Here is a 72,089-nt window from a genome sequence, read left to right as displayed (position 1 = left end):
TGAGCATGTTACGTGTGCTGGAGTTACTTTGTATGCAGTTACAGTGACATCTTGTTCTGCTGGTTTTATAGTAATACAGCCGGCTAAGCCAAATGAAATGTCATCTCTTTATCCATATAATAAACAGCATGAAACAAGGCCATTTTCTCCTCTTCTTGTTCTCTCTCACATCTCACTTGAGTAGATTTACTAAAATTCCCCAGAAATCTCATCCGCAGGGACATTGCCAATTTACTAACAGGCGTAAAGGACAATTCGCTAGTGTAAGAGACCATTGCTGGCGCAGTCTTGCACCCTTACAAGGGTGCATTTTCGCTCAGATGAACGGTCGTTACTCCGCAAATTCACTAATGTGCGAATCTTCCATTACGTTATCTCTTTCGCCAGAGATTCCTTCACCAGCTTATACCTGGCGAACTGATAGGATAAAGCTACATCCTCTTCAATCTTATGTCAGTGACATCATATCCTGTATGCAGGAAAGTCATAACAATTATTAAAAAAAAGCTGAAATTTTTTCATATTTTAAAGTGGGATTGTCTTTAAAAGGTGTAACTGTTAAACATTGTTTTAACCATTTGAGGGGCATGCCACATTTGTTTTAGAGTGGGCTCATGTCTAGGACATTAGAGGAATGAATGTTAGCAAAAGTTCGATATGAAATGCTCGTGCTGATGAATTAACGCTAGCGAAACTTCGCCAGCGTTCGGCTGCAGAGACGCAGCGTTGCATTTTAGTGAATTAGTGTAGTGGTAGGGAATTTGAAAGTGGCAAAGTGGTGCGGAGTGTGGCAAAGCCTTTGCAGTCAAAAAATTGCCCTTAAGTGAATTTGCCCCATTGAGTTTGCCTTTGCCATAATCACCGGCCTGTATAGATGCCCATGGTTACTCAACATTTGGCAGGGGGGGCACCAGTATATGGCCAATGAGAGGTTACAGGATTACCAGGTGGCAGAACAGCCACTAAATACCAGTTAATAGAAGCAAAGTGACAGTGACAAGAACTTATCGCATTCCCCTGTATTGCCTTCCGCATGAAAATAACAGGAGAGAGATGTTGTTTTTCTCTCTTGTTTAACATTCAATAGTAAAAGTAAAGGCAAAAAGTACATTTTCTAATTGAATAACTCAGCTCCCATTTTATATGGCTGTTCATTCAAAGTAATAAACCATTACTCAATCCTTATACGACTAAAACAAGCAAGTCGTTGCGTTAACTCTGAATGAAAGCCCCCCCCACAGTGTAGAGACATTGCAGAAGACATATTACATTATTTTTTTTAGAGCAGAATAAATACTGCCGAACAAGTACCATAAATGTTTCTTGGTTAAAGAGCAGAGCAACGGCACAGCAGGTAATCTTATGTTCTGTACATTGAGTTCAGCTGTGGAGCAGTTGGCCGGAAACATTCGGCTTTCACAAAAGATAAAATGTAAAACGTTTCACAAGAGTGCAAATGATCGGAGGGGAAAGGTTCTATTCAGAACTTTTCTAATGTATAATAGAATCAATACTAATTGATAGATGTTCAGTGTTGGACTGGGACACCAGGGGCCCACCAAAAAACCATAGACCAGGGGCCCACTCTCAGTAATATTATTCTTCCTCTCCTCTTTTTTCCAGTCTCTTTTCTTTACATACTATAATCTATTATTCCATCTATTTAGCCTCCTTTGTTCTCATAGAAATAGGGTGGATGGCAGGGTGCAAACGTGACAGACTGAACCCCTTTTTTCACTTTGTACCCTGCCTTCCACATTGTAAATGGCTCATTATGACTTTCAAGTTAGGGGATGTGTAAAGGGAACGTCTATTGGGCAAATTCCCTAACCAACAAAAATTTGCCAGCGACGGCTTCGCAGCCAACACTTCGCCAGACGTAAATTCGTTAGGATAGCGGCAGCTCACTAAAGTGCGAAGTTGCGTCCAGGGGGATGAACGCTGGTGAATTTTCGCTAGTGTTACTTCGGCAATCAAAGGGAAAATGCACTAGCGTTGCCTAATTTGCATACGTCAGGAAATGATAAAGTTACATGGATGTATATGTTGCAGCAAATACATTACTTAACACCCGTCCAAGGAACCTTAGAGTTGTTATAATGCCCTACACATGAGCCCAATGTATAGTTTATGTACCATGTGTTAGAAAATGTATGGGGGAACCCGGTTACCCAAAAAAAAATTTTTACGGACCTTTGAAGGCTTTCACTATGAAAAAAGGAAAAGACGCCAGCGTTTTTTGAAAAAAAAATTTGCCCTAAAAATTGAGGCAGTCCTATCCACTCCATTGCACTTCACCTGGTCTGAGCTGGCGAAGGCAAGTCTGGCGAATGAGGTAACGTTCAGTAAAATCCGCATCTTACTGAATTTGCGGAGATAGAGTGTGAAGCAACGCTAGCGTCTATATCCATCGCTAGTGAAGTGACGCCTGCGCCCATTAGGAAATTGGCGAAGTTCCCAAAATGAGGTCACACTGGCGAATTATTCACTAGCATTAGTCACTTGGCCCTTTAGGGAATCTGCCCCATATCTTAACTGCCTCCATCTGCTCCAAAACAGTGCACCAACATGCAGCAAGTCATCAAGGGTGGAAGGCAAGGTGCAAAGTGCAGAACATGGCAGTTGTGCTGGGTTTTTGGAGTTTACACCCTATCTTCCACAATTCAGCTGTTTTACAAAGAAGTCCAACATACGGGGTGACTGCTGAGTAGCATCTGCCACAACTTGTGTTGCGTGTAACTAGTGCAGTGTCGAACTGGCCCACCGGAATACCAGGAAAACTCCCGGTGGGCCAAGGTGTCAGTGGGCCCTCCTGCCTCTAAACATTTGGCCTATTTCATGGTCATCCCCAATTTCTATGACAACAAAGAGGATAAATAGATGGATTAATAGATTATAATATGTAAAGAAAAGAGAATAGGAGAATAGAGGTTGAGTGAGGAGAGGAAGAATAATAGTACTGAGAGTGGCCCCTGGTCTAAGGTCTTTGGGTGGGCCCCTGGTGTCCCAGTCCGACACTGTGTGGGGCCCCCAAGGTAACAGTCCCAGTGGGCCCAGGACCCCCAGTCCGACACTGGACTAGTGTCACTTCCTGCAGCATCAAGAACGACTTTATTGTTTACATTTCATGCACATAATTCATTACAGCAGGTTTGTGTGCTCACTGGTGCAGGCCCCAAGGTGGGATGGAACATGTATAGACATAAGTACCTCTGTGAATAGCACTCAATTGTGCATCCATGGTACCATTTTTGGTTTGCACTTGTGTTCATGGTGTGATGAGCCCTAGTATGCAGCAAAGTTATCATTTCTGTGGGTGTTCAAGCACCAGGTTTCATTCAGACTAGTTTGTTAGAGTTCATGGCATGGCCAAACCTCTGAGCAACTTACCATTGTCCTGTATGAATCCTCGCAGGCCAGACACAAGGCACAATGTGATGCCAATGAGTGGAACGGAGGTCCTACTTGAAGATTGTAAATGATACACCAATTCAAATATAAATGTTTAGAAATTTGATGACTTTTTTTAGTTTTTAAGGAAATGTTTAATCATTGTCACATGTGTATTAAAACAAAAAGGGGATTTGAAAGAGTCCCTTGGATATTTCCCTTCTGTGTGGTGCCATATTTACAGTATATCCCAGCCAATATTATTGTGACTCGGCTTATGCTGAGCCAGTAATTGGTTTTGCATTCAGATGTATATATTCAGCACTGACATTTACAAGAACAAAAGCCACAGAGCCAGTAATTTACACAACATTTCTGAATATATTCAGTATATTTCAGTAATCCCTTAATAGATGCACAGAGCCAGCATTAGCAGAAGTACTTGCCTGTTCTCTGAAATATATTAAATGTACTGATTTAGATTCATAAAAGGAAACAATATTATAATATCATATAACCAATGTAACCCCTACTGACATGGAATGAATTAGGGTTGGCCTATGACTCTGAAGCTGTTACTTAAACACGACTCACAGCATGGCACTGGCTCCTTGTAGTGAAAATGTTCAGTTGAATAAATATATAAATATGAATAAATATATATAAAGTTGGATCAGCTTATTTTTTATAATGGCTACACAAGAATCATATCTCAGTACTGTTCAAGGGGCTAGATCTGAGGTTTTCACACCTTCTGACTCCCTTTATTTATTCTGTAGAATGTTGTACTATACCTGAGTACAAAGCTCTAGAAGGTCTGTTTGTTTAGGATAGCAGCTGCCATATTAGGTTGGTGTGACATCACTTCCTGTCTGAGTCTCTCCCTACTCACTAGCTCTTGGCTCAGATTACAACAGAGAAGGGAGGGGGGAAGAGGAGCAAACTGAGCATGCTCAAGCCCAAGCCCTGGAGGTTTAAGCTTAAAACAGGAAGTCTGATACAGAAGCCCACGTGTACACAATAGAAGGAAAGGACTCAGAGCAGCATTAGTTGGAGGGTTTACTGGTATATTTAGGTGGATAAGGCTTACTTAGTTGTAACCTTTCCTTCTCCTTTAAGTCAGTTAGAGTTTGGAGGAGCATAAGGCTGAAGGCACTTTTGGGTGAGAATTTAGGAGAATGGCCATTTCCTGAATACACCTAAAAGTCTAACTTAGCTGAATTAGGCAGAGGTTTCGGGTTATAATGAATTTGGTGATGCCTCAATGATTGATACATCAATATTGTCCAATATCTGATCTCACTTTTGAGCTAAGGGGAGCCTTGACCAAGGGTTAGACTTTTTTTTATGTGTGCGCCACATTCAAATGTAAAAAAGTTTTAAGGAGCAACCTAAACTTGCATCAAAGACAGGAATTAAAACATAAACATCTGCTTTGAGGCCACTGCGAGCAACATCCAAGGGGTTGGTGAGCAACATGTTGCTCACAAGCCACTCATTGGAGATCACTGTTCTAGAAGATTGTTGACTAAAGGTTGGACCTACACGGGGAGCCCTGGCCAAATTTGGACCTACAAGTAGAGAAAATAAAATGCTTGACTACTAGGTTATATAGAGGGTCTCTGGGATGCTGGAATATGTAACAGTCAATAAATCAGTAAAGTGATCCACCAGAGAAGGGATTAAATTAGCAAAAATAGAGTCTGTATATACACATGGTAGAGCATAAGGTGCCAAAGGATGTAGTGAGCCATGTTAATAATCCACCAACCTCTACCTATGATTGCAAGGTCCATCCTGAAATTATTAAAGTAAGCCATGAATTAACCATAGTCAGGCCTTGGGGACCGTGTCTGGGGCAGCATCACAGCTGTGTTAGTTGGCATGAGCCCCCAGATCATCTCTCTACTCACTTTAGGTTTCATTAAATATTATGTGATTATTTTCCCAAACCAGTTTCCCACTCCATAAATACACAATATCTGCTATTATTAAAAAAAAAATCGAAATCAGTAAGAAGTCCTTATTAAGTATGGAGACTCATTCACTAACAGGCAGTGGTGGAACTACTAGTGGGGGTGCAAGGCAGCAAATGCCATGAGCAATACATTTAACTGCACTAGATAATTAAGGATACAGACAACAGCAGTGTTGCAGATAACTCTGCCTTTGTAGATCTTGGTAGATCCTGCTAAGCTTAGGGTTGTCACCTCTTCTGCAAATATATAACCCACCTTCCTATATTTCTATCTTCCTGCCCTATAAATAACATTGGCATTAAGCAGTCGGGTGGTATCCATGGCTAAGCTGCTACAGTAATACTATTCAGATCTATTGGTGCCTCAAGAAAAAAAAACGTGAATGTCGCCAATCATGTTTCAAGTGGTAAAAGGACCTCTACACATTTCTGTCCTTGCCATACATTATTCATTTTTCATGCACGCCCTTGCAGTTGACATTGGTCGTGACGTCAAAGTGTTGCTGTCAGTATATAGATTTGCATATCATGCTCAGGCCTCAAATTGAATTTCGTCAATACGTTTTCATGTGATAAAACATAAAATAATGTTTTCTCATTGTGGCAATTCATTGTGGCAGGCAAGGTGCAAAGAGCTACAGGTATGGCAGAGTTAGCCTGTTTTTTGCACTTTGCTTCCTGCCCTGCACATGGGTTAAAGGACAAAGAGAGCCGGTTTCACTGGGGCGTGCGGCACTACTTTTATGAAAAAATTCATTGAACTTGGTAAAAAGTAACATGGTTTCGCTCTGCCATCTTAGTTACCTTTCCCAGTTATCCTTACTGTAGACTAAAGTTGGCCATACATGAAGAGATCATTGTCGACATCACCAAATGAGCAGATCTTTCCCCAATATCCCCACCAACAGCAGGGCTATATCTGGGTAATCCGAACATTCGGCCCTAGGGCCGAACAATCGGAAAAATCAAACTTTCCTGATCGTATCATGGCCAGATATCAATCTGGAAGACCCATCTGAAGCCCTCATACATGGGAACATAAGATGCCGAATTGGTCTAAAGGACTGATATTGGCAACTTTATCTGCCTGTGTTTGGCCACCTTTAGACTTGTGCATGTGCAGTAGAGTAAAAAACATAACACCCCCCCCAAGCCCCCGACTTGGCACTTTCCAAAAAGCCTTACAACATGCAGCCTGGAAGTTCTTATTACTATCTCAAAATTAAGGTTCTAAATGTAAAGACCCACCATCAGTCCATCAAACTATAAAATGGATAAAGATCTCCAACCAAATCATCAAGGGAAGAGATTCAATTATAACAGTTTTTACTGCATTTGGCACTTGTTGGTACAGACCCACAGGATAGCCTGAGATAATATGAAACGCCCACATTTTGTAGCAGAATTGTTGTTACTGCAGGCAACTATCTAGCGCCTATCTTTTAGGTCCAACATTTGGTGGAATTCCCTTAGATAACCCTGTAATATCAAAGACAAAATATAAGAATTCAATTACCTACAGACTTCGACTTAAAGGCTTAGTTCCTTATTATACTAATGGAACCACATATGGTGGAGTCTCAAAGCCAATAAGGACAATTTTGAAACAAATAACAATTTGCTTAGACTTGCTTATTTCTTGTCAAGAAACACTTTTGCTGAAGTGTCTCCATATTGGTTCCTATTCTAGATACCTTATTGAATAATATACTTCAGTATATTGTGGTGAGCATATGGTGGATTCTGTATTGATATCTAAATCTAAATATTAGTAATCAAGTTCTTATGGGTCACCCTGAATCAAACAATGAGCTGCTTTTATATTTGAATGCAGAAAGTGAATGAACATAAAATTAAAGAAACTCATGTGTCTCATGAGCTGCTATGGGTGACAATTACTAGCAAATTGGGATTATGGGACCCTCCATCTATTATTTGTTTGACCATTTTAAATACTAGTCAGTTGTCTAATTTTATTAGAATATAATATTCAAATAAGAAAACAAAGGGTTCTGTACAAACCGCAGAATTCTATATATTTGCTGCATATGTGTGTTAAGATTAGAAGACAGAAACACCCTCGGGACAGTTCTGATTTCAGTAAGAACATGAGAAATGTTTTGACTTCAATATATATGAAGATCTATTTGTGGATCAAAACATTGGTCCTGTATATAATATATATGAGCATTTATGAATGTTCCTGTAAGGTCAGGTTCTCTAAAATGGATCCAATAGGGAACGTATATTGATGCAATTAATTTAGTACGCTCAATACATCTAGATTTGAGTCGGTCCAAATCCTGCAAAATAAGGCTTAGAATTGGCTGAAATCTGGAATTCAGTGCACCCCTAGTGATTTACCATATGGATTGTTTTTGTGCCAACATCACTGTGCTCTTTCGTTGGAAAACTAAGTGGATTGTACACTGTGTGGCCTTCACGAGGCACCGATCTCTGATTCAGAGAAGCCTTTGTAATAATTTATGAAGGATCTGTGAGAGATAACATCAAATAAGCAATTACTTGTCTTCAGTTGACAGGAGCAATGTTTGTTTTTGATGGAACGTAGGATAATTGTCTAGACAGGGAGGACAATCGGAGTCATGCTGTGCTCAGTTTACACAGTCGTGCTTGTATAATATTCATTAGAGTCTGTAATTATTGACTTAAAAAAATCTTAGTTTAAAATTGGTCTTGACTTTGATCCACTGCCTACTGTCCTACCTATAAGCCACTTGACTTTCACATGACGTGTCCTCCTGGCTTGTAAGTGGGGAATCGAGTGACAAGGGAGAGGCACATGGTAGATTATTCGAGAATTGGAAGTGGAGAGAATTAATTAATGATTTAGGGTGGAGATGCCTAAATATTTGTCATGGAGAAAAACTGGATAAAGCAGGCGAAATTGGACAATATTAGGGGGGGATGGAACAAAAATTATGTGCGGACAGATAGAAAATTGCACTTAACTTAAGCTGCCCATACCGGTTCAGACTTGGACAATGAACGTTCGGATATTGATCATTTGTTTCACGGCAATGATCTAAAACTAACCATTCAGATTTCAATTCTAGGATTAAAGTAGGAAATATAACAAATCAAACAAAATTCTGGCCATTAATAACAATCATACGAAATTCATGTCCCGGAAATAGTAGTGACAGTCACTCATGAATATATTATTGTTATCCAAAGTTTGTTATTTTAAAACCTGTCTGATTAACTAAATGGCAGATCCCCATGGTACAAAAAATGCTTATTATTTTATAGTCCACACGTGGTCTGAAAATCATATAAAACTATTTATACCTGTGCATCTACGGCCAGCTTAAGGATTGAGTGGAGATGTCATATTAAATACAGTAGTTAATGATCCCTCTTTCCAATCTCTACTGGAAATTGGTGGTGAGAAGACAAACTGTTAACTGGAGTCTCTGACTGAAGATGGAAAATTAACTGGGGGAACAGATGGAGAGATGATAGAGCAACTGGGGACCAAGGGTATGCCGCGGTTTTTATAAAAGCCAACCGATGCGTGAATACGCTAGCGTAAGTGCCATTGCCTAAAATTTAAACCGCTAAGCGTATTTACGCAGCGGATGGCTTTTTAAAAAAATCTTGCCGTAGACCGGGCCGAAAACGCATCATAAAGGCAGTAACGGAACTAGGTGGGGGCGGGCCCTGGTGCGAGCAGTTCAGCCGGGCACGCCCCCACCCTCGTCCGTGTGATTTCTCTGCGGCTGCAGCGCGCGCAATCTGCCGGGGGGGCCCTGCGGGGGGGGCGGGCCCTGGCCCAATTGCACCCCCTGCTCCCCCGGTAGTTACGCCCCTGCATAAAGGGCGACTCCCCTGACTTCCGGCCAGCTAAAATGTAAATAGCCAGGGGAATGGCACTCTGCATGATTCATTTTCCGAAACTGCCCAAAGTTGCTTCACAAGGAAACTTCGGGCGACTTCGGAAAATGAATTGCACCGAGTGCCATCCCGCCGGCTATTTATATTTTAGCTGGCGGACAGGCAGGGGAGGGAGTTCAGGAGATCAGTCGCTCCGAAGAAGAGGAGAAAACTGCCGAAGTTGCCTCACAAGGAAACTTCGGGCGACTTCGGAAAATGAAACGAATTGCAGCAGAGTGCCATCCCGCCGGCTATTTACATTTTAGCTGGCAGGAAGGCAGGGGAGGCAGTTCGGGGGGATTAGTCGCCCTGAAGAAGAGGAGAAAACTGGAGCTGGTTGGGAGTTGATGTAAGGAGATGGCAGCATTGCCAGTATTAACAAAAGTACCTTTAACTTATACTAAACAGAATTCAGCAGGAAATAATAAGGGTAGAGTAACCCTGTAAATCATCAAACTTGATTTAAAGACACAGTAAATGTTCTTAATGTATGGAAAAGGATTTCATTTTTTAATGGCAAGTCTGATGAGTAGACTCCAGTCATGTCACCCGTGTGCTACTGAGAGGCAGTGGTAATCCAATTTGCATTGATCCAACAATTGGCCTACAAACCATTTGACCTTGTCAATTAATATAAGTATGAGTCCATGTATTTCTATGTTTTGAATGAGCCAACACCCACATTGATCTGGGGCAATATTTGGGCAGTTTCTTTTATTTTTATCAATCATTACTGATATGAGGAAACTAGAGGACTGTCAATTAAAACAATAATTTTTAGGGCGAAGGGTGTAGTGACCATTGGAATTCTCCATGTGCAAATATAAACAAGTACAGAACACTGCTGTGAAATAATTGCATTTGTTTTAGATATCACTGCTTCTTTTATGCAATGGTGTACACAATATTTATTTTAGGCACAGTGATTTCTGTCCGACAGAGCTTACAATCTTTTTGAATAATGACTGGGGCACAATGATATTAGTCGCCTTTTGTAAGAACTGAGAAAGGAATGAAAACAAGTTTCCCAAGATCACAGTCGAAAATTTTCATCCGATATTCGGACTTGGATATCGGTCAGGTCGGCGATCGGGCTGGACAAAAATTTTGATCGGGTGCCTCTGAAGGGACCCAAACATCGGCCATTGTTAGTGCTGAATCGCCAGATACAGGTAGAATTCTATTGTTTCTTCCCGTATATCTACCTGTATATCTGACGATTCAGCTCTACACGTGTGTATTGAAACGAACGATCTTTCTTGGAAAGACCTTTTCCAAGAAAGATCGTAATTGTTACATCTATGGCCACCTTAAGCCTTGAATTCCAGCTGTTTGGGGAGCTAGATACCACCAAGCCCCTCCAAAGACTAAAATGACATAGGCACAACATTGTTACATAGTTGTTAAGGTTAAAAAAAGACATCCAGAATGTCCATCCAGTGTCATTGTATTTTCTGCCTTTCTAGACAGTCATTCAGCCTTTGCCATTTATGTGCTTGTGTCTTTGGAAAGCTCTACATGAGAATAAGGCATTGGAGAGGTTATTTTATAGTCACATTCTAATATCTAGTGATCATACCCTTCCTTAGGCATTAAAGTATAAGTAAACCTTTAAATAAGTGAATGTAAAATTGATGAGGGTGCTATTCTTAGCACTTTTGTAATTTACATTCATTATTTATTATTAGGGATACATGTACTGTTAAAGGGATACTGTCATGGGGGAAAACATTTTTTTTTCGAAATGAATCAGTTAATAGTGCTGCTCCAGCAGAATTCTGCACTGAAATCCATTTCTCAAAAGAGCAAACAGATTTTTTTATATTCAATTTTGAAATCTGACATGGGGCTAGACATATTGTCAATTTCCCAGCTGCCCCAAGTCATGTGGCTTGTGCTCTGATAAACTTCAATCACTCGTTACTGCTGTACTGCAAGTTGGAGTGATATCACCCCCTCCCTTTCCCCCCCCCCCAGCAGCCACACAAAAGAACAATGGGAAGGTAACCAGATAGCAGCTCCCTAACACAAGATAACAGCTGCCTGGTAGATCTAAGAACAACACTCAATAGTAAAAACCCATGTCCCACTGAGACACATTCAGTTACATTGAGAAGGAAAAACATTAGCCTGCCAGAAAGCATTTCTCTCCTAAAGTGCAGGCACAAGTCACATGACCAGGGGCAGCTGGGAAATTGACAAAATGTCTAGATTTTAAAATTGAATATAAAAAAATCTATTTGCTCTTTTGAGAAATGGATTTCAGCACAGAATTCTGCTGGAACAGCACTATTAACTGATTCATTTTTTTTTCCCATGACAGTATCCCTTTAATATAAATACATTTTGTTACAACAGCGCCACCTGCTGGTCAGTTTCCCACCAGTCTGACCACCAAGTAGTCAAGCAAGTTGTCAGGAGAAAGAAAGAGGCTGCTCTGATGTTCTTCTGCTTAGGAAAAATATCAGAAACCTTTCTCAAATCTTTCCTAAGCAGAAGAACATCAGAGCAGCCTCTTTTTTTTGGAATTAAAAAAAAAAATAATGAATGTAAATTACGAAAGTGCTTAGAATATCACCCTCATCAATTTTGCATTCATTTATTTAGAGGTTTAATTGTCCTTTAATGTAAACAATCCCAATTGGCCAGTTTTTCTACATAGCTTAGATCTCCCATATTTTCCCTTTGCTTGGTTGTTCTTCCTACAGTATGTTAGTAATGTCCTAATTTAGTGCTATAGGCCAAAATTGCATTATGTAGTCTATATTGAGCCTTACTTTGCTTTGTAGAAGGGGAAGGATGACCTCTCCTCCATGAATCTATACCCCTTTTAATACCATGTTGGTCCTTGCAGCTGCTTCCAATTGCTAAGTGTTTTATTCACAAGTGCCCCCAGGTCCTTCAACATCAAAATCACATTAAGGGTATAAGTATCCTACATATTTGAAATATCCATTGCGTAACCTTCTATTTATAGACATTGAATCTCATCTGCCACTTAGCCACTGAAATTGCCAGTTTGTCCAATGCTCCCTGCAAAGATTCCATATCCTGAATGAATTCATCTGTTTTACACGATTGCCTTGAGCAAACACAGCTGCCACTTTTGTTTTAAAATATTTTACCCTATTTTAAATGGCTGATGACAGATAAGATAAGAGACCTGCTTGAGATCACAAGTGCGAGTAGAAGGCAAAAAACTGGATGGCAAACTGAGCTTGTCAGAAGTGATACCATCTATACTATGAAAACGTTTGTGCAACGTGCAAGCAATGTACAAAGTTAAGCACTGATAAGCTTCCATGTTGTAATTGGGAAGGACTCAGTTTAGCTTATACACTGAAATTCTGGGGAAAAATCCAGCATGCTGGATAAAACATGTCAATTCGTGTCCCAAACGTTGCACTGTGCGCCGTGTTTCAAAATGAGCCTTAACGTCTCTTATAGCACCTTCAGCTTCTCCTTATGGCTTTCACATGCAACATTAGCTGCAGTCTAGTGTGGACTTCAAGTAAAACCTAGTCATGCAATATCTAGTATAAGTAATTCTAAACCAACTGGACTTGCAGAGTAATCATTTCAATGATTACTCAGCAAGTCCAGTTGGTTTAGAATTATGTATACTAGATATACCATGACCTGGATGGGGGAAAATCTTCAAAGTCAAATAGTCATGCAATAATTGGTCCTTTATTGGACTATAATCCCTGTTGGTACACTACTGTCATTTGTCTTGTGACCTTCCTAGTCTACCTCCAGTGCCGGGACTTGATATGGCCACACTGTGTTTCCTAGACCTTTCTATATGTAGCCCTAACTTAAGGGTGAGAAAAAGGTCCATCTTTACCACAGTTACAATAAGCAGCTACAGTTTTCCACCACAAACCTCAATGTACCCTGCGCTAATAGGACATCTTATAAACTCTACAACAGAGACTGTATATTCACTTTGGAACCTCTGTTAATAACGGTAATAATTTTTTTTTAAATATAACTGATGATCTTCTTTGTTCTGTGTTAGAGGGATTAAAGGGGTTGTTCACAGTCAAACACTTTTTTCGGTTCAGTTGGTTTCAGGTAATTCACCAGCAATAAAGACTTTTTCCAATTACCGTATATACTGAGTATAAGCCGAGTTTTACAGCATCCAAAATGTGCTGAAAAAGTCTACCTCGGCTTATACTCGAGTCAGCGGATCAGTAGCTGAGATTGCAGTCACTTTTAATCATTCCTATACCAACAGTTCGCTTGAGGAGAGACTGCAATATCAAACAGCGCCCTCTGTTGGTAATATGAAAGAATAACAGTGCGCCCTCTGTTGGTTATATGAAAGAATAACAGTGACTGAAATATCACACAGCACCCTCTGTTGGTTATATGAAAGAATAACAGTGCGCCCTCTGTTGGTTATATGAAAGAATAACAGTGACTGCAATATCACACAGCGCCATCTGTTGGTTATATGAAAGATTAACAGTGCGCCCTCTGTTGGTTATATGAAAGAATAACAGTGACTGCAATATCACACAGCGCCCTCTGTTGGTTATATGAAAGATAAACAGTGATGGCAATATCACACAGCACCCTCTGCACATGGTAGTGGGACAGTGGGACAATGCACACAGTAATCCGTTTGGCAATTCTGTCACCATCAACTTTGCAAAGAAGTCCGGTTGATCGCTGGGGGGGGGGTCACTTTGGCGGAATGTGAGCTGCTGGGAGACAGGGCTGTAGTTGCGTCTAGGCTTATACTCGAGTCAATACGTTTTCCCAGTTTTCATAGGTAAAATTAGGTACCTCGGCTTATACTCGGGTCAGCTTATACATACGGTATATATACGGTACTTTCTATTTTCTATTTGTGACCCTTTTTCTAATATTGAAGTGTAAGGGCAGAGACACACGTGGAGATTCGGGGGCATTTAGTCGCCCAGTAACAAATCGTTTCTTCTTCAGACGACTAATCTCCCCTTTCGTTTGCCACTGGCTAGAATCAATGGGCAACTTCGGAAAACAAATCGATCAGAGTGCCATCCCGCCGGCGATTTAGAGTCTAGCCGGCTGGAAGGCAGTTCGGGGAGATTAGTCGCCCAAAGAAGCAACTGATTTAGTTGATACATTTGTTATCTTTGTCCCTGCTGAGCAGAATCCCTGAGTTTCATTAAAGGCAGCTGTTAAAATTGATACAATAGTTGCTCATATTCCACATAGATCATACTGAGAAATGGATCAACTAAATGTAGCAAATAGTAACAGTTCAGAAGCTCCTGGATCACTGAGCTGCCAGACTGAGATACTAGAGACAGGAACATTCAACTTTAAACTTACATTTTGGGAAAACGGTAAAAAATAAAAGTTGGAAAGCAATAGAAAAAAGTTTTTGTTTCTGGTGAACAATCTGAAAACAACTGAAAAATGTGTTGGGAAGGTGAACAACCCCTATAAAAGACACCGAACCACCACACCCCCACTCTCTACCTATACAGTATATCTAGAAAGTTACAGCAAGAATACTAAGCTGGGTACCATAAGGAATTTATGATTTTGAATTAATCTGTTTAGTAGTTATAGGCTTCCAAAGGATCTGTAATCCTAGCACATTTAGGACTTGGTAGTTCCAGAGTACAGCAGCTAGAGAATATTTGCAATTTGCAGGCTTTTATATCATTATTACATGTATTCAGGGCCACTTTGTATCTGATGCAGAATGCTTGTACATTTGCCATTTTAAATCAATAGAAATTACGCTACAAATTCAATCATGGCCAATTCCCTTCTTTCTAACAGTACTATTATATTGCCCATTAGATTGCAGATGTCTTCACATTCATGAAATCATGTATTGAGCTCTAAAATGCAGTTACTGTGATACAGAAGGAAAAAGATAGGTGCCTATGGATGCTAAGAGCCTATGTGAATATACTGCCCATACCCTGATGGAACAATAAAGATCGGCAAACACAATTAAATGTTCTTCCAGAGCCATAAAAAGCAAAAAGGTTTTTCATCAGCCCAAGTTCAATAGCTCCCCTGCTTACCATGCCGATGGACTTTGTACATTATCTCTAGGAGCTCTAACTAGATTATTAAAATAATCAGGCAGAAATTGGAGACAGACCGCTTGGGAAAGGTCACAGAGATGAAAAGCTCTGTTGTACATAGTATGGTAACAAGAATAAAAAAGAACATTCTATTATTGTGAGGATACTAACTAGACTAAGCAAAGCTAAAGGCTTAATGGCTGCTTTACTAAATTTGGCAAATTCGAACCCTGCCTGCACAGGTCTCACGGCTGAGAAGCTGAAATTTATTCCGAAATGAAGAACAAGTATGGTGTAAATAACCACAGTAAAGCTAAGTGAGTAGCATAATAGTTCAGTTGGTATCAGTCTGTGGTTCATCTCCTTTTGTTGCTCATGACGTTATGAAGTTAAGTTCTAGGTACCGATTCCTTTCTCACAAACCACAAGTGCCCGTATTTGTGCAGCCCCTATATTTTACTCAAAACCGTTGTTTGTTGTTTGACTCTGTGAGGTCTCCTGCCTATGAGAACACATGTAACTCTCAGCAGCACAGTCTAGTGAAGTGTAGGGGTCACACCTTCAACATCAGCCAACAGATACAATGGGCTCTACCGCAGAGATATCCGTCTTCCCAGATTGTATATTTGAAGATGATGGAAGGGTGTGAGAGACCAGAGACCTCTTAAAGCTCCTGTTTTCAGGCCAAGCTACTCGATAAGAAGGGACGCTGGAGGGCAGCATATGCTCGCTTGGCCCATTCTGCTTCTTGCACATGTTGAGCAAGGCTTTCAGTTCTGATCTGAAATTGTCATTAAGCCAACAGTATATAAACGGGTTATAACAAGTGCTGCTCATTGCAAACCAGTGAAATGCGAAGTACAGGGCATTGTTAGTGCGGATGGTTTGACTGGAGAGAAGGACAACGTAACAGTTCAAAGGAAACCAGCAGACCGCAAAGAGGACCACCACCAACATCAGCATCTTAATGGTCTTCTTCTTTTTCCGGCGGAGGGCAAAATATTGCTCTGTTGTCACATCCCCTATGGCATTTCGAAGCCACAACTTTTTGGCCACTGTTGTATACGCCACTGAGATTATCAGCAGAGGCAGGACATACAGCAGGATGAATGTCGCCAGATCAAGATATTTCCAGAAGAGGTCAGAGGGTTCTGGGAAGTCGGGGAGACACAAGCTTCGGATGTTTTCCTCACTGTAAGTAGATAAATGAAAAAAGATGTTATACAGCTATATCCTATATAATAAAGTTGAAGTGTCTCTGCGTCCAGTCCCTGTGTCCGTGGGATTGCGCTACTGCGCATGTGCCCCACGGACCGTCTCTGGCGAATGTTTGACTACATATGTTCTAGCGCCCATTAATTTAACGGGCTTAATGTCTAGTATATTATAAAATGATATGTAATCTCTATTATTTATATGTCTATTGTATGGAAATAATTAAAGGCTCAAGCTGGCTGGAAAAACAACTCTGTCACGAAAAGGGGGCTCTCAACCACACATAACTCTTGGGTTTGTCTATAAGGGGATACACATAGGGGCACATTTACTTAGCTTGAGTGAAGGATTAGAATAAAAAATACTTTGAATTTCGAAGTATTTTTTTGGCTACTTCGACCATCAAATTGGCTACTTCGACCTTCGACTACAACTTCGACTTTGAATCGAACTATTCAAAATAAAACTTGTTCGACTATTCGATAGTTGAAGTACTGTCTCTTTAAAAAAAACTTCGACCACCTACTTCGCCACCTAAAACCTACCGAGCACCAATGTTAGCCTATCTAAGCAATTTGGGATCGAAGGAAAATCGTTTGATCGATGGATTAAAATCCTTTCGATTCGAAGGATTTAATCGTTTGATCGAACGATAATTCCTTCGATCGTTCGCTCGAACGAATTGCGCTAAATCCTTCGACTTCGATATTCAAAGTCGAAGGATTTAACTTCGAGGGTCAAATATCGAGGGTTAATTAACCCTCGATATTCGACCAATAGTAAATGTGCCCCTCAGTCTCTCAATCAATTTACGCACAGGTTAGACTAACATCAGACACCCCAAAACTCACAAAATGAATTCGCTGCCACCATCTATCATTAACTGGCGATAGAAACCTAATGTGACTATTCCCCTGCCCTTTATAACAGGTAATAACTCACACTACAGAAATGCATCAAACACTCCTATGGTAGTTAGTCAGGGTAAGATCCTACTAGATCAGTGATCCCCAACCAGTAGCCCGTGAGCAACATGTTGCTCTCCAATCCCTTGGATGTTGCTCCCAGTGGCCTCAAACCAGGTGATTATTTTTGAATTCCAGGCTTAGAGGTTTTTTGCATTAAAAAAAACAGATGTACTGCCAAGTAGAGTCTCCTGTAGGCTGCCAGTCCACATAGGGGCTACCAAAAAGCCAATCACAGCCCTTATTTGGGACTAACAGGAACTTTATCATGTTAGTGTTGCTCCCTAACTATTTTTACATTTGAATGTGGCTCACGGGTAAAAAAAGGTTGGGGCTCCCTGTACTAGATCAACAAGCACTCCAGCAGCTAAAGGGGTTAATTTACATTCAAACACACTTTTCTGCTAGCCGTACTAGTTATTGAACATTTAAATAGGCAACTTTCCCTTTCCACACATACAAAGAGTTAATACACGTAGGCACAAGCATTCATATGGGCTATGAGTTCGTTAGAGCACAAGGACAAAACATATTAAAATGTATTTAATATTAACAGTAACAGTGCATGTATATAAAAGAATATATTACAAAGAAGACATAAAATTGCAAATACAGTAAATAAAATAAAAGGGAGTAAAATACAAAGAAAGCCCTACACTACCAAATTTAGAATTTCTTGTTGTGTCTTCTGAGGCGAAACACTGGGCATACAATCCACGGATATGGAGCCTCCTTGTACGACATTGGGTGCTGGGTATATCACCTTTTTATTGCCTGCTGGGACATTCCCCTCATTACCTTATGCATGAGGTAGGAGTGCCCAGGAGCGTGTCATTTACGACCCTCTGCAGGGGGTTGTTTTTTTCAGGCAAGATTCCCCAATCTAATATCGGTACTTGCCAGTACCCCATATTATAATAAAAACATGGGCAGGCTGTGATCCATGTGTGGGTAATCAGAACGGTACCAAACACTAATGGGGTCCCATTTTCCAGTCCCCCAGGAACCAACCCTCCTAACTGGTGGGTATAGGCTGGCCCTGTTTGGTATCATTAGGAAGCATGTGACCTCCTCATAACCAATATGTAAGTTATGAGGATGTGAATCCTATGACACAGGAGATATGGATCCTTTCCTGTAATCCATATTTTTCTTCTAACTATCCCCCTGCTGCTCCAGGTCCACAGCTCTGTTCTTTGATAAACCGATCAAAGAACGGACTGGCCCAGCTTTCTTGCCCAAATGGTGTGACTCCAAATTGTCTCAGAAGGCAGATATGGATGTCACCTTTCCACAGCCCCCCTCCCCCTCTTCATTTTCTGTAACCCTCCACACTAAAATGATAATTCAATAAAATAAATACTGTTTAAAAATAGTGGCTGATACAAGTTTCCTAAATAATCAGATGCCAGGGGACTGGGCTATTCTATTCTGGTTGTATATTACATATTAATATGTTTGTTTTACTTTGTAAAAATAAATAAAAAAAGGTTTTATTGAAGTCAGTGTAAAGATAACTTTTATCAAGATCTGGAGCAATGTGGGTGACATCTTAGGTCAGGATCTGTGGTTGGGATTAGCTGACAGCAAACAATTTATAATTATTTAATAATTTAAATGTATTGCAATTGTGTAGCATGACAAAAGGCAAGAATCAATAAACAATTGTCCTAAATAAAACCCTAGGAAATGTTCTGGTGACATGATGCCCCAGTACCAATCACTTCTTGATGGCCTTCTTAGTGCCACATCTATTCTATCCTTGGACATTATATGGACTCCCTCTATTAGTGATGTTTGGGTCAGGAACAACTCAACCCACACCCAACCCAAATCCTTGTCATATCGGGAGCAGTAGAGGAGCATATTTTCCCAGTCTGACCCTCAACCCGTACTGATTTGCCAAATTTCAACCTGAGCCCACCACCCTGGTAGTCAACCCAAAAGTGGGTTTTGGATCAACCTGCACATCACTACCTTCTATACAAAGAGAGCAGTCTGTCAAGGTTAATTAAAGTATAACCAGGGCCAGAACTAGGGGTAGGCCTACCCCAGTCTGGATTCACTCCCCTCTGCAGGTCTCGCCTACCCCCTCTGTCACTCGCCCCTCTTTTCCTTCCGTGTCTGTCCCTCCCTTCCCCTTAAGCTTTCCTTTCATTGCCCTCCCCTATGTTATGGCACACGCACACACGTGGGGGGTGGGGTTAGCCGACTGGGTTGCCTAGGGCGCCTGGTCAGCTTGGCCCGGCCCTGAGGATAACACTGGAACACAAAAATAAGTCTCACACACTCCAAGTATAAAAACCTGCTGAGACATGGACGTCCACAAATAGGGGCCCCCCTGGACTTGTACTCGGTGCTGGAATTGGGCAGGATGCGATGATTTACATTGAACAAATGCAGACAGAGTGGTAAGAGTTAAAATAAAGATAGTGCCGAGTAGTTTAAAGGGTTGGAGAGTGAAGAAGCAGCACAGAGGAGAAAGATAAGTCAGCAGGAAACTCAGACAGTATTAAAGGTGGAAAAGTGGCAACACGTAACATGGAGAAATAGTCATTTAACATGACGTGAACAAGTAAAGAGGAAAAGTGGAAGATTGAGCAAGAAGAGAACAGAATGGAGAAGCCATTGGATAACAAGGTATGCCGTGCATACTATAAGCTTTAAGAAGGGGTTGGATCAACTTGTTCTATGTTCTATCTTCCATAATCCTGTATTCCCTCCCTTACTAAAAAGCCGTATTATAGAAAAGCTTTGTAGATTCTGAAATCAAAATATTGGTACAAGTAATTTGTGCGATTCCTTTATCTCCTTGTCCCCTCCCTGGAAAATTTTCTGCAGACACCCATGTGCTGAGACCATCAACTACATTGGTAACAAAGGGTCCTTTTTTCTAACATATTTCTGTAAGAAAAGTTCTTTAGATAACACTGGGAAAAATGTAGGCACTTTATAAATAAATTAGAAAACTTATTAGTAATAATTTAATAAATCCGGGAGTCAACTTGAGTTCATGGCTGGATATAAAAGTCTGATTTATACTTAAACATGAAGTTATATCCCAAGCATATTTCAGTCTGGTTCATCCAATGGGGCTCTGGCGACTGGATGCTTCCTCCTTCCTCCTATAGAATATACTGTAGATGGTAATTTCTTCCAGAATTCTACAATCATTAAATCAATATAATCAAGTTGAAGAAGTCCTCAAGAGGGAATATGAATAGGATTTGAAAGTAGAAAATATACCTTGATTATTCCAGAGTGAGTCACTGATTATTCTAGCTCTCAGCAATCATAAGTTGCTTATGACGAGGTTACTAGAACCTGAAACACTGGGGCTCATTTATAAATTGTATTTATATAGCCCATTGCCCTGCACATGTTTATATTTATAAAGCTGGGTAAGATTGGTGTATATAAAGGAGAAGGAAAATAATTTTCCCTTGGGGGTTCCAAAAGTTAGGCACCCCCAAGTGATCACATTTATTTACCTAACACCCAGGGCCGGGGCTCCTATCAGCAGAAAACTTCACCGGCCTGGGGTCATTCCAGCAAGAACTATACAGCGATCATTTTCCGGCTTCTTCTTTTTTTTCGCGGGTGATCATGCGTAGTAAAGCAAAAAGCCGAACTTAAAGGGATACTGTCATGAGAATTTTTTTTTTTTTAAAAAATGAATCCGTTAATAGTGCTGCTCCAGCAGAATTCTGCACAGAAATCCATTTCTCAAAAGAGCAAACAGATTTTTTTATATTCAATTTTAAAATCTGACATGGGGCTAGACATATTGTCAATTTCCCAGCTGCCCCCAGTCATGTGACTTGTGCCTTCACTTTAGGAGAGAAATGCTTTCTGGCAGGCTGCTGTTTTTCCTTCTCAATGTAACTGAATGTGTCTCAGAGGGACATGGGTTTTTACTATTCAGTGTTGTTCTTAGATCTACCAGGCAGCTGTTATCTTGTGTTAGGGAGCTGTTATCTGGTTACCTCCCCATTGTTCTTTTGTTTGGCTGCTGGGGGGAAAAAGTGAAGGGGGTGATATCACTCTAACTTGCAGTACAGCAGTAAAGAGTGATTGAAGTTTATCAGAGCACAAGTCACATGACCAGGGGCAGCTGGGAAATTGACAAAATGTCTAGCCCCATGTCAGATTTCAAAATTGAATATAAAAAAATCTGTTTGCTCTTTTGAGAAATGGATTTCAGTGCAGAATTCTGCTGGAGCAGCACTATTAACTGATTCATTTTGGGAAAACATTTTTTTTCCATGACAGTATCCCTTTAAATTAAAAAGTCGGCTATTTCGTTCTACTGCGCATGCGTTTTTGAAGAAAGAAGAAGCCGTAACTCATTCGATCTGTGGTGCTCTCTGGAATAACCCCGGGCCAATGCAGTTTTCTTCTGATAGGAGCACCGGCCCGGAGTGTGAGGTAAGTATATATATAATCACTTGGGGGTGATTATTCCCTTCTCCTTTCACCAAAAAAAAAGGAAAGACAGAGACAACAGCGCAATATTTAAGTGTTTAGGGAAAAACATGGGCAGTGCAACCATTTGTGAAAAAATATACAATGCACAATTTTTATAAATGAGCTTAGTAGCCCTGGTTCAAACGATGAGGCTATAAAAGGAAGTTATTTATTAAAACTAATTTTTTTTCTAATTAGTCAAATTTGTTTTGATGAAATAGTGAGAAAAAAATCGAGTTTAAGTTAATACCCCCCCCAAATGTAGAAGTATGACTTTTGTGTTGAAGGAGACTCAATAAAGACATCTTTTTCAACCAAACTCCCATCCACGAATTTGGCTAATTTACAATTAATTTTTCTCAAAAAATTCTAAAAAAAGTATGTGATTTTTTTTTGGGGATTATCGTGCCACAAACTAAAATTTATTTAGTTTGATGTCGAAAAACTTGATTTTTTTGAGTTTTTGAGCAAAAAAACAGTGTCAAACTCCCAAAAATTTGTGAAGGTTAAAAACATCTTCAAATGGTTAAAGAGACAGCTGCCATTGACTTTTACATGAATTCGACTGGTTTTAGATTTTTCAGATTCAGACTTTTAACAGCTTCAGGGCATACCGTATATACTCGAGTATAAGCCGTGTTTTTCAGCCCCCAAAATATGCTCGGCTTATACTCGGGTCAAGCGCAAAAAACGGTCGCCGGCGCATAAGAATATTCGCCGGCGCCTAAGAATAGTCATCCAAAAACGAGATTGAAACTTACCAGAAGCTGCTGCATTTCTCACCCTCGGCTTATACTCGAGTCAATAAGCTTTCCCAGTTTTTGGAGGTAAAATTAGGTACCTCGGCTTATACTCGGGACGGCTTATACTCGAGTATATACGGTAATCATTTTTATTTTAATAAATAACCTCCTAGGTTGCATGAATTGACACCATTCATCAATGGTACTTGTGTCCAAACACACTCCTTGCACATGAGCATTTTGGCACCAAACGCCATTATGCCTGGCCAGAATCATGTGCAAGAGGACGCAGGGGAACCCAGTAGCTTCCAGTAGTATAATTCCCTAGATCATATAGTTAAGTTTCATGTGAAATACTCCCCTGAACAACTTGTTTGCCAGTTTTATATATTATACCCGAGAACACAAGATAAATACAGTCCAATTCTATAAATTATACCCCAGAACACATAGCAGAAAAAACATAATGTCATGTTATACACTAAATGGCAGTGTGTTTGGAGTTTCCTTAAATGAGAAGAATCTGGTGGTTTTTGTAGATAACACGTTGTCTAATTCTGGGCAGTGTCATTCTGTGGCTACTAAAGCAAATAAAGTTCTTGCATAAAAAAAGGGCATTAACTCAAGGGATGAAAACATAATTATGTCTCTTTATAGGTCCCTGGTGAGGCCTCATCTGGAGTATGGGGGCAGTTTTGGACTCCAGTCCTTAAGAGGGATATAAATGAGCTGGAGAGAGTGCAGAGACTAAGTGCAACTAAACTGGTTAGAGGGAGGGAAGAGTTAAATTATGAGGAGAGACTGTCAAGGTTGGGGTTGTTTTCTCTGGAAAAAAGGTGCTTGTGAGGGGACATGATTACACTTTACAAGTACATTAGAGGACATTATAGACAAATAGCAGGGGACCTTTTTACCCATAAAGTGGATCACCGTACCAGAGGCCTCCCCTTCAGACTAGAAGAAAAGAACTTTCATTTGAAGCAACGTAGGGGGTTCTTCACAGTCAGGACAGTGAGGTTGTGGAATGCACTGCCGGGTGATGTTGTGATGCTGATTCAGTTAATGACTATAAGAGGGACTTGGATGATTTTTTGGACAGACATAATATCAAAGGCTATTGTGATACTAAACTCTATAGTTAGTATAGATATGGGTATATAGAATTTATGTGAGAGTAGGGAGGGGTGTGTGTATGGATGCTGGGTTTTCATTTGGAGGGGTTGGACTTGATGGATTTGTCGTTTTTCAACCCAATTTAACTATGTAACTATGTAACTATGTAACTATATTCAATTTAGTGAGAACAAGTTATCTCCAAAGTCAAGACTTTTCTCCAAATTTAGATCTAGTTTTCCCATAGACTTTAAAAGAGTTTTCACATGATAAACCACGGGATACGTTTTTCCGATATGAATTGCATCTCAAATTGAATCTAGTCCATAAGTTTTCATGTGATAATCCTTTTTTCTCACTGAATTGAATCCGGACCCCAGTGTCGTGTGTAGGAAATGAATAGATTATAAGAAATAACCGAATCATAGTGCGAAAACAGCATTAGTTGGAGGAACATCTCATAATGTATTAGACAAGACTTACTCATTATTACAACTATAGAGAACAGACCGGGGAACAGGGGGACACGGACTACAGGGTCTGCTTCCTCTAAAGTTATGTGGAACCTCCACTCCCCAGTCGCTCTCTTACCTTTGACCAGGGAAGGGGGATACAGGTGGTCAGGAGACTCCAGTGTGGGGTGCGGGGTATGGAGTGGGTGAGGTGGTCGGGCAGATGGGGATTACAGTTTGCCAGTCCATCTGAAGATTTTTTTTGCAGGGGGGGCCCAGACCACTTTAGTTACGCTATTGCATTATTATGTTATATATAAGTCTATATAGGGTGAAAAAAACACTTCATAAACTTTTCATAGGCTCATGCCCCCATCTTATTTGAATGTGTCCCATGGTATAGCTAGTAAAAGGGGAACTCAACACAACTTAAGCTTTTTAGAAAGTAAACAGAATTTCAAGCAACTTTGCAATATACATCAATTAAAAAATATGCAGACTTTTCATGATTTGTAATGGTTTCTGACAGTTCCCTAAGCCCTAGCCCCCTGATCTCCTGCTGATCTGTCTGACTACTTTGCTGAGCTGACTGACTCTGTTACTTTGTATCAACAGTCATCTGTCCTCAGCCTGCATCCTCCAACCCCCACAATTCCCTGCACACATGATTTCAATAAGGAAAGGAACATCACAGAGCAATGCATTGTGGGTTATGTAGTTCCTGCATGCTGTCTGTAAGCTGTGGAGAAGTTGTTACAATTTGTAACATCAGTGTTTAGTCCCTCCTTCCCTGCCAGGATTTCAAATGATGCAGAAAGAGAAGAACTGTTACACAGCTGGATTTCAGCATAGAAAATGGCATTTATTCATACTTTTTGAAGAAACAGATAACTGCGATGGGTATATTAGGGGTGTCTGTGATATGTGGGCCTCTTAGTCAAATTTTGGTTTGGAAGCCGGAGTTCCCCTTTAAATACCCCTAGGTAAGGCTGTGCACCTCATATAAACTACTTGTCATAGACCCTACCTATTTACCCATCAATCTCTCTCACAAGACAAAATCAAATTAGTACAGGCAAAACAGAGACACCATATGTAAACGACTAATTCATACAAGAGTGATGCCTTTTAAAGGAGAACTAAAGTCTATATCTGTACAGAACATGCACCAGTTACCTGTATTTAAAAGTGAAGAGCTTCTGGTAGATTGCATGGGGTAAGGAGAAACAGGTCGCCATGATCCAAATGATGGCAATGTAGGCCACTCCTTTAACGGTGGATATACGCGGCTTTAGAGGGTGCATAATCACCTTGAGGGGTACAAACACAGGCAGCAAAAAATGTTACATGTTCCGTGTTGTAGGTTAGCATTGGTATTGAACCTTGGAGCCTAGAGTGGGGCACAATATTCATGCTTGGACAGCACCCCAGGAACAAGACAAGTGAACTATGGTTAGGGGGTTATTTATCAAAGTCCGAATTTTTCTCAATCTTTTCTGCTACAAACTCCAATCAAATCCGCTCAGTTTTTTTATGCTTATTTATTATTACATTTTCCTGAAAATTTGCTTTGTTTAAAAAAATCTGATTTTTCGGAATTTTCACCCAAAAACTTCGGGGTATTGCACGTAACCCAGCGCACATCATAAAATAATTGGGACTTCTCCCATTGACTTATATGCAGCCTTGACAGGTCTGAGATGCCAGATTTTCAGATTCAGACTTTTTCATCCTCGGGGTTTAATATATTCTGAAAAATTCAGATTTTATATAAAAAAAAAAATCACAATTTTTTCATGATTTTTGCATTCGGAGTTTAGTAAATAACCCCCTTAATGTATCCATGCTATAAATTTACAATATTTTGAATAAATACAGAGCTTATTTTATATTAGCCTTATTTATCAGGAAAAGTTGCAAACTCCTTTAATTGGTGGTTCACTCCAGTCACAATTGTGCGTTCCGCACCATGAGCCTTAGTATCATAAGGAAATGCATTCGTTAGTGGTTCTATTTCTATACCCTGCTGTATAATTAACAATTAACAAAATGCACAGGGTCACATGGGGCAAGGTTCATGCACTTGACGCATGATAAGACTCTGCTATGGATTAGGAAGATGAGCCAAGGCCACATTCAAGGAGACTTGCAAGCGATTTGGATATATGCGTTCCATTAATCAAACTCCAATAGCAGGAACATTCTAAATAGTATTATTGCTTAAAGGAGAACTATAGCAAAAATTAAAGTTTAATATAAATTTCCTCATACTGAAATAAGAAGCTTTCTAAATACAATTGAATATTCTGCATTGTTTCTGAAATAATAAAGTTTATGTTCACTATTCCTCTCTCAGCATCTGTTTCTCTTCATTCTCTCTTCATGCAGCAGTTGGGTGTCAGATAATCACTGACAGTTAGATCCAATATATTTTATAGTTGGGCTCCTTTCCTAGCAGATGATTTAAAGCTCACTCAAATAACTGATTCCAGTACAAACAAAATCTAACAAAATAACTGCCTTTTGCACAAATTCTGCATGTAGAGAGACAGGATTTCTGGTGATTTTAATAGAGTGAGCTCTAATACATCTTCTAGGCAAAAGGAGCCCCCCTATAAGATATATTGGATCTAACTGTCAATGATTATCTGAAACTGATGCTGAGAAAGGGATAGGGAAGATAAACTTGATTATTTCAGAAACAATGCAGAATATTTAACTGATTGTATTTAGAAAGTTTCTTATTACAGTATGATGAAGCTTATATTACATTTTCATTTTCCTGATATTTTCCCTTTAAATACAACTCCTAGTATCCTTGGGAGTTGCTTTGGAACCCCTATATACAGCTATAGATCCATAACATCAGGGGGCTGCACTGTGGGACATTAGAAGGGATTCAGATGAGATCAGACCAGCTCGGAATGCCTAATAGTCTCTCTGTGCATGAAATTAGATTTATTGTGCAAGGCTCATAAATCAGACAGGGAGTTAATAGCTGCCAAGAGGATGCTGTCCGTCATCATAGCTTAAATTCTGCTAGCTTCATCTTATATTTTATAAGAGCTCTGAATAGACGAGAGGCCAAAGCAAACAATATTTCATCACTGCTGGAAATCATATTAAGATTATACCAGGGAGTGTGCCTAGAAATAGCCCACATGGTGAAAGAGTCAATCAGGCATTGCGTCTTCTACTAAAGATCCCAATCATTTCAAGCCCTGGGTCTCACTATAACTACTAAAGGGAAAGCAGACAGTCAGAGCATGCACAGCCACTTTTGCAATTCTATTAAGATTTTGTGCTCTTGTGCGGAAATTCCCTTTTGCTCGTATCCAGATAAATAACTGTAGAATTAAAAAAAAAACCCACTGTACTTACTAACGAGCCAATATCATTTATAAATCATATCATATTATATATGCTCCTGTAAGCAACCCTGGTGGGATATACAGGTAGAGGGCATGTTATCCGGAAACCCGTTATCCAGAAAGCTCCGAATAACAGAATGGCCATCTCTGATTGACTCCATTTTATCCAAATAATCCAAATTTTTAATAATGATGTCCTTTTTCCCTGTAATAATAAAACAGTAGCTTGTAATTGAACCAAGCTAAAATAGAATTAATATTTATTGGAAGCAAAACCAGCCTATTGGGTTTATATGATCATCTAGTAGACTTAAGGTATGAAGATCTAAATTATGAAAAGATCCACTATCCGGAAAGACCCAGGTCCCGAGCATTCTGGATAACAGTGCAAAAAGAGGTTGCCATTGGCCTTTTTTTTGCTTGGGGCAATGTACAAATAGCCACAGGGCTTTACACACCGTTTCACAGCAAAGACACCTGCAGACTGTTGTTTGAACCTTGAATAAGTTTCAAAGGGGTGGGCTGGAGTGACGTGTACTGTAAGGGGGTTATTTATCAAGGTCCGGATTTATTTCAATATTTCTAATATCAAACTTTCTATGAAGAAAAAAGCCTGAAAAAATAGGGTCGGGCAAACTTTGGAGCTTTCCCTGAAAACTCCAAATTGTTCGAGTTTTTCCGCAAAAACGATGATTGTTTCGGAGTTTTCAGAGTTTTTTGCGTCAAAACCCAGAAATCATCGGATATCAGTATAGACATCAGCGCAGACATAGGGACCTTCCCCATTGACTTATACAGGACCTTGAGAGCTTTTAGATGCCGGTGTTTCGAATTTCCGAGTTTTTAGACCATTGGACTTTAATAAATCTCGAAAAAATTGTAGTTTTTTTTTTTTGCTCCGAAAACTACAAATTATTCAAAGTTCAGATATTTGTACCTTGATAAATAACCCCCTAAGTGTTCTCCTCTTGTCCCCAAATTGCATGTCATCATTTGCACTTGCACACTAGGGAGCGGAGGGAGACCCAGCCCACATCAGGGCCCTGTACTCACTTCCGAAGGGGGGAACACGTTCTATTAAATAAAATAAAAGGCACATTTGTGTGTCCCTTAGTGCTCTTGCACTTGTGCCCCCATGGACTTGTAAATGAGTCTTAAATTAACACCTATAGAGAGGTAAGGAGAAAAACAGAAAGAGAGAATCTCCAGGAGAGTCTAGTAGGCCTCCAGAAGACTGTGACCCTCCAGTTAGTACCTGTATTACCTGTTACCTGAAAACCACTGATTCGAATTAGTGTTTAGACAGTAAGTTGTGCCACACTTCTAAAATATTCATGAACTCTCTCTCAGAGTGTAAGAAGTCCCTGTGTGCTAAACTGGACAAAACATGAAAGTGTTGATTACCTGGTGTCTGTCCACTGCGATGGCCGTTAAGGTTAAGGCAGAGACGTGCAGGGAGCAGTACTGGGCAAAGCGGCTCACATGGCACATGCCCTTACCAAACATCCAGGTGCTGTTCACAAAACGGGCCTGTGGAAAGACCACATTAAAACATCATTGGACTTCTGGTGTAGAGGAACCACAAGGGAAGGTATGTGATATGTAACCATTTCTATTTGCACTTCTGCTCCAATTTCATTGTAAGTTCCTCCTTGCCACCACAATGCTTCCTCACCAGCCTTTCCAGAGGGATATTCTGCAGTTATCTGAGACCATATTAAACCACATGAAAGAAATAACTAACAAATGAAATAACACGAGTCTTCTTGCATTGATTTCAATTTAGGAAACTAATATCAGTGAGTGGTCACAGCATTTAGACTAAAAATATCATGTTAAGGTCTGTTAGGAAAGTAGGAATTAGAGGATTTTGTATGAGTGGGTGGTAGAGTTAGATTAAAATACTCTATGGGTGGGATCTCATTGCTACAGGTACATCCAGTGAACCCACTAATGTGTATAGGAAGGAGCAGCCATGTTCTTTCTCTTGGATCCTCTTCATTGAAGATGATTGTCTATTGCCTAGGTGAGAAGAATTCCCCAGTGATAATGAAACCTGATAGAGTGTCCTTCATGAATGGCTGTAATTAGAGAAGGGGTCCAAATCGACACTATGAAAAGTTGCTCGAGGACCATTAGAATTATTGATTGAGCAGTCTGAAGGTTGGTGCCCTTGTTGTGTTTGACTAGCGTAGAACTCAAGTGTGTAAACTAGGAGTAGAGGTGAATTCCTTTGAATGTTCCCAAGGTAACCTAAGAATAACTGCATGAAAAGAACATGGAAGGACTATCATATTAATAATAAGATAAATAAAATAGTCTACCATGTCAACTCTATTGCCTTTGTACCTGTTAAGAAAACATTTCTTACATTGGAAAGAACCATTGGAGTGTATGTGAAGCTGTGAGACATCTGTGATATACTGCAAGGGCTCAGACATAGTGTGAAGAGACCAGTGTAAACCATGTTCTGAGCCAAGACGTGGCCAGCTATTGTCACGTTATAACAACCAATGGATCAAGAGCCTTACAATCTGTAGGGTTACGTAGGTCAACGTCTATATGTTATAAAAACATGCCACCAATGGATCAAATGCTAGAAATCTATTGAAATTGATTTCTAAATAACACCAACGTACGGTATACTGAATGTGTCTAGGGAAAGCTTCTGTTTTCAGATTTCCTGACCTTAACAATCATTTCCATAAATACCTCGCTCGCATTTACATTAGCTTTCCTGATATTTACATATGGTTTTTAATTCCGCATGACTAGCCAACAGGTAGGACTTCTGATCGCCCACCACCACCTAAGATACATGTAGGGGGTTATTTATCAAAGCCCAGTTTTTTTCTGGTCGGACTTTTAAAGGTGAAAACCACCATTTTTTCATAGGAAAATATTCTGATTTGCGCTGGGTTTCCCAAAAAGTTGCAATACTCAGGCATTCAATCTGAAAAACTCGCAGTATTTGGTTGTCAAAACTGAAAAAATTGCGGATTCTTATTTTTTTAGAAACTTATCGAGACTTTTACCACACAAGAATTTTACGGGAAAAACTATAAATAGTGTGGAAAAGTCTAGGCAGATTTGGTTGGAGTGGCTTTCCAAAAATAGTAAGATAAATTCGGATTTTGATAAATAACCCCCCTAGATTTAAAGCAGAAATGAGTGAATTTATTCTCCAGGCTTTGATTTGTGGCCAACTTCTGTACTTTGCCACCTGTAATTTTTTTTTTGAAACTGTGGCAATAATTTGCAGCGGGAAGATTTGAGCGTGTAAAATTTGTAAAATGATTTTTTGACGTCCATTGACTTTAATGCATTTGGACAAAAAAGTCGCCAAGACGAAATTGTCGCTGAGAAAAATGTTTTGACAACCATTGACCAATGATAAATGCATTTGGAGTGAGAAAAACTTTTTGTAAAATGGAGTCCAGAGTTTCTCGAATTTTTTGGTATAGGTACAACCAATAGACATATAAAGAAAACCATTTCCTACAGTAGAACCTCATTTTTATAATATCCACCAAAATATGATACTGTATCAATATGATCACTGTGTGGCGGTTTAGGTGTAATCCTATTGTTCCAACTTGTATGGTAATGAAGAAGCAAGAGCGATAATGGTTTTTTATGGTATATAAACATATGATACAAAAATGAGCACAATCTGAAATGTATATGACAACGCCTGAAACCATTGGGCTTCTCATTAAAGCAAATGCCATGTTGTCTCTTAGTGACGGGCGAATTTCTCCCGTTTCACATCGCCAAAAAAAATTCCGAATTTCACAGGAACGCAAATTTGTGTAACGCCGGCGACAATTCCGCCATCAGAATTGTCGCCAGCATCCAAAAAATTTTCGCAACAATTTCACAAATTTATTCACTGGCGGCGAATTCGCCCATCACTATCTCTTAGATGTGATGCAGAGTCTCTGTACTTAGTATTACCACTTGGCAGATGCTGATAAATGGCTCCCAGCAGAGGCAGAGGGATGCTGGGAATGTGCAAAATCAGATATTCAGCTGATCAATGGGACATATCTGTTATAATTTGCTATTCCTTTGAGTTAAACAGTCAATAGCCCACATCTAATTATTGAATCGTCCCCATTGAAGATACAGTACAAAGAGAACAAACATGAGAGCGGACGTCTTTAATGAAAATCAATGATTATGGCAATACACATCAATTAAGCCTTTTCTAGCAGAAAAGCCTTCATCTGTGCAACCACTGGGTTTTAATGAGCTACGCTGAACAGGAGAGGAATAAATAAAGAGCATAATACAATATGTTCTTCATTTTATAAAATGTTAATGGATAACTGTGTTTATTTTGTAATTACTACCTCCCCGTCGCTCCTCCCAGTAATCTGGAGAATTCATTAATTATTTAAAGTGGTCTGCATAACGAGCCCACTCCATTTCTCTAATTGCTGCCCGTGTCTCGGGCTTACGAATAAGGAGGACTTCATTATAACGGGAGTTTAACTGGGAGGTAGAACCTCATGACATGCTATTTCCATGAAGAAACAAGGAGGTGAAATGCAGAGGGAAATGGATCCATTCTTTAGTTTCTGCACTACATATAGTTACAATGGTTTAACAAAAACGTAAGGATTAGAGTTTGTATCCTGTTTTGTCTGATCTTCGTGCCAAAGAGATGTTTTTATGAAGCTCCCACATGATACTATTCTGGCTGATTGTGTGTCTACCTTACACCCTGACAGGGGAAGATTTATTAAGGGTCAAAGTGAAAATTTGAATTTTCACATTTTTCTTTTGGTCAAAACTCTAAAATTCGAATTGTGAATTATCCAAACTCGATTTGAGTTTTAATTTGAATTCGAAATTCGAGATTTATCATACTCTGGCCCTTTACTAACTCGAATTCGACTATTCGTCCCCTTAAACCTGCCGAATTGCTGTATAAGTCAATGGGAGAGGTCCAGGCATCAATTTGGTGATGTTTTCAGCCTTCCTGACTTTCGAAAGAAGTTTTTTTAATTTGATTTGAGTTTTTCTAATTCGAATCGAATTCAATTTGAGTTTTTGGGTCAATTACATTTGTGCGAGCTGAGAAAATTTGATTTTAATAAATTTAGATTGGTCAAATTTTGAGTTTTTGGGAGTTTATGGGGTGTTTATGTGACTTTTGAAAAACTCACATGAATTGAAAATTCGACCCTTGATAAATCTGCCCCCAAATTTCAATAACATATGAATCCGCAGAGAGAAAAAGCCCAGGTCCGCACCCACATCTGTCTCTTAATGCCGCTACCCTCTTTCTCGAAGGTCGCGGGAAAAAAATCTTTTTGCTCACACTTAGTGCGTGCGCATGCTCACAACTACGGTGGCGTGCGCATGCGCACAGAAGCCGGCACGGCAGGGATGGTCAGAGGGGGGCCCTGGGGCAGGCTCCGGCGGGCTCCGGGCCCCCCCCCAGTCCAACCCTGCACTTTGTGACATGCAGCATGAACTTGGAGCCCATATTACTATGCATTACTTCTACTGTGGCCTCCAGGGGATACAAAACACGGCTTATGGGGGCTTGCTAACCCTGCGGGATTTCTTTTTAAACAGGGATGCACTGAATCCACTATTTATTATTTGGCCGAACCCCTGAATCCTTTGCGAAAGATTCGGCTGAATACCAAACGGAATCATAATTTGCATATGCAAATAAGGGATGGGAAGGGGAAATCATTTTTTACTTCCTTGTTTTGTGAGATTTCCCTCCCCGTCCCTATTTTGCATATGCAAATTAGGATTCAGATTCAGCCGCACAGAAGGATTCGGCCAAATCCAAATCCTGCTGAATCCCGAACCGAATCCTGGTTTCAGTGCATCCCTATTTTTAATGCATTGTGGTCAGGAAGGCCTTGCTTATAATAGGCAGAATCATAATTAGGGGGCAGCTGCCCTAAGCACGACACAGTGGGGGTCCAGAGCTGATTGCTGAATCGCCTGCTTATTGATTCCTACACACTACATACCACACCCTGGATCCCTCAACTTCTAAGAAGTGTTCTGATAATAGGAGGACACATGATGGTAAATAAAATAAACAGAAGCAATGGATGCAGGTAGCACTTCCTACACTCAAAACGTCAAGTAGCTACTGCCGAAGGGTTTGGTGAGAAACATGTTACTCATGAGCCACTGGTTGGGGATCACTGATCTAGAAGTTCACTAAGTGAGAGACTTGGGGCAAACACACAAATTTGTTATTCTAGATATTTGTGAAACCGTCGCTTTCATTTAGGTGTAAACTTCTAATACGCTGAGAAGGTTCCTGACCTAACTCTGGACTTCAAAAGGGACCAATGATCTAAAGCAGGGATCCCCAACCTTTTTAACCTGTGAGCAACATTCAGAAGTAAAAGGAGTTGGGGAGCAACACTAGCATGAAAAATGTTCTTGGGGTGCCAAATAAGTGCTGTGATTGGCCATTTAGTAGCCCCTATGTGGATTGTCAACCTACATTGAGGCTGCGTTTGGCAGTGCACCTGGTTTTTGTACAACCAAAACTTGCCTGGAATTCAAAAATAAGCTCCTGCTTTGAGGCCACGGAGGGGATGGAGAGCAACATGTTACTCACGAGCTACTGGTTTCGGATCACTGATCTAGAGGGTAAACTTTCTCAACGGCAATTTCCCTTAAACCTGGGCGTTATAATAGAGAAAACTTTTCTTCAATTGATTGAACAGTATTGTGAACAGTCTTTCAAGATCATTCTATTTGGCCATTATTCCATGGATCACCCTAACTTGAATTACATGTATAAGTTGCAGCCTTGGGAATAGTACACTCTATTTGGAATTTCATTAAATGCTTAGCCTAAAATGAACTCAAGATATTGGCCCTGGTTTAGGGAACTCAGCCAGGGTACCCAGTGCGGGTGCATCAGTTGGCGCGCCAGATGTTAATTTGGTGAACTGGATACGAATGGCATTTTGAACACGTGATCCAGAAGTCTAAATTTATAGACATGCACCCGCCCTACCCTGCCCCCTTTGTGATGTCACTGTGGTGGCGGGCACAGGTCTATAAATAGAGGGGGAATGGCAGGGGCGGGCCAGGCCGGGGAGGGGTTGGGAGGGGGCAGGGTTATGGTTTGGTGGGGGTTAAGAATTTTTTTGACCCGCAAACCACTAGTTAATTTGGATGTATCAGGTGCAGACATAACTTGGAACATACCCACATTTATGCAGGAAGAATTATAAGGGAAAATTGGCAAAATAAATGTCAATTTCTGCCTGCATTTTGCACACTGGACTTGTGTTCATAAATGAGCTCTTTGAGTTTTAAACACCTCTCTCAGTAACTACAAGTCATAGTGGCAAATTTACTTGCATAGGTCCAAATTTTTTGCTTTGGAAAGCTTTAATGACAGATGTTGATTCGCTGTGACTATGTGTATTCATGAAAATGCAATAAATCCTCTAGGCAAATGAGCGACGGCGTACTTTCTCTAGCGAAAATTTGTCAGTGCAGAACTTTCTCTAGCGTTGCCCTAGCGAAACTTCATTAAAATACTTTTGCTTATGCCAATTTAAATATGGCGGCTACATACAGGTCGCATGTATGTCTTTATTAGAGATGTTGATGAAATTGAACACTTATTATGTATGTCCTGTGACTTCCCTTATGGATGTATTAGCAGTAGGGATGCACCGATTCCACTATTTTGGATTCGGCCGACCCCTGAATCCTTCGCAAATGTTTCGGGCGAATACCGAACCGAATCCTAGTTTGCATATGCAAATTAGTGGTGGGAAGGGGAGAACATTTTTTACTTCTGTAGCTTTATAGTAAATAGAGTGCACCGTTCTCTAAATATGGGCTCCACTCCCAATATTGTGCACCGGATCAGACCTTAAATCTTAGGGAGTGAGCCCTCGCAAACGGTGTGGAGGCAGGGTGTAGTGTGACTGTAACTTGATGCAGGGTGCAATATTTGGGCGGCAGTGGTTCTTATAACTTAACCAATGAACATATTTCTTGAACAATAACTTCCTTAATGGAGTGTACATACAGGACAAGCAGGATCATACATGAACAGTGGATAGGCATATACTCACAGCACCTTTGGTCAGTAGCTGTCCCCCACAGGGACGAGAACATGTACAACAGCCTTTTCCCTAAGTGGAACCTAAGGGGAAACTCACATCTCTAGGTATATTCACTTAATCCCTACTTCTGGGCAATTAGTACCCGGGATCTTAATCCCTCTGACTATCCTCGTCAGAGCCTTAACCTGCTCAGCTAAATAGCCTGTCTATCTGTCACTCCTAGAGTGACCTCTTAATGTGAGTAGTCTCTCCTTTCTACACCTGACTAGTCTAGGCTCCACTCGAGTTCTGCCTGCCTGCTCAGGCTAGAGCCAACACAAGATGGACCCTGAGAGCATGGCTACAAAGGGTTTTATAATTTAGCACAGAGCCATCTACTGGTCACTATTAAGAACAGCAGGGGCATAGCATAAAGCAGAATAATAAAATAGGTCCCCTGTTAGGACCCATTTAGGCATCTATAACACTGGGCATTTGCCTGCCAATTTTATTATTAGGGGAGGCTAATTTACCAGACCCCTACACTTCCTTGTTTTGTGACAAAAAGTCACGCGATTCCCCTCCCCATCCATAATTTGCACATGCAAATTAGGATTCATATTTGGGTTGGCCCGGCAGAAGGATTCAGTCGAATCCGAATCCTGCTGAAAAAGTCAGAATCCTGAACCAAATCCTGGTTTCGGTGCATCCCTAATTAGCAGGCTGCATATACTATAGGCTTTGGAGTTGAACTACTTGCTCTTCTGTGTTCATAAAAATTGGTGCATCATTAATTAGTAATTCATTTCAATCCATACAGAACTGTAGCATGGAGGTAGGGCAGCCCTGACAACTGGGCCCTGTTTTAGCAACCTTAGATCTCTAGAACTCTGCTCCAACAGCCTCTTGCCCCGTCCCCTCCACTGTATGATAGAGGCTCTGGGAAATTAGATTACTGATTGTGAGTATCCATCTCAGCTGTATCATCACTCTCCTTGCAAATCTTAAGGGGGAGGATCGCTCTCTTTCAGTCACTTTGTAATTGTATGTCATCACTTTGCCTTATTGGCCTTGATAGGCTCCATAGGACTTAGTCCATAAATTACAAACTATTGATTGGATTAATTAGCCCATGCCATGGAAGTCACAACGGATTTGGCAGGTGTCACTCAGTACAACATTAAAATCATGGGCATTTGCTTGTGCCTTGAGTCGGCATGACAGAATTCAGCATGAAACCATATATACATATAATACACAAAAGCCATGAATATCCTGTAAATTATATCCTTATAAACGGTGAGTTCTGATGTCATCAGTTATAAACGGTGAGTTCTGATGTCATTTCTGTCACATTACTCACTGAAATTTGTGTATTATAATAAATAAAGTACCCCCAGTTGTAAAATATGAGGATATTAGAAGTTACCTCGGAGTTCCATGACCTGTATAAAAACACTCGGCCTTCGGCCTCGTGTTTTTATATGGTCATGAAACTCCTCGGTAACTTATAATATCCTTATATTTTACAAGAGGGGGTACTTTATTCACTATATATATCAATCTTTCATCTTTTACAGAGGAACAGGATTATGATCTTTCCTTGATCTCCGACTCATGTCTGAAATCTAAAGAAGTCTCTAACGTCGCCTCTTTCTGAGTGCAATTACTGCGTTTTGCTGTTGGAAGCCAAGATATGCCCTTGGGCTGAGAAATATCCTCAACAGCAGCCTCTCCGGCCAAGATAATGTAATTTCTGGTTAAAGGAGAAGGAAAGGTTAAAACTGAGTAAGGTTGATCAGAAAGGTCCACCTAAACATTCCAGTCAACCCACAAAGTAATGCTGCTCTGAGTTCTCTGTAAAAAGAAACACAGCATTTCTTTCCTTCTATTGTGTACTCATGGGCTTCTGTATCAGACTTCCTGTTTTCAGCTTAAACCTCCAGGGCTAGGGCTTGAGCATGCTCAGTTTGCTCCTCCCCCCTCCCTTCTCTGCTGTAATCTGAGCCCAGAGCTATAAGTGAGCAGGGAGAGACTTGGCCAGGAAGTGATGTCACACCAAACTAATACTGCAGCTGCTATCCTACAAAACAGAAAAGTTTTACTCAGGTATGGTAAAACATTCTACAGAATAAATATAGCATTCTAGCTTGCACTATTGTAGCTTATCTATTGGCAATAAAATGCCTCCGTAGCTTTCCTTCTCCTTTATAGTTATATTTCAACCTTGTATCATGGACAGACATGAGAGTTGGTTCATGGGAATTCAATGTGGATATTTAGGTGGAAGTCAAACTTATCACCTCTGTGCGTAGAATAGACAATCCTGTTGTAAATGTGTTGGAAGCAAAAGCAAATTGTTGGCCTATATGACAGGTATAGGATCCGTTATCTGGAAACCCATTCTCCAGAAAGATCTGAATTACAGAAAGGCTGTCTCCCAGAGACTCTAATTTAATCAAATCATTCACATTTTTTAAAATGATTTCCTTTTTCTCTGTAATGATAAAACACTCAGTACCTTGTACTTGATTCCAACTAACATATAATTAATTCTTATTGGAGGCAAAACGATTCTATTTGGTTTCATTAATGTTTAAAGGGGTGGTTCACCTTTAAGTTAACTTTTAGTATGTTACAGAATGGCCAATTCTAAGCAACTTTTCAATTGGTCTTCATTATTTATGTTTTATAGATTTTTAACAATTTGCTTCTTTCTTCTGACTCTTTCCAGCTTTCAAATGGGGGGGTCACTGACCCCATGTAAAAACAAAAGTTCTGTAAGACTACAAATATACTGTTATTGCTACTTTTTATTACTCATATTTCTGTTCAGTCGCTCTCCAGTCTCTTATTCAAATCAGTGTTTGTAATTTGGACCCTAGAAACCAGACTGATGAAAATACAAACTGGAAAGCTGTTGAATAAAAAGGTAACTAACTCAAAAACCACAAATTATAAAAAATTAAAGCCAGTTACAAATTGTCTTAGAATATCAGTCTCTATATCATACGAAAAGTTAAATCAAATGTGAACAACCCCTTTAAGTAATATTTCTTAGCAGACTTAAAGGGACGGTTCACCTTTAAGGTGACCTTTAGTATGCTATAGAATGATCAATTCAAAGCAACGTTTTAATTGGTTTTCATTATTTATTTTATATAGTTTTATGGTTATCTGCCTTTTTCTTCTGACTCTTTGCTGTTTTCAAATGGGTGTCGCTGACTCCCTACTAAAACAAACAAATGCTCCGTAAGGCTACACATGTATTGTTATTGCTACTTTTTATTACTGATCCTTCTATTCAGGCCTCTCCTATTCATATTCCAGTCTCTTATTCAAATCAATGCATGGTTGCTAGGGTAAGTTAGACCATAGTTACCAGATTGCTTAAGATGCATATATATATGTATATATATATATATATATATATATATATATATATATATATATATATATATATATATATATATATATATATATATATATATATACAATACTGATATGGGACCTGTTATCCAGAATGCTCTGGACCTGAGGTTTTCCCGGATAACAGATCTTTCTATAATTTGGATCTTCATACATTAAATAAACCCAATTGGCTGGATTTGCTTCCAACAAGGATTAATTATATCTTAGTTGGGATCAAGTACAAGCTACTGTTTTATTATTACACAGAATAAGGATTCATTGGATCAAATGAAGTCTATGGTAGACAGCCTTTCCACAATTCGGAGCTTTCAGGATAACAGGTTTCTGGATAACAGATCCGATATAGGTATTTTTACCAATATATATGTAAAATATCTTTTCTATTTTGGTGTTTTTCTCCCAGTGTTCTCTGCCCTTTCCAAAAACAGACCAGGGAGGAATCACTATCACATATCCACCTTGTGCTCCCTCTTTAAGTAAAAGGCACCCCCAAAGCTAGAGGCGCAGCCACAAACACAAGTGAGATTTTGTTTTTAGATTCTGTTTGGCTTTATACAGCAATAGACACAGCCAGATCAATTACTATTGAGAGCTTTGTGCTCCAGCGACTGCACGAAACATCACATTCCGAGCTCTCAGCGATCAATGTTGGATAACACCGAGGGCAGGTGTCGGTCTTCAGACACGAGATCGGACTTTTTGATTTGCATTTAAGAACGTCACTGAACACTTTTACAATCCTCGCACGTAGACGTGCCAGCTCTTAGGTGAAAAGATACCAGAGCTGCAGAATCTCGGTTATACTTCTTCTTTGTTTATATCATTGCCTTTAATTCACAGTTTTACTGGCTGAATGTGTCAAATACCAACCAGCTGACAAACCCCACTCACATAGTAGTTTTAAGGCTTTAAAGAATCGGGTGGCAGGAGAGAAGAACAGAGAAGAGCAAAAATAAGGAAGAGAATGCAAAGAAGATTTATGTCTCTTTTTCTTTCCTATTTATAACACTGGCATCAATTTTCTGTTTATAAGCTCAGTGTATAAAATAACAGCAGACACAGTGTAACTGTTTTAGTGCCCTATAGAATCAAGAAGCAGAAGAGAAGAGATATAATAAGCACTCCGTATCGTGACTATATAAATAAATGATGATGATGATAATAAAATTTATAAGAAATAATTGGGGTTTTTTTCTTCCTTTCCCCTCTGTTTAGGACATTATTAACATTATTTTTTAGTTTGACATGGATGGGACCTGTTATCCAGAATGCACCTGGGCTTTTCTGGATAAGGGGTATTTCCATCATTTGTATTTCCATACCTTAAGATCTGAGATCATTTAAACATTACTGTAACCCAATAGGATTGTTTTGCCTCCAATAAAGATTAATTATAACCTGGGATCAAGTACAAGGGACTGGTTTATTATTACAGATTAAAAAGGAAATCATGTTGAAAAATGTGGATTATTTGGATAAAATGGAGTCTACGAAAGATGGCCTTCCTGTAATTCAGCCCTTTCTGGATAATAGGCTTCTGGATAATGGATTCATTAGCTATACCAGCTAAGAATGCAATTTAACAGCCGGGTCGCAACCCCACTGACAATGCAGTGTAGGTAATGTGGTTTAACTGTACCAGTGCCCTAAAGCATCAGGGGGCAGAAGAATGGCAGAGACAGTGGCGCAACTACTGGGGGAGCAGGGGGTGCGAGCGGGCCAGGCAGGGGTGCTTCGCCAATGAGGTGAGTTGAGGCTGTCGCCTCAGGTGGCAGAACCCCACTAGGTACCAGGGGCAGCAAAAAAGCGAATTTCTGGGGGGGGGGGGATCGCCCTTGGGGCCAGGCTGCGCGTCCTGCGCCAGGGCCCGCCCCCCTCTAGTTACGTTTCTGGGCAGAGAAGATATTAGGGAAGAGAATGAATAGAAGAGAAGAAACATGTAGAAAGAAAGAAAGATACGTTTACATTCCCTAAAGAATCAGAAGACAGAAGAAAGACAGAGAAGGAATTAGGAGGAGAATGAATAGAAGAAACATATAGAAAGAAAGATAAGTTCAAATTCCCTAAAGAATCAGGGGGGCAGAAAAGTGAAAATTTGTGTGTTTGTTTCTATCATTACAAACTGGAAGAGAAGAAACATATAGAAAGAAAGAAAGAAAGAAAGAAAGAAAGAAAGAAAGAAAGAAAGAAAGAAAGAAAGAAAGAAAGAAAGAAAGAAAGAAAGATTTAAATGCCCCAAAGAATCAGGGGGCAGAAGAATGGCGGAGAGGAGATTAGGAAGAGAATGAATAGAAAAGAAGAAAAAGAAAGAAAGAAAGAAAGAAAGAAAGAAAGAAAGAAAGAAAGAAAGAAAGAAAGAAAGAAAGAAAGAAAGAAAGAAAGAAAGAAAGAAAGAAAGAAAGATAAGTTTAAATGCCCTAAAGAATCAGGGGGTAGAAGAATGGCAGAGAGGAGATTAGGAAGAGAATGAATAGAAAAGAAGAAAAAGAAAGAAAGAAAGAAAGAAAGAAAGATTTAAATGCCCCAAAGAATCAGGGGGCAGAAGAATGGCGGAGAGGAGATTAGGAAGAGAATGAATAGAAAAGAAGAAAAAGAAAGAAAGAAAGAAAGAAAGAAAGAAAGAAAGAAAGAAAGAAAGAAAGAAAGAAAGATAAGTTTAAATGCCCTAAAGAATCAGGGGGTAGAAGAATGGCAGAGAAGGGATTAGGAAGAGAATGAATAGAAGAGAAGAAACATATAGAAAGATAAGTTAAATTTCCCTAAAGAATCAGGGGGCAGAAAAGTGAAAAAAAGTGAAGTTTAATTTGTGTGTTTCTTTGTATCATTACAAACTGGAACAGTATGGACTGTTTATCATAAAGCATCACACACACACGTATGTCCCTCATTCAAGCACCCAGATAGCAGCTTCATGTTTATACCCCAATCCTACACTTCTTGGGAAATACAGAGGGCTCCCTGTCAGTATCAGATTAACTCTTATAGCCAATCCTCTCTCTCTGCCAGTCTCCTAAAAATGGCAGCTTTCTTTAAGCAGACCTGCTCCTAATAGTAGGAACATCGGTGCATTGATAGTAGTGATCCGATGTAATTAAGATCCACTATCCAAGCTCCAATACACAGAGAAATAGAATACTGGATAATGCAATGGGCATAGCAACGTGGTGCATCATACCGATGGGCAGTAATGGCTCATGTTCAATAATATTTCATACATCAAGAGGATGTTTTTAGGGGCTGTTGGGATAGTTGAAGAAACATGATATTTATACTTAAAGGGGTTGTTCACCTTTGTTGTTAACGTTTACTATGATGTAGAGAGGGATATTCTAAGATATTTTGCAATTGGTTTTCAATTTGTATTATTTGTAGTTTTTTTGTTACTTAGCTTTTTATTCAGCAGCTCTCCAGTTTGCAAGTTTAGCAAACTTGTTGCTAGGGTCCAAATTACCCTAGAAACCATGCTTTGATTTGGATAGGACACTGGAATATGAATAGGAGAGGTATGAATAGAAAGTAATAAAAAATAGAAATAAAAATACATTTGTAGCCTTACAGAGCATTTTTTAAGATGCAGTCAATGACCCCCATTTGAAAGCTGGAAAGAGTCAGAAAAGAACGCAAGTAATTAAAAAAAACTATAAAAAAGAAAGAATGAAGACCAATTGAAAAGTTGCTTCGAATTTGGCATTCTATAACATACCAAACGTTAACTTTTAGGTGAATCACCCCTTTAACAGCAGCTTTCAGAAACTGGACCGGAAATAAAATATAATAAAGGAATAAAATGACTGTGTGCCTTAACTTAATCACTCGTCATAGAAGGGATGATAGAAGGGTCCCCGCGGTCTAAATTATCTTATTATTTGTAGACTATGGTTTAAAGATCAACAAGGTGCCCTGGGCAGTGGAGGAATTCCTACATTTTAGGTGGTCCAACCTGCAGACCTGTTGAACTGCAAACCCCTAGCCTACTGAGACTTGTAGCTCGACAACAGATGGAGCAGCATAAGTTGACACTTGGGGGGCACATTTACTAAGGGAATTCAAAGTGAATTTTCGAATTCAAAAACTTAGAATTTGGAAGTAATTTTTGGGTACTTCGACCATCGAATAGGCCAAAATGCTTTGACTATTCGATAAGGATGCACCGAATCCACTTTTTTGGATTCGGCCGAACCCCCGAATCCTTCGTGAAAGATTCGGCCGAATACCGAACCGAATCCGAACCCTAATTTGCATATGCAAATTAGGGGTGGGAAGTGGAAAAAAATGTACTTCCTTGTTTTCTGACAAAAAGACACGCAATTTCCCTCCCCGCCCCTAATTTGCATATGCAAATTAGGATTTGGATTTGGTTCGGCCAGGCAGAAGGATTCGGCCGAATCCGAATCCTACTGAAAAAGGCCGAATCCTGGCCGAATCCCGAACCGAATCCTGGATTCGGTGCATCCCTACTATTCGACCATTCGATAATCGAAGTACTGTGTCTTTAAAAAACTTTGACTTCGACACTTTGCCACCTTAAACCTGCCGAATTGCTATGTTAGCCTATGGGGACCTCCTAGAACCTATAGCCAGTATTTGGCTAAGTTTTGAGAAGTCGAAGGATTTTTTTGTAAAATAGTACGATCGTACGATTAAATCGTTCGATTCGAAGTACGATCGTACATCCTTCGAATTTGACTTTGAACTAGCCTATTCGATGGTCAAATTTCGACGTTTTTTTCACTTCGAAATTCGACCCTTGATAAATCTGCCCCTTGGAGTAAAATACAAAATATAACTAGAGTGCCTTATATATAACTTAATATATTATATAACAAAATACATAACTAGAATGTCTTATACAATATAATAATAAGTAATTCTGCAATTAAGTTGATACATCGATCATCTGCTTTGCATTTAGACAATCATTGCTATTGACTAAGTTATACCAGATCTTTTGCCCCTAAAGACGTCTCCAGATTCACTTTCTTTCCATTGAAAACCCGGTGAGCCCTGCTGGGTCCTTACCAATGTGAATGGGGTGTTGAGCAGAGTGATGAGTATATCAGCCACGGCCAGGTTGACTATAAACAAGCTGGTTGCAGAATGCATTCGTTTGTTTTTGATGACCACGTGACAGACCAGGACATTCCCGAAAAGCGAGAAAACGATGATAAAAGAGTACGCCACGATCAGCAGGGCTTTCACCATGGGATTCTGAGACTCTGCCCCATATCTCTTCTTCCCCACAAAGCTCTGCCAGTCTGTCAGGTTGTAGTTATTCCAGGAGAAGAAACCAGTGATGTTGGGAATTTGGAAGGAGCCCTTCAGACTGGCGTTGGAATGCAAACTTTCTGATCTTTTCAGTGCGCTGCTCAGACAAAGCAAGAAGAGCCACAGGAGTTGAGAGACCATTGCTACAGAGCTTCTGCTTTTATGGGTAATGCTGTTGGTCTATTCCCACAGAAAGAAGGCATTGCATGCCCTAGAATTAATCTTCTTGGCTGAAAGGCTAACACCATGCCACTTTATCACACAGGGAGAGACAGACGTTGTCTTGAGAGCTCTGCCATAAAGAGACTCTGATCCCCTCTCTGAATCTTTCTGATTCTCCAGCAGCAACACGTTTTTATTACAAGTACAACGGCTGCTGGAGAAAATCCCATCTCATTGGGCTGGAACTCATTTTCAAGTCTGACGTGCTGAATACTCCCACTTCATCGTCCCTCCTGAGCCTTCTCATAGCAGATACAATAAAGGCTATAATAATAATAAGCAGAATGAGAAGCAGAGAGACAGCAGCATCCCAGCACTCTCTACAATATCCCAAATCACTGTACGGAGCTCAGCAAAGGGAAGAGGTGTAAATAATATATCAACGGAGGAGCTGTGTTTCCACGGATCACTGAAATATGTCTCTTCATATTGTGTGTCATGAATCATTTTGAGATATGGGAACAAAAAAGTCTAAACCCAAGTACAGGTATGGGACCTATTATCTGGAATGCTCGGCACCTGGGGCTTTCCGGATAATGGATCTTTCTGTAATTTGGATCTTCATACCTCAAGTCTGCTAGAAAATAATTGAAACATTAAATAAACCCAATAGGCTGGTTTTGCTTCCAATAAGGATTAATTATTATCTTTATTATTCTTTTTATTGTAAATATTCTTTTTATTGAGTTTGCAATAAAATAAATAAATAAATTGACATGACTATTTGACAAACACATACATATGTCTATGCAAATCCATGCAAATGATGTTCAAAAAATCACTGTATGGAGCTCAGCAAAAGGGAAGAGGTGTAAATAATACATCGACCTTTAAGTCTACTAGAAAATCATGTAAACATTAAATAAACCCAATAGGCTGGTTTTGCTTCCAATAAGGATTAATTATATCTTAGTTGGGATCAAGTACAAGCGACTGTTTTATTATTACACAGAAAAAGGCAATCATTTAAAAAAATTGGATTATTTCAATAAAATGAAGTCTATGGGAGATGACCTTTCTTTAATTCTGAGCTTTTTGGATAACGAGTTTCCAGATAACTGATCCCAGCAAATTTCCGAATGAGTCAGTTTTCATTGTTCAGCTTCTCATCTATTTGCTTATGTTGCTGTAAATGTATTTACACTTTTTATGGGGAAATGAAAACAGTTAATTGTATCACAAGACCTTTTCATAGAAACCTCAATACTGCTTTCCAGGTCTCTTGTTGGACCACATTTGCCCTCTGAGCTGACACTCTCCTGCTTCCTGTTCAGTGCCAATTTTTAGGGAAGATGGTGAGAATATTTGCCCTTGGCTAACAACCTCTAATGGATCCTTTTGTTTGTCTAGTAGTGAAGACAATAAACCAGATGTGCTGTTGTCCTTATTTAAAGTTAAAATTATATATATTACACAGTATTGAATTGTTTTATTTCCAACCTGGGGCATTTGACCTACTGGCTACAACTCCTCTGTATCGTCCTATAACAACCAAAGGATCTCAGGATGAGCACTGAAACCTGTAGTTCATCCTCAGCAGGGCCCCAACTGGGGGTAGGCAGAAGAGGTATGTGCTAATAGGAGCAACTGCAGGGGGTACTAGACATGTACTGTACCTCTTCTATCTGCCTAACCCTAGTTCAGGGGCTATGTTACATCACCTCAGCAACCTTACTGGTTGGGTGGGATCAGCCAGTCAGGACTTACATTGCTCTTTATAAGCCCAGTCCTCATCAAGTCCTGAGCATCAGCGGCATTTCCCTTGTGTTCCTTGCTCTGGTTCCTACTCTTTGTCCTTCCCTTGTTCTCACTCTGGTCCTGGTCTTTATGCCTCCTCCTCCTCTACCTCTGGTTCTTTGTCACTCTGCCCTTATCCTTTGACTCTTCACCCTCATCACCCTCAACTTATTCCTGTACCTTGTCACCCCTTTTTGGCTCATATCTAACCAGTGCCAGTCCCTGCCTGAAGGACTTACACCCTTCCCACCTTCTCCTCTTTAGAGATCCCTTACTTATCCCTCATACAAGACTCAAATTTTAATTAAACAAACAAAAATGGTGCCTCTCCTATGTGATATAAATTTGAATGGGATCTAAACCCAAAACAACACAGTGAGTCCATTATCTCTTATTTTACTTTTGTGAATTTTTTTTTCATTCTAAAATAACCTGAAAACATATCGAACTTGAATGTGTGCATATTTATTAAAAAACCTGAATCTAGTAAAACTTGATCAATTAAAAAGAAGAAAATACTGCAAATTTGCATTGCACTAATACTTTTCAGTAGGTTTATCAGCTCAAAAACATTAAAAATATTGAATTGAAAAACCTGCCTAAATTTTGCCATTGACATCTACATGAACTCTCTAAATGTCATATGGTGAATTTTTGCATTTAAGTTCTTCCATTTTTTTGCACTTAATAAACAACTAATTTCTTTTCTTGAGAAGGTGAGCAAGGACCTTGATTCTGGGATGGCAGTGGATGCGATTTACTTAGACTTTGCTAAAGCATTTGATACAGTGCAACACAGAAGGTTACTGGTTAAATTAGGGAATGTTGGCCTGGAACATAGTATTTGTACCGGGATAGAGAACTGGCTAAAAGATAGACTACAAAGAGTGGTGGTAAATGGAACATTTTCTAATTGGACCAGTGTTGTTAGTGTTGTACCGCAGGGCTCTGTACTAGGTCCCTTGCTTTTCAACTTGTTTATTAATGACCTGGAGGTGGCCATTGAAAGTACTGTTTCTATATTTGCAGATGATACTAAATTGTGCAGAATTATAGGTTCCATGCAGGATGCTGCCACTTTGCACAGTGATTTGTCTAAGTTGGGAAACTGGGCAGCAAACTGGAAAATGAGATTCAATGTTGATAAATGCAGGTTATGCACTTTGGCAAAAATAATATAAATGCAGGTTATACACTAAATGGCAGTGTGTTGGGAGTTTCCTTAAATGAGAAGGATCTTGGGGTTTTTGTAGATAACAAGTTGTCTAATTCTGGGCAGTGTCATTCTGTGGCTACTAAAGCAAATAAAGTTCTTGCATAAAAAAGGGCATTAACTCAAGGGATGAAAACATAATTATGCCTCTTTATAGGTCCCTGGTGAGGCCTCATCTGGAGTATGGGGACAGTTTTGGACTCCAGTCCTTAAGAGGGATATAAATGAGCTGGAGAGAGTGCAGAGACGAAGTCAGTGCCGGGCCAAGCCGGCTGGGTACCCTAGGTAACCCAGTCGGCTACGTCGCCCACTCCTCAAGCATTTGTGCGCATGCGCTGAAGCGCGTAGGTGCGCATGCACGGAAACGCGTACGTGCGCATGCACGGAAGCGCATACGTGGGCATGCACACAAGTGCACACCGGGGATGCTAAGGCTGTGGAGACTCAAGCGCACAAGCGTGTGTGGGCGGAAGAGAGCAGGTACGCGCCGAAGAGGAGGAACTGCCAGGGTCTGAGCTAGGGGAAGGCGGAATAAGAGGTATGTGCCTGGCGCCCCAAAACCTTTGTGCCCTAGGCACGTGCCTCTTCTGCCTAACCCTAGTTCCGGCCCTGGACTAAGTGCAACTAAACTGGTTAGACGGAGGGAAGACTTAAATTATGAGGGGAGACTGTCAAGGTTGGGGTTGTTTTCTCTGGAAAAAAGGCGCTTGTGAGGGGACATGATTACACTTTACAAGTACATTAGAGGACATTATAGACAAATAGCAGGGGACCTTTTTACCCATAAAGTGGATCACCGTACCAGAGGCCTCCCCTTCAGACTAGAAGAAAAGAACTTTCATTTGAAGCAACGTAGGGGGTTCTTCACAGTCAGGACAGTGAGGTTGGGGAATGCACTGCCGGGTGATGTTGTGATGCTGATTCAGTTAATGACTATAAGAGGGACTTGGATGATTTCTTGGACAGACATAATATCAAAGGCTATTGTGATACTAAACTCTATAGTTAGTATAGATATGGGTATATAGAATTTATGTGAGAGTAGGGAGGGGTGTGTGTATGGATGCTGGGTTTTCATTTGGAGGGGTTGGATTTGATGGACTTTTTTCAACCTGATTTAACTCTGTAACTAACTAACTATGTAACTAAAGAATTAGAAATCGTGGGTTTTATCGCAAAAACATATGAATTGTGGTAAAAGTTTGAATTTGAACATAATTGCTCAATAATTGTTGATAATTGATCAGCTGTGGTAATATAACAGAAGAGAAAAACATTTTTCAATATACATTCATTACATTTTTTGAACAAACATGAACACACAGAAACACAAGTTTCACTTTCTTAGCATCCAGCCTGGCCCGTCAAAGGTGTTTAGCGAATAAAAAGCAAATTAAAAGCTTAATGTACCTCCAAATATTCCATCTGGCTATTTTAGGATTTAGACCAGGAGTCCCCAACCTTTTTTACCCATGAGCCACATTCAATTGTAAATCAAATAGGGGGGAGGCAGATAAGGGCTGTGATTGGCTATTGGTAGCCCCTATAAACTCACAGCCTACAGGAGGTTCCTATTGGCAGTACACCTGGTTTTCATGCAACTAAAACTTGCCTCCAAGCCTGGAATTCAAAAATAAGCACCTGTTTTGAGCCCACTGGGAGCAACATCCAAGGGGTTGGTGAGCAACATATTGGGGATGACTGATTTAGACTATTCCCAACATTGCCCATTAAGACTGATGGTGTCCCCCTGATAATAAAACTCCTTGTATATATTTCTCCTGATGAATGGTACAAATATAGAACAGTTGTAATTACGTCAGGTTAGCTTATTAGTATTTAGTTAACAGGAATCGAATTAGCAATTAGCTTATTCTGACACGCACCGATTGGCATTTACTCCTAGATGGTTTAATAGAGTAAATGCTTCAGTTTGTGATCACACACAGACAGGGATTCACAAAGGCTTACAAAAATACACAAAGGCATGTCCACAAACACACACGTCGACCCACAGAGTCACCAAAACCTCAAACACAGACACACAGGAACAATCTGAAACTGGCCTCATATGTTATTATCCAGTAGTTGGACCTGACCACTAAAGAAGCCAAATAGTTATATTGAACAGATCAGTAGAGCTGAGAAAAACTGGATTATGGGAAGCTCAGACCAACTCTAACTAAAGTCTACAAACACTATATAAATATCCTGTCCAACATCTCACACCCAAACCAAGGGCACTGATATGATGTTGTTCCTTCCTTTGCTGCTATAACAACCTCTACTCTTCTGGGAAGATTCCCACTAGATGTTGGAACATTGTTTGTGGAATTTACTTCAGCCACAAGATCAATAGTGATATTGGGGGATCAGATCTGGTATGGAAGAAGGCAGACCTTTTGATGGCTAGGGGACCAGGAGATATTGAAGTTCTATATATATTTTAGGGATGCACCGAAGCCTGGATACGGTTGGGAATTCGGCCAAGATTCGGCCTTTTCAGCAGGACTCGGCCAAATCCTTCTGCCCAGCTGAACCGAATCCTAATTTGAATATGCAAATTAGGGGCAGGAGGGAAATCATGTGACTTTTTGTCATAAAACAAGGAAGTAAAAAAAATTTCCCCTTCCCACTCCTAATTTGCATATGCAAATTAGGGTTCCGATTCGGTTCGATATTCGGCCAAATCTTTCACAAAGGATTCGGGGGTTCGGCCGAATGCAAAATAGTGGATTCGGTGCATCCCTGATATATTTGTAACCCCATCTAGGTTATTCCAGACCTTGTCCGGCTAGAAAACAGAGAATTGGTTACATTTGACCCTCTCTCCACAGGATGGGCCTTTGGTACACGAAAGAGTGAAGGAATGGTGTTGTTTAACAGCAACAGGCTTTACTCTCTTAAAGCACAAATCAGGGTTTTATACTCACAATCCTCTGAGGTTTATCATATACATAATTAGTAATGAATGGAGGGCACACCAGAAAAAGTTCAAAGGTTAATTGGAGGTGCAGAAACAATTGTTACCCCTACTTAAGGTAACTAACAGCACTAATTCATCCACATGTTCGCACACTCAAAGTAAAAACAACTTGGCAAAAAAGGTGGTTTGAGAGTAAATTTTTACTATTTGTTCAAAAAAGCATTTAATACAAACAATGCCTTACAATATGGCATAATATTCACAATGTTTTAAAGGTAAGTATCAACCACCCATTAGTTATATACAGCAAAAAAAGAAGACAGCAAGGGAGCGGATACACCTACCAGAAAAATGAGAATGACCCCAACGTTTCGGCACCAAGGCCTTTGTCAAGGGGATTCCCCTTGACACAGGCCTTGGTGCCGAAACGTTGGGGTCATTCTCATTTTTCTGGTAGGTGTATCCGCTCCCTTGCTGTCTTCTTTTTTTGCTGTATATAACTAATGGGTGGTTGATACTTACCTTTAAAACATTGTGAATATTATGCCATATTGTAAGGCATTGTTTGTATTAAATGCTTTTTTGAACAAATAGTAAAAATTTACTCTCAAACCACCTTTTTTGCCAAGTTGTTTTTACTTTGAGTGTGCGAACATGTTTATCATATACATGTCAGGTAACATCACAGTTTTTCAGAACCTGCACCTTGTGACATCCCTGTGGAGATAGGGTTCCATATTGGATAGATACACCTTCAGGATCTCTGCACCGTGACCTGGATCCTCACACAGGGAATCAGGGAAATCACTAACCTTACATCCATATCAGACTGTGATCCCTACACTACATTCCAGTGTTGCCTGTCAGCAACAGCCTTGCTATCCCTCCTAGTTGGAGCCAGGCTGCTCTTGCTAAACTAGTTCTATCTGCCTCACTTTCTTTCAAGGGGTCCCTGTATCCCCGACTTCACCAAGGACTTCCCTTTACTGTGGCCTAAGCTCTAGGCTCCCATTGCCATCTACTCCCTCCTGGAGTTGCAGGGAAAAGATAAAGCCCCAACCTCTGCCCAGCACTATACGTATATACACAAGTGTGGCAGGAACTAGTCAACAGCCTCGGGGCCTGCGATGCTCTGATTGGTTACAGGTTGGCCTTTGAAAACATCCATCTAACTACTAGATATGGTCTAGCCATGTGAACACTTAATGGCTCTGGCAGGGGCGATTTTGGGGCCCAGATGCTGCTCCACCTCTCCCGCTCCTGTTTAAAAATCAGAGTTGGATTGGCTGCATCGTCAGCGCATTGAGCGCAATTGCACTCTCTGCACTAGTGGAGCCAGAAATTCAGCTCTTAAAGTTACAAGAGGAGGCTTTGTGCTGCCCCTTGTAACCGGCCACTCGGGTCTGGTTATTTTAAGTCCTACTATTGGAATACAAAATTGAAAAGCCTAAACTGGGTGTAAGTGAGCGAGAGAAAGCAGTTCGTACAACAAACAAGAAAAAGCAACTGTCACATAGTAGCTGCCACCTTATAAGAAGCCATTGTGTAAGATGAGTTAATTACACAATTTCTTTACATTAGGGATACCATACCCTTTTATATCAACCCAATCATTTTTAGGCAACATAACAAGCAATAACCCTGGACAATGACTGATTGATTAGCCAAGGTATTACTGTCTCTGGGATATTGAGATAATGTTATTCCCTTTATCTTTCCAGCTGCTAGTTTTTATATTTGTGTCCTTATGAATTAAAAATTATGTCATGTTGTAATGATTATATATCACCTTGCTCTGTATGATAACTCATGGTGACATTGTATTTATGCCTCCAATGGCCAATCAGTGCAGCTCAAAAACAGCTGTAGGGCTGTATAGATATTTTTAGTAATTTATTAGTTGTTTATTGAATAGTCACACGTGTGCATATTTTATCTTTGATATAATATTGAATAAGCAGATTTTTCACTGATTCTTCCAATCAGCTTTGGCCTCGCTCCAATATATACACTTATGAAGTACAGTTAAATCTGGATTAGTGGCAAATATCTGCCTAAATAAGGACATCAAGCTTCCTGCATTAAATGCATTTCTTTGTTTCCTTACTCCATTAGTTACCCCAGTGACCATTAGGGCAGGACTCCACGGACGATTCCGGGCGCGATCCGACGCACTGCGCAAAAACGCAGGCGTCACGTCGGAAATATGGATTGTGTTGCAGCGTTGATGCGTCACGACTGTCAGATGCAGATGCTGCACACTGCGTCTGCATCCATCAGTCGTGTTGCGTCGCATCAACAATGCGACACAATCCGACAATAGCATTATTTATCTTATTTCCGTTGTATCCGATGTGAGGCCTGCGTTTTTGCGTCCGTGGAGTCCTGCCCTAAATCATAATTATTCTAAGGATATACTTCTGATTGAATTAAGATTTTTTTTATTACAGGTATGGGACATTTATTTAAAATGCTCGGGACCTGGATAAGGGATCTTTCCATAATTTGGATCTTCATACCTTAAGTCTACTAGAAAATCATGTAAACATGAAATAAACCCAATAGGCTGGTTCTGCTTCCAATAAGGATTAATTATATCTTAGTTGGGATCAAGTACAAGCTACTGTTTTATTATTACATAGAAAAATGAAATCATTTTTAAAAATTTAGATGATTTGGATAAAATGGAGTCTATGGGAGACGGCCTTTCCATAATTTAGAGCTTCCAGATAATGGATCCCATACCTGTATTTATCACTCTATTGAGACCCTCTCTTATACATATTCCCTTTTGTCATTCAAACCACTACTTGTTTGCTAGGGAATCCTAAATACTAAAGTCCTTTAAAACAAATGGGTCATTTGTACATTGTCTTAGAATACAAGTATGGGATCTGTTATCTGGAAAACCATTATCCAGAAAACTCCAAATTACAGAAAGGCCGTCTCCCCTAGACTCCGTTTTATCCAAATAATCAAAATTTTTAAAAGTGATTTTCTTTCAGTGAAACGTCTTCAATGATTACTCAGCAAGTCCAGTTGTTTTAGAATTACTTATACTAGATTTACCATGACTTGGATAAATGGAAATCTTCATAGTCAATAAAACAGCACCTTGTAATTGATCCCAACTAAGATATAATTAATCCTTATTAGAAGCACTTGATGTACTTGTAGACTTAAAGGAGAAACAAACCCCTTATTAAAAAAAAACCCTACCCCACATAGATCCCCTCCCTCCTCCCCCCAGCCTAGCTGCTACCCGAGCAAATGCCCCTAACTTTTTACTTACCCTTCAGTGCAGATTCAGGGATTGGAGTTCATGGCAGCCATCTACTGGGTCTATGGTAATCTGAGAACGAAACTGACGTGGTGGCGCATGCAAAAGAGCTTACAATCCAAGGGAAGGGAATAAGACAATGTCAGGTTATTATTACAACTACCCTAACTGTGTATCACATAAAATACCTACTAGCACCATTTGTTCTAAGCAATACGAGTTGTTCCTGAGCAAGTGCTGATGGGTTATCAGTCTCCAGGAGAGTCACGGCTAGAGCTGACAAATTACAGGCTGCTTCACTATAACTGGTGAAAAAGAATATGAAGCCTGAGAGCTGAACAGCCTGTCATTTCTCACATTCAGTGGGGAGACCGTTGCATTAGGGAAGAGGTTCCCAATCTGCAGGGTTGGCCCTTCTAGAGGTGTTGGAGCAGTGACATTAACCCCAATTATATTTTCTAACTTAGATTTTGGCTGCCTCGATTTTGTTCACCTTTAAGTTAACTTTTAGTATATTACACAATGGCCAATTGTAATCAACTATTCAATTGGTCTTCATTATTTTATAGTTTAGTTATTATTTTCCTTCTTCTTCTGACTCTTTCCGGCTTTCAAATGTGGGTCACTGACCCCATCTAAAAAACAAATTCTCTGTACAGCTACAAATGTATTGTTATTGCTACTTTGTATCACTCATCTTTCTATTCAGGCCTCTCCTATTCCTATTCCAGTCTCTTATTCAAATCTGCGCATGGTTGCTGGGGTAATTTGGACCCTAGCAACCAGATGGCCAAACTGCAAACTGGAGAGCTGATGAATAAAGAGCTAAATAACTAAAAAAAACACAAATGATAAAAAATGAAAACCAATTGCAAATTGTCTGAGAATATCCCTCTCAACATCTCTACATCACTAATTGTTAATTTAAAGGGCAAACGACTCCTTTAAGCATCTGTCTGTCTGACAAAACAACTTCAGATCAACGGCTCGGGGCTCAGGTGAGGCCCCACATACTATTAGGCTTCCCAGCTTCATCCAGATTGCACATTGCTGTTGCTCTCAGTAGGAGACACAAGGGACAAGTAAAAACAGTGGCCCATAGTGAAGTAGAAGACCCTTGTACTGGTGCAACCTCTGGTATGTGCTATCACTTGGCTAAAACCAGCACCCATTCCATTGTTTGCCCTTTATATGTGTAAGGCATTGTAGACGCATATCGTCATATCGACCCCCAAAATGTCTTGTATCTAGGCAGTCCTTCACTGACCTGATTCCATTCTGATACTTATTTAAAGGAGAACTAAACTCTAAAAATGTATTAAATTCATGAATAATATTCAATCATATATTGATCTTATTGATCCAGCCTAAAGTTTAGCATCTCTACAGTAGTATAAGTTGTCACCGTTTTCCTTTTTAGATTTTGTTAGGAGTGTCTGTGACTCGCACATGCTCAGTGGGCTCTGAGCAGCTGTTGAGAAGCTAAGCTTAGGGCTCGTCACTAATTATCCAGCAGAAAATAAGGTTCCCCTGTAATATAAGATGATGCTACAGGGCTGATTATTAAATTCTGATGCTAATTGTACTGGTTTCTGTGCTGCCATGTAGTAATTATCTGTATTAATTACTAATCAGCCTTATATTGTGATATTTCTATGTGTACTGTATATTGTGAGTGGGTCCCTAAGCTCAGTAAGTGACAGCAGCACAGAGCATGTGCAGTGAATCAGCAGAAAAGAAGATGGGGAGCTACTGGGGCATCTTTGGAGACACAGATCTCCAATATACTTTAATTTAAGGATGCACCGAATCCAGGATTTGGTTCAGGGTTTTGGCCTTTTTCAGCAGGATTCGGATTTGGCCGAATCCTTCTGCCCAGCCGAACCAAATCCTAATTTGCATATGCAAATTAGGGGTGGGGAGGGAAACCGCGTGACTTTTTGTCACAAAACAAGGTAAAAAATGCTTCCCCCTTCCTACCCCTAATTAGCATATGCAAAATAAGGTTTCCGATTTGGTTCGGTATTTGGCCGAATCTTTTGCGAAGGATTCGGGGGTTCGGCCAAATCCAAAATATTGATTTTGGTGCATCCCTACTTTAATTAAAAAATGTCTACCGTTATTATAAGAAATCTGACTGTAAGCAGTGAAATTGTCCCTTCATTTAGTACTATAGACAGAAATATTCAGATGGTCCCTAACAATCATACTTATGAACAGCAGGGGGAGCCCCCGCCTTACTTCCCAGCCATGCAGAACTCAAGCAGCTTTGTTTGTTTCCCTGTAGAGCAGTTGGCGACTGTGTAGAGATTTGTATTGGATTTTATTTTGCCTTTACATCCCCTTTACTGTTTCCAACTCCAGCTGCAGGGACAAAGATCATGGAGCCAGATTTAAACAGATAAACTGGGATTCTATTTGGAGGATTATTTTGCTGCAGCCACTGGTTCTGCAGAGTTGGGGAAAGTTTGTATTAAACAATACAAAAACTATAAAATCCACATTAGATTATTATTATTAGTCTTGCTGTATCGGCTTCTGGAAGATATTATTTGACTTGTGCTGTTTTGATCATTTATGACGATCCCTAAGCAGCCCAGACCACACTGAGCATGTGCACAGTCTCTGTCTTACAAAGATGTATAACAAAGTTACAAGATGGTGACCCCCTGTGGCCAACTTTGAAAGCATAAATTATTTGTTTCATTAGACTTGTGGTGCAGTAAGTTCATGTTTATGTTTAGTATATAAAATACAGCATTTCTAGCCTTATTCTATTTTAGACTTTACTTCCCCTTTAAGCTTTAGTTTTCTTTTAAGAAGTAGCTTTGCTCTGTGGATTGCTATAATTGACCCAGGCCATGCACTGACCCCCAAAGCTACTCCTTCATCTGTAATAAATACAGAATCCCATTGCTGCTTGTGGAATTAGATTTGCAATATCTCACTTGGTTTCCTCCTGCAGTTTCCATTCATCTCAGAGTGTTTGACGAGGCTGTTGACAGACATTCTTTCCCAGGGTCAGAAATAAGCAAATTTTCTTTAAACTGATTTGTGAGAAATCTGACGCTAATAAGGAAAGACTTGGGCATTCTCTGGAGGGCTAGGCATGCACGGTAATACAGATACAGTTGGTCACAGTGAATGGGAGGCAATTGTCTGTTGAATGTATTATGACGTAGATGAGAAATTGTATATATATATGCTAATGAGTATTCCCCTAAGGTTGTTTCTTTTGTTTGAAAACACTGATATGAAACCAGAAAGATAATTAGATGCCTATCATTTTCTGAAGAAAAAAGAACAGCCGTCGGGCTTAAAGGGGCGGCTTACCTTTAAAGGAAAGCTACAGAGGCAGTTTATTGCCAATAGATAAGCCACAACAGTGCAAGCTATAACACTATATTTATTCTGCAGAATGCTTTACCGTACCTTAGTAAACAGCTGTAGAAGTTCTCTCTGTTTGTTTAGGATAGCAGCTGCCATATTAGCTTAGTGTGACATCACTTCCTGCCTGAGTCTCTCCCTGCTCACTCATAGCTCTGGGCTCAGATTACAGCAGGCAGGGGAGGAGGGAGTGGGGAAAAGGGAGGGGGAGTGGGAGAGAGGAACAAACTGAGCATGCTCAAGCCCTAGCCCTGGAGGTTTAAGCTGAAAACAGGAAGTCTGATACAGAAGCCGATGAGTACACAATAGAAGGAAAGAAATGCAGTGTTTCTTTTTTGTATTTATATAGACTTTTCTGATAAAGCTTACTGAATTTTAACCTTTCCTTCTCCTTTAAGTTAATTTTTAGCATGCTATAGAATGGCCAATTCTAACTAACTTTTCAATTGGTCTTCATTATTTATTTTTTTAGAGTTTTTTTAATTCGTTTTTTAATCTTTCTTTGGACTCTTTCCAACTTTCAAATGGGAATCACTGACCCCATCCAAAAAACAAATACTCTGTAAGGCTACACATGTATTGTTATTACTACTACTATTTCTACTATTACTAATCTTTCCATTCAGGCCTTTCCTATTCTGACACTTATTCAAATGAATGCATAGTTGGTAGGGCAATTTGGACCCTAGCCACCAGATTGATAAAACTGCAAGCTGGAGAGCTGCTAAAGAAAAAGCTAAATAACTGAAAAACCACAAAAAAAAACCAATTGCTAATTGTCTCGGGAATATCACTCTCTACATCATACTAAAAGTAATTTCAAAGGTAAACCATCCCTTTGACAAAGAAATATAAGAATTGTTAGGATGAATTGGAAGTTGCTAGTGAAACATCTACAGATCCTAGGGATGCCTACTTTTGTCTTGTTCTAGAACATGCATCTGACCAATAATGGTGCCCAGGTCTTGCCGTACACCAGAACTGCTTTTGTGGGGGTTTTTGAGGGGGGGGGGGGTTATGTTTAATTTCTTCAAGTGGCTACTGCACATGTGGATTATCCAGAGCTGTTGACCTGCCTAATATTGCTCAAGACTTTTGGTGGACCTTGATGGCCAAAAGAGAATGGCGGAGACCTAGAAGATCCTGCTGAGATTGACAGGACTTTGCTAGTGAAACAACGACAGATTCTACTGATATTACTTTTTTCCTGTTTTGGAAGAGGCATCTGATTAAGAATGGTGTCCAAGTCTAGCCTTACACTAAAACTAAAGACTAAAAGACCATCACTGGCATCTTCAGCCATCCTGCCTTACCCCCACTGCTTTCACTGTAATTCTTTTGGGTTTCAGCTCTTATCTACCTGCAAGTTGTTACTGAACATGTAGATTACTCAGAGATGAAACCGCTCAGGATCTTTGATGGTGGCCAAAAGAAGATGGTGTTGTAATGCTAACTTGGGCTATACAGACCAAATGGAGATAAAGGAATACTGTCATGGGGAAAAAAATTTTTTTCAAAATGAATCAGTTAATAGTGCTGCTCCAGCAGAATTCTGCACTGAAATCCATTTCTCAAAAGAGCAAACAGGTTTTTTTATATTCAATTTTGAAATCTGACATGGGGCTAGACATATTGTCAATTTCCCAGCTGCCCCAAGTCATGTGACTTGTGCTCTGATAAACTTCAATCACTCTTTACTGCTGTACTGCAACCCCCTCCCTTTTCCCCCCCAGCAGCCAAACAAAAGAACAATGGGAAGGTAACCAGATAGCAGCTCCCTAACACAAGATAACAGCTGCCTGGTAGATCTAAGAACAACACTCAATAGTAAAAACCAATGTCCCACTGAGACACATTCAGTTACATTGAGAAGGAAAAACAGCAGCCTGCCAGAAAGCATTTCTCTCCTAAAGTGCAGGCACAAGTCACATGACCAGGGGCAGCTGGGAAATTAACAAAATGTCTAGCCCCATGTCTGATTTCAAAATTGAATATAAAAAAATCTGTTTGCTCTTTTGAGAAATGGATTTCAGTGCAGAATTCTGCTGGAGTAGCACTATTAACTGATGAGTTTTGAAAAAAACATGTTTTCCGATGACAGGATCCCTTTAATGTCCAGCTAGTGCTTAGAGCATGGGTTACATGTGACTCAAACACTTCAGGCTAGGGCCTTCGCTAAGTGGAATATTTCAGGTGTGGTGTAGTGTAACTACACCTACCACAGGCTACTGTGCAATAAAGTAGGACATATTGGAATAAATGGATGCCAGGAGGTTCTTGTGGTGAAAACAAAAGGAGTAACATTTTATTTGTTCAAGACAAATATCCCACAGGTTTACTTACAGTCATATGAGGTATAATCAGACATAACATCATAGACTAGGACAGGTGGACGAGACAGCTGAGGAATGTGACTCCCATAAGGATATAGTCAAGTAGTAAAGGAATTCCTTCAGGCAGATGTACCTTGAAAGTGGTCAGGATTCCACCCAGCAGAGTGGTCAGGGAGGAGTCTAAGCCTGATGCCCTATCCACTGTTGTCCCTTCACTAAAGGCAATCTAGGAGCCATGGGAAGCTACTTCCTGCTACAGATCCTTGATGGAGCACACAACTGCTCTTAATATCTGTATTCTCTATCTCACTCTCCTAGAGAGTCTATGACAGTTCTAATCCTGTCTCTATCTAACCTCGTTCACGGGGTTCCCTGGTCCCCGACTCTAAAGGTACTGGTCCCTTTAGGGCAATGGCTTTACTGGGCCTTGGTGTACCCAGGCTCAATGAGAACATCCAGTAGGTAAGGACACCAGCAGCCAAAGAGGAAGATCCACCCCTTTCCCCACACTATATTGAAGTGTGGTAGGAAGTGGTCATTACACCTCTTGCCCAATAACTAAGGATATGTAAATATAACACTAGATACATGGCCTTTTGCCCAGCAACTAAGGACAAGGTGGAAAGGTAGGGAATTAAAGCTATAGGGGCATATTAACCCTATGGGTCCCTACAAGACCCATAGAATAAATAAATAAATAAAAGGAATAAGGAATGTTATTTTAAGAGGATATAAGTTCAATTCAGGGAAACAACAACTAAAAAATGAATGTTGATATATCAGCCACTAAGAGTTGAATTGACACTAGCATGGCTTTTCTGCACATTTGTCTGTCATCAGTTTTCAAGGAACATTTATGCAGATGTGTCATGCTGGTGTTGTGATTGCTCATAATTAGGGATTTACTGGGACGCCCTACACTCCTTGGCTTACTGCTTTCTCATGGGCGTAACTACAGAGGAAGTAGACCCTGCAGCTGCAGGGAGGCCCAGGAGGTATAGGGGCCCCATGAGACCATAATTCATATACAGTTTCAATAAATATTGGTAAAACAAGTCAACCTCCCAATTACCCCGCTGGTTACGCCCCCTGCTTGTGTGTGCAAAGATGTAAAACCCTATATTATTTTTCAGTGCTCAGCATCTCCCACTTCTGTTCTGCATATAAAAATGTTAAAAGCCAGTGAAGTACATTTTGTTCTTTAATGTCTTTAGCATCTCCTGCTTTTAATATCAAAATGACAACAGGATTTTAGGTGGCATCATGCTTCACTGGAAAAAGAGAATTTGAATTTAATTCTTGGAATGTGACAGCCTGTGCTTGTCTTTCGCTAGGTCTATTAGCAGAGAGCCCACAGTGAGGAGTTTTGGACAAAAGAATATGCTATTGCTCTTTCAAAGGGAAACATTTCTAAAGAAGCAGCGAGAGAATGGGAAATAAACTGCTGTTAAAATGTCAGCCCTAAGTAAGTTATTTTATTTAGGATTTGGTTTGTGATTCAGACAGGATTCTTTTTGTCACAAAACAAAGAAGTAAAAAATGTTTTCCCCTTCCCACTCCTAATTTGCATATGCAAATTAGGATTCGGTATACAGCCTAATTTTTCACGAGGGGTTCGGCCGAACCCAAAAAAGTGGCGAAGTCAATGGGAGAAGTCCCAATGATTTTTGATATGTGCCGGGTTTCGTGCAATACCCCAAATTTTTTGGAGTTTTCAGGCAAAAAGCATAAGAAATCATAAGAAATAAGAGTTTTCAGGTGAAAAATCTGAAAAAATCTTGAAAATCAGATATAAATTCGATAAAATTTGTTTTTTGGTGGCCTCTCCACAAATCCGGGCCTGTGTGTGACAACTTAGATGTAAGTCTGTGAATGTGTTTAATACAGTATGTGAAAACCTGTATGTCAGTATCTTCAGGCTCGGATTTGCGGCTAGGCCGTATAGGCCCGGGCCTAGGGCGGCATCAATTAAGGGGCGGCATGCCGCCCAGCCGCACAAGCAGTTTTTTGTCGGAGCACTAGCGTCGAGTGGCTAGTGCTCCAAAACCAAGCTAAGATGAGTGCCGCTAGCCTGACTCTATACAAGAAGAGAAACGTGGCACCATTAGCTTAACGTTATTTGCAGAGGAAATAGAAAGATATCATCAATTCCTTGCTGTAATTGAATTGATCAGTAATGCAGTAGGATAAAACATTCAATTAATAGATGAATAATTGACTATGATAATCCTAGTTTATCCTAGATGTTAATATGCCAGGATTATATTATGAAATAATAAAATTACAGTTGAAAAACTTTTAATAGCTACAGCAAACCAGGGTATGATGATTTCAAAGCAATTTTCAATAAAATTATTGCTGTTTTTTATGTATTACTAGTTGATTCAAGAATGGATAGTTTTTCTCTGCTTTGAGCCAAGATGTTGTTCATTTACTGGTGTGTTTGGGGTCGTTGTCTTGTTGAAACCCCCCATTTCAAGGGCATTTCCTCTTCGGCATAAGGCAACATTGCCCCCAAGTATTTTGATGTAGTGAAACTGACCCATGATCCCTGGTATGTGATAAATAGGCCCAACACCATTGTATGAGAAACATCCCCATATCATGATGCTTGTGCATCTTGGACGCAATGACGTCATGACGCTGACGCCGGCGTCAAGACGCTATCGCCGAGACGCCGACGCACGTTCTGACGCCGGCGACCATTCCGTCGCCGGCGACCAATCGGTGGGCGAGAGGAAGCCGACGTCATCACACTGAGACCAGCAGGATCCACATGGGGAAGGAAGGAGTCGCCATTTTGGACGCCGTCGCCATCGTGGACGCCATCTTGTAGGTGAGAAACTTCTGTTTCCATTACAGGAACATTGCGGAAGCTTCTTGCCAACGTCTTCTAATTGTAATAGTATCACAGTGTCAGGAGCTCCTGATGGAGCGTCTTACCTTCCCGGCATAGAATCCAATATGGTGGCGCTGATGGCCAACTCGTGGGTAGCAGTGGTGCCGGTGCTACGAAGCTGGCATCAGGACAAAGGCGCGATAATGTCACGCAAGCCTGTGACAATTCAAAATAAAAGGACGCACAGGACGCCGGTTCAATGCCCAATCGTAGGAATTGTTTGGTGCATTCCTGGGTGTTTTATAATTCTAGCTATTGTGATTACTGTACTTTTGCCTGAACCTTGACCTTGCTTCTATTCTGCCTTCCTTTTGGACATTTGCCTGGATTTGGACTACGATTTCGCCTGACCCTTATTTGAACCACAAAATAGGACTTTGACCCCTGGGCTTCCTCGTTGGTCCTGACTACTCCTGCTGGGAGCCGATAGGCCCCCTGACACACAGGTAACTTCTTTGATCTTACTGGAGCTGATCATTGGCTGAGTCTTTGGCATTTTGGATATTCTTCTATCCATTCTTCTATCCAATTTCTTCCACATCTTTCAGGTTTGGTGCCATTTTAAAGCATTTGAGATCATTTTAGCTGAGCAGCCGGTCATTTTCTGCATTTCTTTATATGCTCTCCAGTCAACTTTTTAATCAATGTGCTCCGTTCTTCAGAACAATGTCTGGAATGAGCCATTTCAGAGAGACATTTGCTCCTTCCTTCCTTAAATACGGACCATGATGGACTCCTGTTTTTTCACAGAATGAATGAGCTCACTTATTGAACTCCACACTGCTATTATTTGGAAGAAGCTTTTATTATTTGGAACACACTATTATTTGGAACACACTATTATTTGGAACAAGCCTCAATGAATGATTCATTGACACAGAATCAGTAGAATGGCATGCCTGTTGGGTCAGTTGGTTTTCTACTACTCTACTACACCTACTAGTAAATTATTTGCCATGTAGAAATATAATTTCTATCAAAAACAGTGATTGCTCCGGTTAGTGATGTCGTACTGCTATTATTCTGAACACAACTGTAACTATATTTAGAATCTATGTCACATCCTCATAGGCTATGGCCAATTTGCAGAGGTTCTGGAAGAATAAGTTGCTTTGACCCCATTGGTGAACAGCTCCATATAGTAAGATTGCTACGAGACCTTCATTTGCGCATGTTTTAGTTTACCTTAAAGGTGGCACATTCCTGAAACATCACCCAGGTGCCTCTGTTCTCTTTGATATCTCTGAGGCTTAGGTGCCTGTTTTTTTCACGAATGTCTAAAAATATGTGGATTCTTTTTTTCTATTTCTCTTAAACTCTAAAAATTTGATATTTATTAAGTGTAAAAACCATGAAAAACTCCAATACAAAAAGTTAAAGTAGTTGAGGTCCTATAAAAGTCAATGGGAGCTGTTCTGATTAGGGATTGGCAAATATTTTCGCCTTGATTCGCCGCGGAAATTTTTTGACGCCCATAGACTTTAATGGATGTTGGGGAAATTTCACCGGCGGCTAATTTTTGGCGAAACAAAATGGGTCAAAGTCGCCCATCCTTAGTGCTGATCCTATTGAACCATTTTTTAATCCGTTCAGACTTTCATCAGAAATTTTCTCATTTTTTCCCCGCTAGTAATTATCCGAAAAAACTCAAATTCTTAGAGGTTTTTGTATCTCTTGTTTGGATAATTCAGCGTTTTTTCATTTGTGTTTTTAATTTTCAAACCTTTTAATAAGATGGTATTTAAAGGTTTTAAAAGTGAGTTTTTTCGTGGTTTGAAAAAGCTCTAAAACCACTAAAATGAGATTGCTGATAAATCTGCCCCTAAGTTTATACAGTAACTAAGCGGATCCTGTTACATTTGCCAGTAACTCACATTGTCTATTACAAACAGTGTAGAATTAGTCTCTGCACAACATCCTTTTTTATATTATTCAGCTCATGCACGGCTCTCCTGTACTATATATACCATAGATTCCATGTAAAAGCCATTTTATATGAAGCCACCGTCACTCATTCTCTCCGGTGTTATATGTTACTAATTTCAAAAGATGAATCATGACATTTTGCGCAGACTTGCAGGAGATTTTATTTTTAGTATGCAGTGTTTTCATTTCCATATATAATTTCTTGGGAAATTGAGAACAAAAATCTAATCAGAAAGATTAAATGACAGATATATAGTATTTCTAGCATATTCATTTTTAGGGTTTAATTATTCTTTAAAAAATGCAATAGGATTGCTTCACCGTGAACATGGATTGCTGGTAGCTCATCGTGTACAAGGTATTTTGTTTATTATTAACGAGAAAACGGGAAATAAGAAAAATAAGAATTGTTTGATTTTCTCAGATTCACTGTCATCTGGTATGGTGCCTATGGATTGGAGAAAAGCTGATGTTATTCCAATATTTAAAAAGGGATTACGATCTCAGCCTGGCAATTATAGGCCAGTAAGCTTGACATCTGTGGTGGGCAAATTATTTGAAGGCTTGTTAAGGGATCACATACAAAATTTTGTCCTATTGAATGGCATTATGAGCAACAATCAGCATGGCTTTATGAAGGATAGGTCATGTCAGACGAATTTGATTGCATTTTATGATGTGGTAAGTAAGATTCTGGATAGTGGGGGGGCAGTAGATGTGATCTATTTGGATTTTGCCAAAGCGTTTGATACTGTGCCCCACAAACGACTGCTTTCTAAACTAAGGTCTGTTGGGCTTAATGAAGTTGTTTGCACATGGATAGGAAACTGGCTACAGGATCGGGTACAGAAGGTGGTTGTTAATGGGACATTCTCTACTTGGAGTAAGGTTCTTAGTGGGGTCCCCCAGGGCTCAGTATTGGGTCCACTTTTATTTAACTTGTTCATTAATGACTTAGGGGAGGGTGTTGTAAGTAATGTATCAGTGTTTGCAGATGACACAAATTATCCAGCCCAATTAATTCCATCCAGGATGTGGCATCCTTGCAACAGGATCTTGACAAACTGGCAATCTGGGCAGCTAAGTGGCAAATGAGATTCAATGTTGATAAATGTAAAGTCATGCACCTGGGATGTAAAAATATCCAAGCCACTTATACCCTTAATGGGACTGCACTAGGCAAATCCATTATGGAAAAGGACCTTGGAGTCCTTGTAGATGATAAACTTGGCTGTAGCAAGCAATGCCAGTCAGCAGCATCAAGGGCAAATAAGGTCTTGAGCTGTATTAAAAGGGGCATAGAGTCACGGGAGGAGGGGGTCATTCTTCCACTGTATAGAGCACTTGTAAGGCCCCATCTAGAATATGCCGTACAGTTTTGGTCTCCATCACTCAAACAGGACATTATTGTATTAGAGAGGGTACAGAGAAGGGCAACTAAGCTGGTAAAAGGTATTGAAAATCTTAGCTATGAGGAAAGACTGGCCAAATTGGGGATGTTCACGCTGGAGAAGAGGCGCTTAAGGGGTGATATGATAACTATGTATAAATATATAAGGGGATCATATAACAATCTCTCTAATGCTTTATTTACCAGTAGGTCTTTCCAGCTGACACGAGGTCACCCATTCCGATTAGAAGAAAAGAGGTTCCGCCTAAATATTCGGAAGGGGTTTTTTACAGTGAGAGCTGTGAAGATGTGGAATTCTCTCCCTGAATCAGTTGTACAGGCTGATACATTAGATAGCTTTAAGAAGGGGTTGGATGGCTTTTTAGCAAGTAAGGGAATACAGGGTTATGGGAAATAGCTCATAGTCCAAGTTGATCCAGGGACTAATCCGATTGCCATTTTGGAGTCAGGAAGGAATTTTTCCCCCTCTAAGGCAAATTGGAGAGGCTTCAGATGGGTTTTTTGCCTTCCTCTGGATCAATTGGCAGATAGGTAGTTAATAAACAAAAAAAAAAAGGTTGAACTCGATGGACATGTGTCTTTTTTCAACCTTACTTACTATGTTACTATGTTACTGCTACGGCTACGTGATTCCTGATCGCACTGTGCTAGTAGGCCACATTATTATTAATTTCATGATGGAGGTTTCGGGCCGATGTAAATTTGAAAACAGGCCACAATTGGCCCCCGGGTCAGACTTTGGACATGCCTGTCATATAGTCTACTTCCATTTAAAACAAAACCTTTGAGCTTGTAAGAAATGCCTCTGATTATTACCCCAAATTCACCAACAACCAAGAATGAATCTTCCATTATGACATTTTTTGTTGTTCAGTTTGTCTGTACATGAAACAATTTTCTAATAATCGGTTCTGTTTATAATCGTTTCTTCCCAACAGTTCGCTTGCCATGGAATCATTTTCACACACCGCAGGCGCAGACCTGTGTTTTTCCAGTCGCCCCGCTGTCTTCTGAGAAATATAAACATGCGATTTCACGTTCAGATCTATCTGCGAGGATCTCACATGAGAATATTCTGAGACACAGCAGGCAAATCTATACGGAGTGTGTGAAATTAGATGAAAATATAACGATGGTTTCTACAGAACCACTGGGAAATTACCAACTGTATTCGTATAGAATGAAATTGGCTTATTTCAAATACTGTATTTCAAATTCTGTAAAAAAAAAGTGTAACGTATGAATATTTGTAGGGTAAACAAAGAATATGCAATGCAGAGAACAAGTTTTAGCATGATACTATAATTATACACACACATATATATATATATAGATAGATATAGGATCCATTTTTCGGAAATCGGTTATTTAGCCATCTCCCATAGGGGCAAATTTACTAAAGGGCGAAGTGACTAACGCGGACAAAAATTTGCCAGCGTGACATCATTTCAGTACCGATTTACTAACGGTGTAACTTCATTATCAAAGGAGATAGACTCTAGCGGTACTTCACTCCCTAACGCCTGGCGAATTTGCACTCTGGCGAATGGACGTAACTACGTAAATTCATTAAGATGTGGATTTTAATGAACGTTACCTCTTGCACCAGACTTGCCTTCATCACCTCAGACCAGGCGAAGTGCAATAGAGTAGATAGGAGTTCCTCAAAAAATTGTTGAAAATGTTTCTAAGTCCCAAAAAACGCTGGCGTCTTTTCCTTTTTCAGGGTGATAGACTGAAAAAGAGAGTACATTTTTTTGGGGTACCCTCCTTCCCCCCTACATTTCCTAACATATGGCACATAAACTATACACTGGGCTCATGTGTAGGGCAATATAACAACTTTATTTTATTTTATTAAGGTTTCCCAGGCTTGTGTAGTGTAATGTATTTACTGCAACATATAAGTCCATTCAACTTTAACTTCCCGCCGTATGCAAATTAGGCATCGCTAGCGCAACTTCGCTTCGCTTGGCGCAGTAATGATAACGCAATTTCGCCAGGGTTTGGCGCCCTGGATGCAACTTCGCATTTTAGTGAATTAGCGTTGTCCTGGCGAATCTACGCCTGGCGAAATATTGCGCTGTGAGCAAAGCCATTGCTGGCGAATTTTCGGAGGTTAGTGAATTTGCCACATAGACTCCATTTTAATCAAATAATTAAACTGTTAATATTGATTTCCTTTTTCTCTGTAATAATAAAACAGTACCTTCTACTTGATCCAAACTATGATATAATTTATCCTTATTGGGAGCAAACCCAGCCTATTGGGTTTATTTCATGTTTACATTTTCTAGTAGACAAAGTATGGACATCCAAATTATGGAAAGATCCCTGATCTGGAAATTCCCAGGTTCTGCTGAGATTCTATAGAATTATATCTTCAGTATTCAATTATAATTATTATTTATATATTTTTTTAGGATCTTTAAAATGATCCGCAATTTTACAGCCCCTCATTATCCCATTTTGGACTTTTCTCAAAAAAAATTGCAGGAATAAAAAAAATAAAAAAAACCAGGTTGAGGCAAAACTAAAGCATTAATTTTGCCTAGATCAACTCCCCTTCATGTCTACATGAACTCGCAAGCTTTTAGATGCTGTTTTACATTTCTTTGCATTTTTTCTGTATTGTTTTTTTGTCCTTAATAAAGATCGAACATTCAAGTTTTGGAGACAATAATTGGAGAGTTTTTGTGCAACAAAATGTGATAGATCACCCCCTTAGGGTTTACCAAATGAAATCCATGGTGTATGTAAGAGAAGTGACATAGTTATTAAAGAATATGATTAAAAAGAGAAGGAGAAGTTGAGTTGGCCTGGGGTCTATGGTTTTCTGGTGGCCTTCTACACTGGATCTGCTTGTTAATCTGAAGTTAAATGAGAAATCCAATGTAATTTGACTTTCCTGTGGTTTCCCTGTGGCTGTGGTTCTAAACTTTTTTTTTCTAATGGAAACTACATTCCTGTATCAGAGTAAAATGTTGGACTCATGAATTGGCTTAGATTTGACAACTTCCCTGGATGAAGCCATGCAACTTCGATTAAAATTCACTGGAGGCTAAAAATCTCCCCATCACTATCTACAAATTAAATATGCTGTTATCCTGAAAATTGCCACATTTTTACCCATTTTTTGGTGTGGATGCGTAGGTTAAGGAGGCCCTGCTCTATGGATTTATTAACTACTTGCCGCTCCAACTTTAAAAACGACATTATAGAATGTGGATATCTCCCATTGACTTCTACAAGAATTCGGCACGTCTGATTTGGAGTATTTTTTTATTCAGACTTTTCACATCCTCTGTGTTAAATAAATGCCGAAAAATTCAAGTTTTCTTTTCTTACAAAAAAAAAAGTGTTTTTTCCCTTTAAAAGGCTAATGAGAAAAAATCTGACTTTAATAAATAACCTCCTATGTGAAGCTAGGAAGAATAATGCATTATGGGTAACAGAAATGTTGATTTGTAATACAGGGTTAGGTGTATTATTAAATGGCACCAATCATGACCAAAATCATTTACTAGGTAAATACACTATGGGGCAGATGTATGAAGGGTCGAATATCGAGGGTTAATTAACCCTCGATATTCGACTAGGAACTAAAATCCTTCGACTTCGAATATCGAAGTCGAAGGATTTAGCACAAATCCTACGATCGAACGATCGAAGGATTATTCCTTCGATCGAACGATTAAATCCTTCGAATCGAACGATTCGAAGGATTTTAATCCAACGATCGAAGGAATATCCTTCGATCAAAAAAACTTATGGGGACCTTCCCCATAGGCTAACATTGACTTCGGTAGCTTTTAGCTGCCGAAGTAGGGGGTCGAAGTTTTTTTTAAAGAGGCAGTACTTCGACTATCGAATGGTCGAATAGTCGAACGATTTTTAGTTCGAATCCTTCGATTCGTAGTCGTAGTCGAAGGTCGAAGTAGCCCATTCGATGGTCGAAGTAGCCCAAAAAACACTTCGAAATTCGAAGTTTTTTTAATTTGAATCCTTCACTCGAGCTTCATGAATCGGCCCCTTAGTGAAAGTTCAAGAAATCCGATTTCTAAAACAGTTAGAATTGTTTGTATAATGTAAATGATCAGCTCACTATTCCTTCTGCAAGATCTCCCCTATCTCCCCTGCAGTTCTAGCTGAGGCAGCCATCTTGGATTTCACTGGCTCCTCCTACCTATATCTTCCCAGCCAACTGTAGCTCTGAAATCTCGCACATGCTCAGTTGAAATTCCTTGTTGCTTATCAACCCTTCTAAGCTATTTTCAAATCAGCCAAACCTGTGTGTTAGCTGCTGTTCAGTAGTGCTGCCACCTGCTGGAAGTTACTGTGTGCCCTTCATTTGCATAATGACTTTACCAGCAGGGGACAAGATAGGGAAATCTCCTGATACTTCTAGTGGAGAAGTTTACTAAAACAAGGCATTCTGGGTAGAATACTCAAAGCAGTGTTACAATCTGAGCATGCTCCTGAAATTTGCATATTAGAGTCTCTGTTATAGTCACAGTATGGCCTCCCTCAGTGAAAGAACCCATTTGACAAAGTAAGGGATTTTTTTAAAACCTGCAGTTTTTTCAAAAAACTATATATGTCGTTTGATTAAATGTGTTTAGCTTGTACTGGTCAGATTGTTAATATGTGTTTGATTTTGGCTGTGATAGGTGCCCTTTAAAGTCGTTTATACATGTATGGGATTTGTTATCTATAAAACTCAGAATTAAAGATAGACCATCTCCCCTTTACTCCATCTTAGACAAAGAATTATTCAGTCATTTTAAAAAACAATTTACCTGTAATAAAATTAAACAGTACCTTGTACTTGATCCCAACTTAGATATACAGTAATTAATATTTATTGCAGGCAAGACAATCCCATCAGGTTTATTTAATTTTCAAATGATTGTTTAGTAGACTTAGGGGCAGATTTATCAAGGGTCGAATTTCGAAGAAGAAAAAACTTCGAAATTCGACCATCGAATAGAATCCTCCGACATTCAAAGTCGGAGGATTTTATACATCGTACTTCGAATCGAACGATTCAAATGATTTAATCATACGATCGTATGATTTTCCCAAAAAATCCTTTGACTGAAAAAAACTTAGCAAAGCACACAGGAGGTTCCCCATAGGCTAAACAGTAATTTGGCAGGTTTAAGTTGGCGAAGTAATGAAGTCAATGTTTTTTTAAAGAGACAGTAATTCAATTATCGATTGGGCGAATAGTTGAATGATTTTACTTCGAATCGAAGTTCGAAGTAGCCTATTCGATGGTCGAAGTATCCAAAAATTACTTTGAATTTAGAATTTTTTTACTTCGAAAATTACCTCGAATTCACTTCGACCTTTGATAAATCTGCCACTCAGGGTCTGATTTATCAAGGGTCGAATTTCGAAGTAATGGAGATTTTTTTTAACTTCCATGTCTTCGAAATTCGAATAAAAAAAAGAACAACCGAAATTTATTAAAAAAATCAAAGTTTTTTTTCTGCGGGTGAATAGGCTGTATACGAAACGAAGTGAGATCTTATTCAATCAAATTCAATTCGAAGTATTTTCGAAAAAAAACTTTGATTTTTCAAACTCCACCAATTGACTCCATATAGGTTCTAGGAGGTCCCCCATAGACTAAAACAGCAATTTACAGGTTTTAGATGGAGAATGGTCAAAATTGAAGTTTTAAAGAGACAGTACATGATAAATTTCAGAATTCAAATTTTCTAATTTTACTTTTCCCTAGTTGAAGTACACAAAAATAACTTGAAATTCAAATTTTTTTATTTCAAATTTTTACTTTGACCCTTGATAAATCTGTCACTTAAGGTATGGAGATCCAAATAAAAGAAAGATAAAATATCTGGAAAAACCAAGGTCCAAGAATTCTGGATAACAGGACCCACAACCACTAAAAAATGACTTTTTAAATATTCATGTATATTAGAGCTTACCTTTAGGTCATGCTGATTGTTTTATGTTAATAGGCCTGTTTTTATAGTTGTAATTGTTACTTGAAGTACCCAAACCTGACTGTCACTTCTAAGCCTATCCATTGGCTCTGCAGAACAAATATGGCAGCCCCCTTGCAGAGGAACATGGAAAAAGTGGATAATGTAAAAGCACCAAGTAAATACTTTTACTGTAAATTTATAAAGCACATACAAAGACATTGTTAGGATAATTGTAAAGAAAATGGTTCAATTTCTGGTGTCAGTATCTCTTTGTTGTTTGTATTTTAAGTAAAAAGAGAGAAAACTCCTTTAAAAGTGCACACCTCTAGAATCAGCAAACATTTAACTAAGTTTAAGAATTCTTCCTTCCAGCTGGGACATTAATGTACAGTATATGAGATGCTAAAACGAG

General features: G+C 39.7%; 1 protein-coding gene across 1 annotated transcript; it reads right to left on the bottom strand.

Annotated features, from left to right (window-relative positions):
- Positions 1-14,922: 14,922 nt before the first annotated feature.
- Positions 14,923-44,700, bottom strand: gpr83.2.S (G protein-coupled receptor 83 gene 2 S homeolog). Its single transcript, NM_001095226.1, is given in 4 exon segments — positions 14,923-16,498; positions 25,438-25,571; positions 29,037-29,162; positions 44,144-44,700. Coding segments are annotated over 4 exon segments (1,272 nt in total). The 5' UTR covers positions 44,531-44,700; the 3' UTR covers positions 14,923-15,873.
- Positions 44,701-72,089: the final 27,389 nt, after the last annotated feature.

Source organism: Xenopus laevis, chromosome 2S, assembly GCF_017654675.1.
Source record: "Xenopus laevis strain J_2021 chromosome 2S, Xenopus_laevis_v10.1, whole genome shotgun sequence".
In the NCBI taxonomy this organism is placed as follows: domain Eukaryota; kingdom Metazoa; phylum Chordata; class Amphibia; order Anura; family Pipidae; genus Xenopus; species Xenopus laevis.
The sequence above is the reverse complement of the archived record's forward strand: the minus strand, read 5'-3'. Positions and strand labels throughout refer to the sequence as shown.